This window comes from Lissotriton vulgaris, chromosome 7, assembly GCF_964263255.1.
Source record: "Lissotriton vulgaris chromosome 7, aLisVul1.2, whole genome shotgun sequence".
NCBI classification, from domain to species: Eukaryota; Metazoa; Chordata; class Amphibia; order Caudata; family Salamandridae; genus Lissotriton; species Lissotriton vulgaris.
In genome coordinates, this window is record NC_141695.1 from 1,598,990,832 (window position 1) to 1,599,062,920 (window position 72,089).

A 72,089-nucleotide genomic window follows, 5' to 3' on the forward strand; every position below is an offset into this window, starting at 1 on the left:
AATCCCTAGTACAACCAAAACTAAATATCTTTCCAAGTCTGCTAAGACCAGGCATCTTCGCTCACTAGTCTAGCTTCAAACTTCAAGGGAAATCTAAAAATGATAGCCTCGTGAAAACACGAGTCCCTCGGCTTTAGGGCCTGCATGTACCAAATCAAAGCGATCCCGAAGGATACCCAAACAAAACTAAGGACTGGGAGATGCTCCACTCATACTTAACTGAAATGTCGATGGCGCCACCAGAAGACCCGTCTATTGTCTCGCTCTACAAATCATCAAATGGCTCCAAGACAGGGCGACAGTCAGGGCAGCAGTCCTTCGTAGCCGTCGGAAAGCGGGGAACCTCGCAGCAAAGACTTTCGGACCACGACGACATACAGGGGTCGATGAAGTGGCAGGCCTTCCTCCAGAATTTCCACTCGAAGCTCCTCACGATCTTCGGGCTTGGACCGGTACCGCTGAAGTCGCCCTACGTTGGGCGCCAGCTGAAGAACCGGGTTTTAAAACCCAGCGGCGCCAGGGAACAACGCCCAATGTCTTCGGGTTCACCTGTCTTGGCAAACAGAGACACAGGACACTTCTTGATGACGTCAAAGACCAAATTTATTGGCTGCAACCAGGAACAGAGGTCTACGAAGCACAACACAGGTGGTTCGCTAGAGACTGCACAAATTCAAGGAGCGGAGCATCGTCTTTTATGCCAAAAATCACATTCCGGGCTAGCATCAATTACATTCGAACTGACCAATGAAACAGTGACATTTCAAACATATCACATAACGACAATCCCACTTTCCGTTGTCCAGCCCACCATAAATGACCAAGCACATTCCAATATTCCTGTTCGATCAGGCCGGACAAACCCATCATAAAACCTCGACCCAAATCAGTGATTAAGCCATAAAGGAAGGAACAGAAACAGATGAGAAGCAAGATAGGAGGGTGGGTGCGTGTGCAATAAAATAGGCAATGTCCTTCTCTTTGATCCTTATCTGACCAGCTGCTTAACAAGGAACTGGCTCGGCGAAATCAGCCTCGGGCAAGGGAGTCAGTTCGGCCAGGTCATGCAAAAGTCAGCTAAGGTGTACGTGTCTCAAGGACTCATTCGGCCATAGTCATCGGCTTATGTGAGGGCAACCGCACAAAATGGCTGCCGTACACACAAAATGGAACCCGAGGGTTCAAACGAAATCCCTAAATACGTAGTGTTCTCATTGATCGATTTTGACGAAAACACTCGTACACACCGCACTCGTCATTTGCGGTTCGCCGATACCAAAATCGTATATATCCGACGACCTTCATTGAACGGGTTCAAAATCTCCAAACCACAGTCCCTCGAACCACGGAACCACAGCCTGACCTTTAAAGCTCTCCATGGGTTAGGCCCTGCCTGTTTACAAAGGAAGTTCTCATGGCATGTGCTGGCCCGCAATCTATGCTCCTCCTCTGCTAGGCTGGTAACCATACTGAGGTTTCGGAGATCCAGAGCAGGAGGTAGATCATTCAGCGTGGCTGCGGTGAAGCTCTGGAATTCTCTTCCCACCGAACTCAGGCAGGTTTCTGGCCTTCTGGCATTTAGAAGGCACTTGAAAACTTGGCTCTTCCCAAATCCCTAGCCTGTTATCAGCTGCCCCCCTCTTAGTGTTACGAGTCTGTCAGCGCCAGGATGCCTCTCTGAGGTGATAGTGCGCTTTAGAAGTGAAATAAATAAATAAATGAAATAAATAAATAAAAATATGATGGTAGATCCATGGGTGTGGATGATGCTGGTAAGTGGGGTCAGTAAGGCATTGAACAGAGTGGGCCTGAGTGAGGATCCTTGTATATATCCGCAGATGAGGTTGACAGCAACCGAGGCGAAGGGGGACAGGCTATTCAACCGAGTACAGCCTGTTATGAAGAATCAAATCTAGCGAAGTGGTTAGCCTTAGATTCCAACTTTGTGCAATAATTGGATAAGGATGGGGTAGGAGACAGTATCGAAGGCTGTAGAAAAATCAAGTAAAATGAGGAGCATGATTTCAGCTCTGTCCATGATCATCTGGATGTCATCCGTGGTGGTGATAAGGGTGGTTTCTGTACTGTGAATGGGCCGGAATACGGATTGCGTGGTATCAAGGAGGTGGTTGTCAGTGAGGTGGGCGGCTAGGCATTTCTTTATCATACTTTTCATTACTTTTTTAGGGTAGGGTAGCAGGGAGATAGGCACTGTAGATGCTCATTTCATTATAGTTAAACAAACTCAATTTGTACTACTGAATTAACACAGACGCAGAGGCCTGCTTGAAAACAGTCAGCTCCTTTGGGTGAATGCTGTGACTTGCTCTGTGTTGTGGCTTCTCAATTTCTCACTTATCTATTTCTTATCGGGGCCTTCTGTTACAGTAGGGGATAAAGATCATTTTTAATTATAGTCCATATGTTCTACATGTGTAGTTATTGCTAGAGCATCTTTTCAGTCTGCAGAGTTAGAGCATACCTTAGGATGGCATGATGGTTACTATTCAGGGAATGTCTGTTTAGGACTGCGGATTGGTGATTCTTGTTTTTTTATGTGTACATTTAGAGCAGCCAAGAAGCACGAAGATGCATATGCCTGCGTTTATATGGTGCTTTTATCTGAAGGTGCCAGATTAGTCGTTTACTTCATTATTCTTAGCTTGAACTATGAAGTGACGGTCCTTGTGGATTGTGCATTTAATTGTGGACTGTCTGTAGATGTATTCATATTCTCTGGGTTGTGCATATGTCACCACTCCCAAACATATGAACTTAACAAGACCTAAGAGAATAAGGATTTTGTGCTCATACGCACTATCCGACAAATATGCTAACTTAAAGTGATCTCAGTTGGTTTATAAATCAGTTTCTTGCCCTGCTTAACATATTAATGAGCTGTTTAACAAGATCACAGATACCAGTTTATAACAAAGACAGAAGTTGTCTGGGTTTAATTGCTTTCACAATATTTTTTTCATAGGTATATACAAATACAGTCTCTTAATAGTCATTGTAGTTTCCATTCCCTAGGCTATTTAAAGTCTAAAGCCCTAATTACGAGTTGCATGGTACTGGGGCCGGTTTACCGCATTGTAGACCCGCCCAGTTCCATTCAAATGTGAGTTAAAATGAGAAATTACCTTTTTTGGAGTCAGTTTTTTGGCCGTAAAACCATACGGAATTCCCAAAACCATGGAGGTTAATGTTGATATTAATACATATTGTTAAATCCAGTCAGCAATGCTCTACTGTACTCTAGTTGAGCTACTTTGATTCAGAAAGTTATAGTTTCTGAAAGTAACAATATCATATTTCTAGATAAACATTTACATTTGTTTAGTGACAGAAATCAAAAGACATCGTGTTTTTATTCAGGACTTTTCAGAGTTATTACACCTTGCACTAAATCTTAGAAATAGGGCATCTTATGCCACATTCATTCTGGTGGGTTGGGTGTGTGTGTGTGTGTGTTTGTATATATTCACTGAAAAAAACTAAATTTACAGGGACTTTATAGTTAGGCTGATATTTCACTCGTACAAAACCACAGAAATACGTCCGTTATAGTTAGCTAAGCTAACTATAACTCGCGCCCCCACAATGCACTGCTTATGACCTCGCATATTACATCACTCATGACATGGTCTGTGACATAACTGATGAGATCTTAAATGACATCACTGATGACATCATCCACCGTATCTCTGACTCAGCCATTCACACCCCAAGTAACCCTTCATACACCTTTCAAATACCCACTCCAATTTTTACACTACCATTCTTGAAACCACTGGCATACCCATAGTAATACTTACATACCCACTCACTGATTCATAGGTCTACAAACGCATCCACCCAGTCACCCATACAGCCACTTGTACACCAACTCACTCACTAATAAAGCCGCTGATATATTTACTCATACAGCTACACAGCCACTCACACACTCTAAGTCACCCATAGAGCTACTCACACACCTACTCACTCACCCACAGAGTCAATCACACAACCACATACTCACCTATATAGCTATACACACACCAACTCACTTATTCATACAGATACTAACACATACTTACGCACCTATACAGTCACTGACACAAACACACACTTACCCATATAGCCACTCTCATAATCACTCACTCACACAGCCACGTATATAATCAAACACTCGCCTATACTGTCTTTCACATATGCAGTTACTCACCCATATACCACTGACACATCCATTCACTCACTGACATACCCACACTCACTTATTCATACAGCCCCTCTCAAACACACTCATGAAGCCATACAGCCAGTGATTTACCCACACACTCATCCATGCAGGTAGGAGTCACACACACCCTCACCAGCTACATAGACACTCATACACCCATACAGATACTCAGACAACCAATCAATAACCTATATAGCCACTCATGTACCTACTCACAACCATTCACACAAATTAATCTCTCACCCATACATTCACTGAGACATGTAATCACTCACTTATATGGTCAGTCACGCACCCACTAAATCATCCATATAGGCACTCATATACCCACTGATTCATCAATAAACCGTGGTGTATATATATTTAACACTCATAAACATTTTATACACACTCACAGTCACCGGATCAATCAATCAATCAGGGTATTTTTAGAGCACGCTACTCACCCGTGAGGGTCTCAAGGCACTGGGGGCTGTAGGTGCAGCTCCGGATCAGTCAAAGAGCCAGGTCTTGAGCCTCTTCCTGAAGGCGTGCAGAGTGGGGGAGCATCTGATGGTGACTGGGAGCTCGTTCCAGGTCTTTCCTGTGACGTAGGAGAAGTCTCTTCCACCTGCTCTGGTTCTGCAGATGCGTGGGGTCTCTGCCAGGGCGTGGTCGGCAGAGCGGAGGTCATCACTGATGGCATCACTGATGATGTCATCAGTGATGTCATGAGCGATGCCATTTAAGATGTCATCAGTGATGCCACTGACCATATCATGAGTGATGTAATATGTGAGGTCATAAGCAGTGCATTGCGGGGGCACGAGTTATAGTTAGCTCACTGCTGAATTTTTCTGGTTTTGTGTGGGTGAAATATCATGGTAAAAAGAATGAGAGGAACCCCTTTCTAAGGACTAGGGAAATAGGGTATTTCAACCAGCAAAAGACAGATTTTCCCTTGGCACACTTCTTAAATTACTGACATGCAAATGTGAACCGACAAAATTAGGCAATAAGTAAATTAAAACACTTTATTATCACCAAACAATAATATTCGAGCTCATAATACACAATATTGCATCATTAAATACATTGTACAAATACAAATAATCACATTAAAAACAATCCTAATATAACAAGATAAAACACTTAAAAAATGATTCATAAATTTCATACAAAGTCCCGATACCATTAACAATCAATAATAAACAGCAAATTAAAGACCATAACACATGTACGACCTAACTGCTTGTCATTTACAATTGCACATCTGTTCTTACTTATTCACCACGTGTGTTCATACATTGTAAGCATCAGTATTTCACTATTCAAGTGTTACTGTACAGATTGTGCCTGAAGCAAAGCGTCGACACGTTTCGGTGTTTTTCTTGTACTTGTATCCACCTTTATCAAGACTCCTAAGAATTTTTTGTTGTCTTAATCTTTTCAAGATTTTTGTATCTCTTCACCCTCGTTATAAAACAAGCCCACTATCCGGATGGAATTCTTAATTTTCCTTTTCTTTAAATGTGCTTTGTTATGATTATACTCTTGCTGTTTCCTGCCACTTCTTCTTTTCGTTCTTATTTGCATGGTCCGACTGTTTCTATTTTCTTAAAAACACAACAATGGCCTCCTACCAATTGATAGTGGTAGCGCCCTCCTGGGATATCCACGTTTCTCAAATGGAGTACGACTTCTCCTGTTCATTAGCGAGAATCATAATACGGTAGCCTGGTCATTGGGTCCCAACATTTTTTTGCTTCTGTGTCACGCAGCTTTGAATCGGCGTTTGTTTTCCATAAAATGGTCTCCCGGGTTGGTATTGGATCCTGGTCTTGAGCCTCTTCCTGAAGGTGTGCAGAGTGGGGGAGCATCTGATGTTGACTGGGAGCTCATTCCAGGTCTTTGCTGTGACGTAGGAGAAGGCTCTTCCACCTGCTCTGGTTCTGCGGATACGTGGGGTCTCTGCCAGGGCGTGGTCAGCAGAGCGGAGGTCATCCCTGATGACATCACCGATGATGTCATCAGTGATGTCATGAGTGATGTCATTTAAGATGTCATCAGTGATGTCACTGACCATGTCATGAGTGATGTAATATGTGAGGTCATAAGCAGTGCATTGCAGGGGCACGAGTTATAGTTAGCTCACTGCTGAATTTTTCTGGTTTTGTATTGGTGAAATATCAGCCTAACCATGATATCCTTGTAACACTTCTCAGTTTTATAATCCAATTTCCTAATTACAACAGTCCTGTATCCGTTGTTTTTTCAGTGAATTTCTAAGGCTTTTTAAATGCTAATTCCTAACTATAACTTACCTGTAACCTTTGTGTTTTTCAGTGAATTTCTATATTTGTTAAGTAGCAATGATCTATGCAGAATGATGTGGAAAAGGGGCGGGCCTCTGACCAGTTCTCACAAATCCCGTTGAGTAGGACTAACAGAAAGTACCAGTAGGGCGTCTTGGTCCCCAAGGTCCTTTAGCATTCAAGACAACTTTACTCCCCAAGCAGTAGTGTGCCAGGAGACGTGTTTGCAGAGTGGTGCAGAAAGGGTGTGTGGCCTCCAAAGACCTCTTAGCAAACTGACTGTGTGAAACTTGCCGGAGGTAACAAGAAAGATACTTGGCCCCCAAATGCGCTCAATAGCCAAGGGGACTTCATCCCCCAAATAGTAAGATGCCAAGAGGCACATTTGCAGAGTGATGGAGAAAGGACATCCTTGGTGATTTCACTGGTAGTGCATGTATGATTCTATGAGTGCCATTGCCAATGACAGACTGCAAATACCAGGTGTTTTAAAAAAAGCGTAAAACACATATATAGACATATTTTACATAAGGTTTCAGTGTAGCTATTTAGTAAGATACTAATGTAACTTTCGCCTTTATATTCATTTGTCGGAATAACTGAATCAAAAATGCATTTTCCTTCTTCACAGCAACACCGGAGGTGCAATGACATCAATAGTCACAAATACAAATAATAAAGTGAAAAACAGATATATAGACATTTTACACAAAGTTTGAGTCCAGCTGTTTAGTAACATAGTGGTTTAACTTAATTTTAACAACACATTCATAAAAAAGAACAGTTTCAAAAAATAACTCAACATCTGAACTCACAAATAAAACATAACTACCAAACACCCATCAAACTACCCATTGTCACTGAAACTCATGGGGATTTAAAAACTACTGCAAAACTAGTGCAATGCACAATCTGGAAACATTACATGACCGGGAAAGTAAGGAAAATCATTGGATAATATATAGTTTTCAGTAAAATGAATAGGAGGTATACACCCACTCCTCCTTTTTGCATCTTCTTATCCAGCAGTTTATTGTGAGCAGCTGGTTGATTTTGTCTGGAGACTTTTTTTGGACTCATGTGGGACGACAATCATGTTATATCTTTTTAAAATGTATAATAGAAAACATCTCCAACAGCTGATCAAGCAGAAGGAAGCTGGAGGACCATCTACATCGGTGGCGGCAGCAACAATTCCCGTCCAAAAAGTCCCTTCAGAGGTACAGACTAATAGAGCAGATATGGATCCAGAGTTTTCAAGAATGGCCATGTATTGCATGGACTGTAGTGTTGTTATAAGAGCTGGTGAGCAGTGTGTTACAGCTATGTGAAATGCTTCCTAAAATCATACATGGTAATTTTTTCCCCCTTTTATAATGTTATGCACATTTCATGAGACAAGTTCAAAGCGAGCAGCAAGATGGCAACTCAAAGCTGAAGGACCCTCAACTTCAATTGCAGCACAACTACACCAAAGCAGAGAATATATTCAGAAGTCCAACTTCAAATTGAAGATTTGGCTCCACAGTTTTCCCCGATGGCATCATACTGCATGGATTGTGGAGTTGTAGTGAGGGCTGGAGAGCAGTCCATAACAGCCCTTTGCAATACTGCAAAGAATAATAAATGTTGATGTATTTTCATTTTTGGCCCTTTATAGTTTTTCTACATTAGCAGGTATTTTGTTATCTAACAAAATGGGTATCTATGTGTTGTCATTTTATTATCTACTAATGCATTGTAACACTACTTAATTATAACGTGAGGTATAGACAAGTCAAACCGTCCCTCTACAAATAAATACACAGGTAACTGTTTCCAGTTATCATCATTTACTTTTTAGCTTTTTAGATATAAGTCAACAATCTGTGTTTCAATCTTCTAGTAAGTGTATCAACAACATATGTAAACATACTCAGTTTTTTATACAACACTGTGTTATATTTTATAATCTCTTCTTTAAAACTACAAACTGTAATATATGTGTCTTGTTCCACAACTCCGCCTCTTAACAACTCTTCATTTTCCCTAGAATCCTCATCAGGACCAACGAAATAAAACTGCACATCACCACAAAGCTTTTTTACGTCTATCACACTACATGCAAAGTGCTCTATTCATTTCTCCTAAACATAAAGCAGTGGTTTTCACATAATACAGCCTCCTACCTAAAGTTCGAATTGTTGAGTGGTATCACTTATTTTGTGTTCTGCCCTGGAATGATATGTAGGAGTTTTCTTAATATATCAATGGATTGCTGTCTAATGCTAGAAACACTACTACAATTCAATTTGTATACAGTACCCTGACTATGCCTTCCTTGCACCTCTTCTGCAATAACTTCTACATTCTACATTTCTAGGTACCATCACCTCTTTTGCTATAGGACTACCATTCTTCATTTCATAACATCGTCCTCTTTAACCAATAGCATAAAATAATCTGTTATCCTGGAGATACCTTTCTTCATTAAAGGATGTCTCTGTACAAGAAGTATGTATCCATTCTCCACTAAAAACTATACAACAGTTACTTCTATTCACTAATATTTTCTTCTGGTTTTGTCGCCTCATGCACAACACTATTTTGTTAAGAGTCTTCATTCTATTTAGAATCAAAATGAAAAGCTTCCTCTTCAAAGCAAAGGCCAACTACTCTCTCAACTCGTTTTTTCTGTTTCACTGCATCTCTCCTTCTTCTACATTTTTTTAAAATGTATCACTAAATTTACAAGGCTGTAATTATGCAATCATTATACATTTAGGCAGCACCTATGCAGCCATCTAAACACCCACGTACAACCCATGCAGTCATTGAAATACTGTGGCACACACATGCAATGATGAAACACTCGGGCTCTACTCATGCACTCATCTAATTACGTAGCGAGTACCATTGTGGTAAACCTATCACCCATCCAGTACTTATGCAGTCATTTAATTACTGAGGCATTAGTCTTGCACTAATACAATCACCTCATAAGTACACTCTCAAGTTTAACAATGGAATCATGCAGTCACTCAGACTCAGACTCTAGTCATGCACTCACCTAATTAGCCAGGCACTATTGATGCACTTATTAAATTTCCAGGCACTATACATGTAGTTATCTAAGCAACCAGGCACTACTTTTCACCCAATCAAAAAGAAATGGTCTGCAACCAATCGCTGAAACACTATTCATCCACTCATCCAATAGGCTAAGTGCTATGCATTGGCTGAAGCAATCATGTTTGCACTATCCATGCACTGCATAAATCACGTGTATGCACTCTTGCAATCATCCAGACACTAGAATTGTACTCATTTAATCATCTCACCAATATTTATGCATGTATTGAATTATTGAAGCATTAGCCACGCACTTGTCTAATCATTCGGGCTCTACACATGCACTCATCCAAACACCCAGATACTAGTGGTATACTCCAAATACACAGGCAGTTAGAATGCAGATATGGAATGACCCATGGAGTTTTGACATAGTCATAATCTCATATACCTTTTCACATTACTGTGATACTCCTTTTAATCAAACTCCCACATACATCTTCATTTCTAATGTACATTTTAAACATAATTACAAAGGTATATACATACCAGTGAATTGAGTTTGTAGATTATATTGTTGTTTAACATTTTTCTGGATAGTTTTGACACTGCTAAGATTTGTAAAAACTAAGCACAAGAATGGTACACTTCTCTCATACAAAGCAACTCTAAAATGTGAACCTCCTCAACTTTCCAATCTATCATCATGAGAAAGGCAGCAAATGAAATTGTCTTTAATTTTAGACTACTGCATCTCTACTTGTTAATGGTTAGTATTAGTTAACTCTTTACCTCTCTTTCAAATCGAGGGTCCTGTTGGCGTGTTTTTGCGATCAGCGCTGAGTCATCTTGAAAAAAAACAGGAGTTCAAACCTATAGCTAGCTTCATTTTTCAAAATTTAAATACTACACAACAGTTTATTATATAGTCCTGAGTAGGAAATTACAACTTGCTATTACTTACATTGTGCCATCACTCCTCAACTGTAAAAAAAATGTTCTGTCTCTTTAACACCCTTCCCCTCAATAGAGTGTTAGTTCAGTATACCTAGCAACTCAGTGGAACCAGTAGGTCACAAGTTCACAGCACATTCTAGAAGGAACATGCTGCTTCCAAATAAGATACAGCAGGTGCGCTTTACTCCACAGATTCAAAGGCATATCCATGTCTGTATTTCATTTCTTTTCTCAAACAACAGGTAATAATAGGACTTCTTGCTGAGCTGTCCAACACCCTACCTAATTTTATTCACTTTCATGCTGAAAGCATCCAATGAAATATATATTTAAAAACACCTCCATTTCAACAGTTTTTCTTTTATAAAACTACCTCATTCAGCTCCTGCCTTCTACTCACTGCTATTGCTCCTTCACTTCAAATTGCTTATGGATTGTGGGCTACAGCTATATCTATAGGGTTAAAGAGGCTGCAAAAAAGAGAGGTATTGACAGGGACTTGGGTTTGCCAAATGTGCAGATTAGGTTTGTCAAATCTGCAGGGAGGGTTAAAGTTTCTTCAGTTGCTAGCTTTGGTTAAATCTTTTGTGGATTCCCAAGCTCCTCACCTCACCTCATGATTGTGCACTGGGGTGGCAATGACCTGGGCACATTGTCTGGGGTAGGGCTGAAAATCCTATTGAAACAAACCTTTGCAGAACTGATGTTGTTGTCCTGGTGTACTCTAATATATGCCAAAGAGAGAATGGAAGTGGTCAAATCAATTCTGCCAACAGTTTGACAAAGCCAGGAAACATGTTAATCATTTCTGCATTCTCAGAGACCATCGCATGAGCTGTATTAATAACAAAAATCAGCATTTTTAGATGTATGGAATTTATAGAAATAATGGAATGCACTTTACAGATGAAGACATCAGGGTGTTTCTAAGTAACCTGAAACTCTGCATCTGGTGTTATGTGTAGCTGTCATATACTCACAACCAGCACAACAATAACAATGCGTATTAATGATTCACTTATATATATTTTTTTATTTTCACCAATATTTGCAACGATGTTGATAGTCGCGATCTCGCCACGATGATACACGGGCGGCCATGCTGGAGGTCGCGGTGTTGCCGCAAATATCATGCAAAATTTAACAAATCTATTTTGGACACATAACTTGTGTTACTAACACCCCCATTTCTAAACAAGGGATCAGAGTACTTCTACTCTGATCCCTTATGTTAGCTCTTTCAGAAATGTTCAGCCCTGGGACCCGTTCCCCATGGATAATATGGCAGCCGCATTTTTCTGTTCTGGTTGCGACCAGCCAATCAGAGTATTCCCACTGGCGCGTGCATTCGCGATTACTCGCGAAACCACAGTGAAATATCCCCAGGCAGAGATATCACTATAATTTTAAACTTATATTTCTCAACAACTACTGAATGGATTTACAAAACATCAGCAAAAGGCACTTCCTTACACCAACATCTACCTCCCTGCCAAACATGGTGTAAGTCCGTTCAGCGGTTTGGGCTGTAGGTGTGGCTAATGGTTCGTATGGAAATTAACATTACAAACGCAACCTTATTTCGCTCTCCAAATTCTTGGTTCCCACTGCATGGATCGCCTCCAAAGTCTTCTTAACAAAAGCACCCACTGTGACACTCTTTGGTGAAAAATTCATGCAGATTGGTCAAACTACGCCAAAGTTATAACCAAGGCAGAAAATGCTTTTCCTAAGGACACTAGGTCCTAACTATAACTACCTACTGGTGACTGGAACTAACTATAACTCGTGCCCCCACAATACCCTGCCGATGATGTAACATATTACATCACTAATGACATGATAAATTACATCACTGATTACATCATCCTGTGGTGAGTGTTTGTAAAAAGTTTAAGAATTATATATATATATATATATATATATATATATATATATATATATATATATATATATATATATATATATATCTGCAATACCTCGCAGCGACGACAGCACTCTGCCCCTCAGGCAGAAACACGAGGCATGGACCAACTTTGTGCAGCATTCATTTATTTCCCATAGAAGAGCATGTCACCAGTATACATATATATATACACGCCAAGGTGTATTGAAGAAAGAGTGGGTGTATGAGTGTCTAATTGAATGATTTAGTGGGTACGTAACTGACTGTATAAGTGAGTGATTATACATGTCTTAGTGAATGAATAAGTGAATGACTAATCTGTGTGACTGTCTGTATCAGTCTGTCAGTTGTTGTGTAAGTGGCTGCATGGGCTGGTGAGAAGCTACATGAGTTTTTCTGAGTACCTGTATGGGTGTCTGAATGTCTGTGTGGGTTGGGGGGGGTGTGCCTCCCTGCATGGATGTTTGAGTGGGTGATTCACTGGGTGTGTGGGTTCATGAGTTCATCTGCGAGGGGCTGTATGGGTGAGTGAGTGTGCGTATGGCCATGTTGGTGAGTGAATGGATTTCTCAGTGGTATATGTGTAAGTGCTCTTCCCTTAGGAGACTGAATATTTGCTAAAAATACCTAAATCTGGCTCCCCTTTAGACCTGATCCCAGCCAAGACCACCGGCTTGCTCGCCTATCAGCTCGCTGCCCCCATTTGTTCCATCTTAAATAGCTCCTTAAAGGAAGGTAGGCTCCCCAAGGAATAGAAAGCAGATCAGATCATAGAATCCTCCAACTGCTCGGCCCCTCACAATCAGGATTCCGACCTAGACACAGTATGGAGTCGGCATTGGTGACAGTCACAGACAACATTTGAATGCTAGCAGACAATGGTCAGGCGGTGCTTCTTATACTACTTGACCTGTCTGCAGCATTCAATACTATCTCCCACCAGATCTTCCTGGGGAGACTCAGAGATATAAGTATCCAGGGGGACGCACAAAAATGTATGACTTTCTTTCTGGCTGAAAGAACTCAAACCATCAACCTTGGCCCTTTTAGATCACAGACCACCAATGTTACTAAAGGAGTATCCCTGGGCTCATGTTTGAGCCCTACCCCGTTTAACATTTATGTTACACAGCTTACAAACCTAGTGAGAAACTCACGGTTTATACCAATTTCCATAACTGTTTCTCTGTTTTGACAAGAATAACACCAGCATTCAGACTACCATCTCGGAGGGCATGAAAACCATAACTGATTGGATGAGTAACAACTTCCTTCAGTTGAATGCTGAGGAAACAGAAATTATGTTATTCAAAGAAGCAGTAACAAGGTGGTTGCCCAACTGGTGGCCAGGAGAACTGGGCCCGTCCCCGTCCCCAGAACAAGAGGTAAAGGACCTAGGGGTTCAAATTGACCAGAAGTTAAGCTTGAAGGAGCATGTCCACATGGAAAACCCTGATACAAGCATTGGTCTTAAGCCTTCTGGACAACTGCAACGCTCTGTTGATCTCAGCCAAGGAATCTTATTTTAAACAGACTGCAAGAAGTCCAGAACACGGCAGCCCAATTAGTGACTAACGCCCCCCCCCCAAGAACAGCTTCACTCCCCCTACTCCATAAGCTGTATTGACTACCAATTCACAAAAGGATTAAATTCAAAATTTGCTGTATGGTCTATAGAGCCCTAAACAACTTGGGACCAAGGTATATGACAGACAAGCTGGTTAGATACACTCCCTCCAGGACCTTCCGCTCAGGGTCCAAAGATCTCCTTATCATACCTTGTATAAAACAGGCTCGGTTGGGGGGAAATCCTTCTCCTATTTGGCCCCATTATATTGGAACCAGCTGCCCATCCACCTACATCTCTGCTCCAACTACCTAGCCTTCAGAAAGCTGTTAATTCCACACTGTTCTGATCTTCCCTATACTTGTTGCTAAGGGCTGTCACAGCATGGAGATTCCCCGGTTGGGGTGATTCATGCGCTCTATAAATGATATAAATAAATAAATAAATACATAAGTACATATATATGTGAAAGGCAGTAAATGTGAGTGTATAAGATACTATATTTGAGATTGAGTTATTGTGAGAGTGGCTCTATGAATGAGTGTGTGCTTGTGTCAGTAATTGTACAAAAGAGTACGTATGTGTTAGTATCTGTATGAATAAGTTGAGGTGGTGTATGTATAACTGTATAATGAGAATATGGCAGTGTGATTGATTCTTTGGGTGACTGACTAGGTGTGGGAGTAACTCTTTGGGTGAGTTCGGTGTGTGAAAGTCTCTATGGGTGTATGAGTGCATGTAGCAGTGGCTGTATTGATGAGTGACTGCATGTATGAGTGACGACTGTATGGGTGAGTGGATGTGTGTATAGACTTGTGAATCAGTGAGTGGGTATGTACTAACTGGTATTGGTGTGACTATGGTTTCGAGAATTTACATTTACATGGTTTCGAGAATGGTAGTCTAGTTTTTAGAGTGAGTGTATGAATGGTTATATTAGGGTGTGAGGAGGTGCATCAGATATTAAGTAGATAATGTCATCAGTTATGTCACTGACCATGTCATGAGTAATGTAATATGTGACATCATCCTCAGTGCATTGCAGGGACGCAAGTTATATAACGGCTGGATTTCTCTGGCTTGGTACGAGTGAAAAAATGTACGCCTAACTTTTTTTTTTTTTTAAATTTTTTTGTGCAAAATACATGAGTTAGTCGTCGTACAGTCATAATTTGCAGAGTACATAGTACTATTGACATTCATTACATCAATTCATCTATAAATCAGTAAATCATTAATCCTGGAGCCAGATACATGATGTATCTAAAAAAAAAAAAGATAAAAGAAAAGTACAGTTGACAATGCAATAAGGCAGATACATATCGGGCTAATAAAAAAAAATAAGAAAAAAAAGGGGGAGTTTCCGAAAATAAACCATCAAACAGTGGACTCTAGATGATTAGTAATGTTGCCCCAAATCTGTTGACCAAGCTTCTTTTTCCTATGCCCTTTAAGGGCGTACAAACTATGCTCCATATTATGAACTGCAAAAAAACACGCTCTCCATAGTTCAAAAGAGGGGGGTTCCTGCTGTAACCACCAAGATGCTAATAAAAGTTGGTATACCGCTGTAACTAAGAATATTAGTTTTACATGTGGATGTAATAAATCTGATATTACCGGCCCCATTTCTGCACCTAGCATTATCTGCGTAGCACTTAGTTTAACCGGAAACCCTAAAATGGCTGTTAAATAATTCTCTATCTGTGAAAGTAAAAAAGATAGTCGTGGGCACCCAAAAAAAATATGGAGATCGTCTGCAGATATGTATCCACACCTATAGCATTTCCCAATAGCATCACCCTGCCATTTCGAAACCTTGTCAGGCGTATAATATAAATTAAAAATGGATTTGTAATGCTGTGCAGATAGTTTTGCCGAAAGAAATAAATTTGTTGCCATCTCCAGTGAGATTTCTATCCGTATATCCTGCCTCCCAAGTTTATTCCCCCATTTAACATTTTGTTGCTGTAAATCATTCGCCTTAGTATTCAGCAAATGGCCATATAACACTCCTATTTTTGCCGATTTAATGTTATCCTCTATCAGAGGTTTAGCTTGTAGATTACTGGCTTTTTGGGATAGAAAATTCCTAATTTGCAAATATTTTGCAAAATTCTCCCTGGGTAGCTGATATTGTATACGAAGTTGCTCAAAAGATTTCAAAGATCCATCCCTAAAAAAATCCCCCACTAACCTTAATCCTTTTTGCCACCATACATAGACCACCCTATCCCATAAGTCAATTGGCAAAAATAATGGAGACGTCAATGGAGTGTACCAAGAAATGTTCCCTATTGCAAACATTTTCCTTAATGTCCGCCAGATTTTATATGCTGCTAATAGTACCTTAAAACATGTGCGTTTGTAGTAGCTCCATTCCTGATGTAGTAACAGACAATTTTTAGCCTTCACACCTAGTAGCATCTGGTAAATTGACGGGCACTCTGCGATATTCAGAGGACCAACACCAGTTACCAAGATGTCTTAAGCCTCACTTTTCTCTTGAAGGTTCACTATTTATTGACTACTCAGAATGTTAGGCCTACCAAATGTAAAATAGCAATCCTAACCGTATCACTGTTGTAAGTCTGACCAAGTTTGTGAAGGTATGCATGTGTGTGTCTCTGCTTTTACCTAGTGACATGTTACACAAAAATAAACATACATACAAATACTTGAACATCTGTCTTTCAAACAGCATACTCTGTAAATTTGTGGACAAAAAGGTGTATGTATTTGTGCATGTTTATAATAGAGGGCACATGGGTATTCAATAGTATATTTGAGGGGCTCTATAACACCTATACACATAAGACATGTCTGCATGTGCAACCAAATTACAGAGCAGAACTGAGAACATTTAACCACTTACAGGAGGGTCTACCCGCTTTTAAAACTAGCATGTCACTAACACATGTGAGAATACATATACAAGTAGACATATACCTCAGTCACGAGAGCACACCGACCTTTAAACGTGACAGCTTGCCCTTCCTATGTGAGTACAGAAAGAGGCAAGAGAAGTACAGAAAGAAGCAAGAGAAGTGCAGAAAAAACAAGAGAGGTACAGAAAGAGTAACAAATGTGCAGAAAGGCGCAAGAGAGATGCAGAAAGAGGCAAAAGGGGTACAGAAACAGGCAAGAGAAGTGCAGAAAGAAGCAAAAGAGGCACAGAAAGATGTAAGAGAACTGCAGAAAGAGGCAAGAGAAGTTCAGTAAGAAGCAAGAGAAGTGCAGAAAGAGGCAAGAGAAGTGAAGGAAGAAGCAGCAGATATCTAGAAAAAGGCAAGTGAGGTGCAAAAAGAGGCAAGAGAGGTGCAGAAGAGGCAAGATAGGTACAGAAAGAGAAGTGCAGAAAGAAACAAGAGAAGTGCAGAAAAAAGAGAGTGAGGTGCACAAAGACCCATGAGAAGTGCAGAAAGAGGCAAGAGAGGTGCAGAAAGAAGGGAGTGAGGTGCATAAAGAGGCAAGAGAAGTGTAGAAAGAATCAAGAGACGTGCACAAAGAGGCAAGACGGGTACAGAAAGAGGCAAGAGAAGTACAGAAAGAAGCAAAAGAGGTGCAGAAATACGTACAAGAACTGCAGAAAGAGGCAAGAGAAGTGCAGAAAGAAGCAAGAGAAGTACAGAGAGAGGCAAGAGAAGTGACATAAGAAGCAACAGAAAAAGGCAAGTGATGTGCATAAAGAGGCAAGAGAGGTACAGAAAGAGGCAAGAAAGGTGCAGAAAGAGGCAAGAAAAGTGCAGAAAGAAACAAGAGAGGTACAGAAAGAAGAGAGTGAGGTGCATAAAGAGCCAAGAGAAGTGCAGAAAGAGGCAAGAGAGGTGAAGAAAGAAGAGAGTGAGGTACAGAAAGAGGCAAGAGAAGTGTGGAAAGACACTAAAGAAGTGCAGAAAGAGGCAAATGAGGTGCAGAAAGGCATAAGAGAGGTGCAGAAAGAAGGAACAAGGGTGCAGAAAGAGGGAACAGGGATGCAGAAAGAGGACAGATGTGTATAAAGAAGCATGAGAGGTGCAGAAAGAGGCAAGTAAATTGCAGAAAGAAGCAAGTGAGGTGCCGAAACAGGCAAGATGAGTGCAGAAAGAGGCAAGAGGAGTGCGGAAAGACATAACATAGGTACAGAAGGAGGCAAGAGAACTACAGAAAGATGTAAGTGAACTGCAGAAAGAGGCAAGAGAAGTTCAGTAAGAAGCAAGAGAAGTGCAGAAAGAGGCAAGAGAAGTGCAGGAAGAAGCAGCAGATATCTAGAAAAAGGCAAGTGAGTTACAAAAAGAGGCAAGAGAGGTGCAGAAGAAGCAAGAGAGGTACAGAAAGAGAAGTGCAGAAAGAAACAAGAGAGGTGCAGAAAAAAGAGAGTGAGGTGCTCAAAGAGCCATGAGAAGTACAGAAAGAGGCAAGAGAGGTGCAGAAAGAAGAGAGTGAGGTGCATAAAGAGGCAAGAGAAGTGTAGAAAGAAACAAGAGACGTACACAAAGAGGAAAGAGGGGTACAGAAAGAGGCAAGAGAAGTACAAAAAGAAGCAATGACGTGCAGAGATACGTACAAGAACTGCAGAAAGAGGCAAGAGAAGTGCAGAAAGAAGCAAGAGAAGTACAGAAAGAGGCAAGAGAAGTGCAATAAGAAGCAACAGATGTTCAGAAAAAGCAAGTGAGGTGCAGAAAGAGGAAAGAGAGGTAGAGAAAGAGGCAAGAGAGGTGCAGAAAGAGGCAAAAAAAGTGCAGAAAGAAGCAAGAGAGGTACAGAAAGAAGAGAGTGAGGTGCATAAAAAGCGAATAGAAGTGCAGAAAGAGGCAAGAGAGGTGCAAAAAAAGGAAAGTGAGGTACATAAAGAGGCAAGAGAAGTATGGAAAGAAGCAAGAGAAGTGCAGAAAGAGGCAAATGAGGTGCAGAAAGGCACAAGAGAGGTGCAGAAAGAAGGAACAGGGGTGCAGAAAGAGGCAACAGATGTGTAGAAAGAAGAATGAGAGGTGCAGAAAGAGTCAAGTAAAGTGCAGAAAGGCACAAGAGAGGTGCAGAAAGAGGCAAGAGACATGCAGAAAGAGGCAAGTGAGGTGCCAAAACAGGCAAGATGAGTGCAGAAAGAGGCAAGAGTAGTGCAGAAAGACATAACAGCGGTACAGAAGGAGGCAAGAGAACTACAGAAAGAGGTAGGAGAGTTGCAGAAACAGACAAGAGAGGTCTAGAAACAGGCAAGAGAGGTACAGAAAGAGGCAAGAGGAGTGCAGAAAGAGGCAAGAGGGGTGCAGAAACAAGCAAGAAACCTGCGGAAAAAATCAAGGGAAGTGCAGAAAGAAACAACAGAGGTGCAGAAAGAGGCAAGAAAACTGCAGAAAGAAGCAAGAGAATTGCAGAAAGAAGCAACAGAGGTGCAGAAAGAAGCAAGCACGGTGCAGAAAGAGGCAAGAGCGTTGCAGAAAGAGGCAAGAGAGGTGCAGAAAGAGCTAAGAGAAGTGCAGAAAGAGCCAAGAGAAGTGCAGAAAGAAGCAACAGGGGTGTAGAAAGAGGAGAGTGAGGTACAGAAGGAGGCAAGAGAAGTGCAGAAAGAGGGTGACAGAGGTACAGAAAGAGTTAAGAGAAGTGCATAAAGAGGTAAGAGATGCACAGAAAAAAGCAAGTGAGGTGTAGAAAAAGGCAAGAGAGATGCAAAAAGAGGCAAGAGGGGGCAGTAAGAGGCAAGAGAAGTGCAGAAAGAAGCAATAGAGGTGCAGAAAGAGGCAAGAGAAGTGCAGAAAAGGGAAGAAAGGTAGAAAAAGAAGCAAGAAAAATGCAGAAAGAGGCAAGAGAGGTGCAGAAAGCAGCAACAGAGGTTTGCACACCATTATTACCAATTTAACACCCACATTTAGCAATAAGTGCCAGGTGACCATTCCAGGCTTGCAAAGGTCCTTCCACCACGCTGTGACACTTGTCGCTGCATTTTTAATAATGGTTGAGCAGTATGAGCTAGAAACAAGTTTTTTTTGTTCAAATCTGCAGATTATGCAGCAGATGATGGGTTATGTGGCAAATGGTGAAAATGTATAATAATGCAAAAATCGGTACAGCCGAACAGTCGCATAATTCCAGTGGCCTTCCTCATACCTCCATCTAGGTCCAGAAGTGCTCCTCAGTGGTTCCTTTTTTTTTTGTCTCATCGATATTATAATTTAGCTTCTATGGAAACAAGGAAGACTAAACCTGAGGTTACCACTCCACAACACAGACTACCATACCACATAATTATTCTCCATAACACATAATCCCACTCTACATAATTCCTTTACACTAAATACCACATACTTTTTATCCACATAATTTTACTGCACAACGTACCACATAATTCCACTACACACAACGCACATCCACTATACTCCCCAAAACAGTAGTACATTTTTTTTTACATTTACAATGACAATAGCTCTAACTCTTGCAAATGCGAGACCTATTACATTGCAAATGCTTCTTTAACTAGTAGTTGCATTTGCAGAGGTGTGGAGAGAGGGGGCTGGGCCTCTAACCAGCGCTCGGGAATTCCGCTGCGTAGGACTTACAAGGAGGTACCAGGAGGGCTTCTTGGCCCCCAAAGTCCTTCAGGAGTAAAGTGAACTTCATCCCCCATACAGTAGTATGCCAGGAGGCATGTTTGTAGAGTGGTGGACTAAGGGAGGGCGTGGCCTCCGAAGACCTCTTAGCAATCCCACTGTATGGGACTTACTGGAGGTAACAGGAGGGGTAGCTGGCCCCCAATGTCACACAGCAGAATTGCTAAATTGCTAAGTCAGCTTCGCTGCAAACAAGGAAAAAGCAAAAACGAAGAGAAATAATACATTTCTCCTTGCTTCGCCAAGTTAAAACCAGGTTTTCCCTGATCTTAATTTGGGCACTGCCTCCTATAGTACGCTGCCCTTGTACATAAGGGGCAGTGTCAAAATCAATGGGTGTGGCGGTGGAACACCCACCACAGCACCCACTGCCCACCCCTTTCACGCTAAGCATAGCGTGAAAGGCATTAAGCATTAAGCCACGTTAAGTGGCTTAATGCTGCCTTGTAAATAAGGCTAAGCCCCTATCACCACCACAACGTTGGAAAAAGTAGCGTTGTTGTGGCGATAGGGGCTCGTACATATGCCCCTCAGTGTGCAGTACAATAACAGAAATTGTCTGTGTTCATTTACTCAGCCCCATCTATATTTTAATGTACAAAATCAACGAATCTCCAACAAAGGTGTAGAAGTAGGTTTTTTATCACTTATTAAAGTCTGTTTGCCATTAAGTATGCCTCAACCTTTTTGCTGCCTATGAGTTTGGGAAATGTCTCATATTTGCTACAAAATCATAGATGCCCAGCAGTTATACATAAGTACATACATTATTTTTGTGAGTTATCAAAAATAGGTTTCCCGGTGAGCTTTGGGGCACCTTTTATCCCACTAGGTTTGCTATTTAATATTGATTCTTGTTGCTCATACGTTTATGAACAGTGTCTACTTTTTATAACCAAGATACCATAGTACACTGATTCTTAATCGTTTGACTACAGTAGACCCCCATTCATCACTATTGGAAGCTGGGCACCCCAGTCTATCCAATGTCTATGAGCTGAACCTAAACAAAAATACAGAAACAAATAGAACTCAAACAAACAGACTTTACTAAATATTTTATATAATTAATAAACAGAAAAATGACAAAAATCGAAATTTTAGTGGGAGGTATTCAACGTTTTGAAAGTTTTTTTTATTTCTAAAAGGAGAATCCAAAAGCTAGACGGTCTTGCTCCTAATGTATGTTCTCCATTTACAAAGCATTTTAACATTTTCAATTATATGACATAGGCCATATATATAATCCCTGTAAGGTATTTTTTGAATTGAATAGTGAAAGCTCTATCTCGTGAATGGCACACAAGCTGTCAGGATATCTTCAATTACTCATCGAATGTAATCTATGGTACATAAAATGTGAAAATGTTATCTGAGTATTAACTGAACTGCTCAAGACTTACCCTGTAGTTAATTGCAAATTCATTTTGATAGCATTATGGTCAACGGCCAAAACATGTAGGTGACAGAACCTAAACTGCTCAGAGCTCCAGCCCTCATAGACAATGGCTGTGTACCTATGTAATAATAACAAGTGCGACTACTGGAGAAATATTGGAGATGCCTGAACTAGCCTATTCAACACTTAAGAAAAAATATAAAACTGTAGCACAAATAAAGGAAAGGGAAATTCTATATGGATCAATAATATGTATTTTACTGTTTTGTTGAGTGTTGTGTTTCCTTGTAGACACTTTAAAACACTTGTCCACCAGATGGAGTCTGTAAATATGGATAGTCAGATCTATAGTTCATTAACCATGGTTTAGATAGGAGTTTATTGTGCCCGTGACTGTTAAATCTTCTTTCTATCATTTAGGTCAAGAGCTCACACTAAAATAATTTCTGTTGCATAAAGGTTGATGGTGTTGATTCAAATAGACCAATCTTGGGGGTGGAGGAATTATCTGTCACACACGGATGAGTTATAGAAGTAAAATGAAGCCAATTTTGCTACAAAGACATTCTAATAATAGGAAGGATTTCTTATTGTTTGAGAAAGCTAATGGGTGGATTTAACTTGAACGAAACACGTGTCGGCTGAAGCCTCCGCCTACAAGGTTGCTACATTTACATAAACACCATCAACATGTATACCACTGAACTTTTTTTTATTAGATACCTTGACCATAAACGGCACAAAGAAGATTAGATTTCAATTACAGCTCCCAGCCATCTTCCTCCTTTCTGTATCCTTTCACTTTATAAGCGGGTTGGAGGATCATACAGGAGCTGCAGTACAACTGCGGAAATATTTATATATATTTCCACTACAAAAATTATAAAACGGTTCCAACTAATTAACTGAAGAAAGACACGCTCTGTGGTGTAGTATAATTATGCAGTAGGCTTAATTTTACACTTGCATTGGCCTAAGTAGTTCAAGAGATGGAACGCCCCTTAGCTAGAGCATATCTGTATGTGGGCAAAGTGTTGTAGTGTGGCCCCAGTGAGGGTCATCTCTTCAAAATGTGAACCTCAGTTATCTCAATGTGCCTTCCCATAAGTCACATTGCTGTTCTTACCACTCAAAGAGTTGTTCCCAGGCCCTAAAAATGCCCAATACAGGGCGTGGAAGCATAAAATCATAGGTGACAGCATTAGTTTGCCTGTAACTTGATTCAGCCATATTTTCTTACTCATGCTAACATTGTCCACAAGAAGGGCGTGTCCCTGAGCTTCATTTAATTTAATCTCTTGGTGCCCAAGGTGTGAACACAGACTAGTTTGTTCAACCAAAAATGTTTTCACATTTTATTACTATTCTTCAAAGGTCTTTTCATCCCTTCTCCTGAGCTCAGGCTCCACACCCACTTGGGTGTGTTTTAAACATTGACCGTGCGTTCCTATCCAAAACGTATTTGTGTATACATTTATCATGGGGAACTTGTTGCTATTACCAGTGGTCAGGCAACTCTGGCCAGTTTGCTCTGTGATCACAAACCATTATTATCTTTTAGACAATAAACCTTTCCAGGCTTCCACTGGCGTGTTTTGACTTTTTTTTTTGACCAGGGCGATGGAAACCCCCCATTTGCTTTCAGGTTCCTACACACTCATAAACAACCACAGTCTTCATCAGCAAGCTGGCTGGCAAAAAGTACTAACAAATGAGTTTTTGGTTGCTGCAGTTTTACCCAAGTCGGATCCTTTTGCCGCTCTTTTCTTCCACCATATGCCGCAATCCACCCCCACAAACTCTCCCAGTGTTTGGGAGTTAGGAACACATACACCTTTTGGTTAAAATTGTCGGTTCATTGAGTTGCACTATTAAAAAGTAAAACTATTTCAATCCATTTTCATGATTTAAATTGAAAAAACATTTTTTCTTATTTATTTAAACTCCGGAAATTTGCAGCCAAAGTCACTCTTTCTTCCTGCCTGGTGCTTTTTGAAGGCTGAAAGATACGAGGAAGCACAACAAAGAGTTTATACATGGGCCTACTGTTTCAACATAAATTAAACAAAAAAAACACTTATCACAGTTGCACAATGTTGCTCACTATTTTTATTATTATTAATATGGACATACTGAAATGGATGCCTTATTGATGCTGTTCGGCTGTTGCTTCATCCCTCCAGTTACATAGCACACTCATGTACATGGATGCAAATTAAGTGTAGTGACGGGTAGCAGTACCTGCTGCTGGTTTGCACTTTATCAATACTTAATTTGTAGGAGAAAAAAGTTAGTGCACGGGCAAAAGTTTTTCTTCGGATCCTGCCTTCAGCGCCGACAAAGGCTGTGGTTACAGAGTAACAACGCTGACTCGTCTTCAAGCCACTGTTTGCCTTGTTTTTACACCATCTTGCCCTTCCTGAATTTTCTTTTTCATAAGTCCTTTTTTTATTCCTACTTTCTCACTTTGTCACTGCTTTCCTATTTTTATTCCTCCTTATTTCACCATTTTGTGCCTTTCTGTGTCTTGCTCATGCTCAAAGTCTGATGATAAAAAATGGCTTCTGGTTCTCAATGAGAGTTACTGTCCACTACTTGTACCCACTGGCACAAATTAAGTACTGGCCTGCACCTGTGGCTCTACCCTATAGGTACTCGCAAACATTTTCACGGGGGCCAACCAGATTGGTCTATGGTGTGACCGAGGGCACACTAATGCAAGCAGGGTGGTGGAAGGTTGCGTAAAGTGGGTGTAGGGGAAGCGAAGCATCTACATCTCAGTGGCTGAACTGAATTGTACAATGTGGAACTGGACAACCTGGGGTGCAGTACACCCTGGTTACTTCCTTTCTTTAACTAAAAGGGACCTTTAAATAAAAGCTTGCTGTTTATTTAAAAATGTTCAAAGTTAATGTTAAGTCCAGTAAACAGCAGCCCAGTGATTCTGTTGCCCTGGGGGCCACATGTAAAGGTCAGGAGGGCTGTACTTTGAGTATCACTGCTGTACCCCATGCTAGCCAAGGTCTCAGGGGTCATGAAGGTAAGGACAGAAAGAAAAGAGGACTAGGAGGCTGACTGAGTTTCTGATATTATCTCCACGTCTGAAGAATTTAGATATCTTTTTTTTCAGGATATTTATGAGAGCGATGCATGTAGCGCTTAGGTATGGCAGTTCCAGACAAATTCATTTGGCCAAGCCGAGTGCTCTCATAAACATCACAAACACATGGTATTGGATAGCTCGAGGTCTATACTTTATATAGGTGTTCCTGTTGGATGGTTGCTGTGAATACATGAACCTTATTTTGTTTGGAATTTTCTTGAAACTGCCCATGCCCTGATGAAGCTTGTCATTGGGTGAAACTCGTTTGCTGCGCTTTTATTCATGTATGAAGAAGAATAAAGAAATTAAAGGATAAAGAAAAGCTTGTGACTTTTATTATGAATTTGAATGATTTCTTATTTTTTTCAGTCTTCATTTATGTATGTTGCCTCTCTAATACAAAAAAACATGTTCTCTATGATGGGTCACTTGATAGCTGACCTTAGAGGTGGGCAGCAAATGTAAACATCTTGTGGAAACTACATGTATTGTAGTATAGTGTTTCCTAGCTACCGTTGTTTGTCTAGAATATTTGATATTTTATTGTATATGCTCAAGTATCTTGACATTCCACGGAGACTATGGTAGGTCAGTGGCGACTCTCCCGCTACGATGAAGGAGCGCCGCCCCACTGCTTGTTCAGCGAGCAATTAAAAACAGAAAATTAAAATGATAACTTAACTTTATTATTTTATTTAAACTACTGGTTCAGTTGGTTGGGGGCGGGGCAGGGCTGGCCTGTTTAGAGTCTGCGGGAGTGGTAGGCACTTCCTGAGTGCGCCTGACAGACGGCCAGCCAAAATGTCACTCACACTTTGCATGTTCTCCACCCTGGCTGTATTACAGCCTGGGTGGAGCACATGACCAGGTTCCCATTCCCTGTCTGAGCACTGAACCACAGCGCTCAGACCAAGCACAGCGCTGCATTGCAGCATTTTGATTGGTTCAGGGGAGCCTGGGTGCTTCCTGCTTCCATAGAAGCCAGGAAGAGGACGGAGTAAAGGCGGCGACCGGTAACCCAGCAGCATCAAGATAAGTGTTTTTTAAATGTATTTTTAATCCCCCCCCAGCCCTCTCACAGTTCGGTAGCAGATGCTACTGCTATGGCTGCACAGACAGACATGTGGAGAACACACTGACCACAAAATACCATACATCAAAATTGTGGATATGGGGTCATGACATGAGCCAGGGTGCCTCACCAGTAACAACTGTTTATATGGGATCGTATGCATGTATGCTGGAGTGTTAATGATTTGTGCGCAGAAATGAAGACCTCAGGGAAAGAACAGACAGAAGGAGATGTAATATACAGAAGTGAAGATATAAATGTGAGAAAACTAAAGAAAGGAGATAGAACTGTTTTTAGATAAAGTTCAGATATGTTATTTAATCAATTTTTAACTGTATACATGTATTTTTATGATGGTTTTTAATCATCGAAATAAAGATTTACTGAACTGAGATAGAACATGTAGGCAAGCAGGGAAAGTGGTGGGGAAAAAAGAGAATATTGAAGAATTGGTGGAGAGGGTAAAGGTAAAGAGAAAAGAAGAGGAGGGTCAAGAAACAAGGAGAGAAAAAGTAAGAGGAAGAAGTTAAGGACGACTGAGAGATAGGACAGTAAGACAAAGGTAGGAATGTGAGAGGGTGAAAGACAAGAAGAGATGAGAGGGGCTAGAGGGAGGGCTGAGAGAAGGAAAGACTGATAGAATGAGAGACTAGGGGGCCTGTTGCTTCCATTAGTGCTGCAGGTTGTCACTCAGGTCCAGGGAGGCGAGGGGCACGCCACACCCCAGTTATGGCTGTCTTCTTTTATACCTGGCCCCTTGTGCAGAGAGGTCATTTTCCTCTCTACCATTAGAGTCCGTTGAACTCTTACTTCGAGGAGGCAACACTGCAAAAAGCTGATGTCGGAACACTTGAAATCGTGTATTTAAAATTATATTGCACTCATCTTTCCTATAATACCCAGATTTAATCTATTTATTTTTCCTTCTTTTCTCTCTTTCTTTTCCTGTCTCCTTTCTCCTCTTCTTTTCACGCTTTTCTTTCCTCTCTTTCTTTTCTATCAAAAATACATATAATATATTATTTTCTTGTTTCTTCTAGAACACGTTATTTTATTACGATGTTAGGATTTCTTATCCTCATTATTTTTATCTTCTTATATTATGGTGTTTTATTATAATAATTGCACTATGTGCTTTTTTAAAAATTCTTTTTTTATCCCTATTTCAAATAGAATATATTATTCTCTGTGTATCTCCTGTTATATAGCCTCTGAGCTATGTAATGCTTTACATCTGTGTTCATTCTCTTAATAAAAACTATTTAAAATTATATTGCATTTTGTTTACCCATTAGTTTGGGAAAATGTGATTTGGTTATTATTGCTTTACAAACGGGCAAAAAAGAGTAAACTTTGTAGCGTGATTCATCTGCTAAGGAGACCTGTGTGCAGGCTTCGTGGCACACATTAGCTTCTATGCAGGGTCACTCTGCCTTTCGCCCTACAGAAGTCGATTAATTGAGTGAGGTAATAGTGGTCCTGCTATAAACTGTGTAAGATATTGAGACTTTTCGGATGTGCTATTGTATGTAAATGTGTTCCCATTAGCTGGGTTTTAGACATGCTTTTTGTCTGTTGAGTTCCAGTTGCTTCTGGGCCTCTGGAAACAGGCTGCTTTATTTTGGGCACGTGGATCCCCTGGCACTGGGCTTAGTGTTGACATCCAGAAGGGCTGGAATCCCCTGCCTGGGCCTGAGTGCCCGAAGCAGCAGCCTCAGTGATATGCGATCATGCCCTGCGCCTCAGCAGCAAGCTGTGGAGAAACAGCTGATGCAATGTGACCATTGCAGGCGGATATTGTATGTCTTGCGCTGGCTGGCCTGGGGACCGGGCATTTATGCGTCAAACGCACAGTCAGAAACCCTCCTTGCTCAGTCCGTCCAGGTCAACCTTTTAAGGTTTGGCTTGAGAGGCACCTGTCTGTCCTGTGCTTAATTTGTAAAAATAATAAGTGCTAGGGCTCTAGTCAGGAGGCCGCTGCAGCTTGCACCACCCATTGCCACTGCCAGCATTGCCAATGACAGTACCAACACAACTACTAACCACACACTGCTACAAGTGTGACAATTCAGACTATTCTAGGCCCCAAAGCTATAAAAATAGATTGGGCAGCAGGTATTAGTTGTTTTTAATGCATTCTGAATTAATAAACCATGCTCTTCTGCTCATCTCTAAATTATAAAAACAGTACCACCATTTGGCAGCTTTTATAAGTGCTGGGGCAACCAATTAAATGCCGGTACTGAGCACCGGAAACCACTGGCTCAAATTAAGCACTCACTAAGCTCTCTTGCTACCAATTCATAGAGCAGCCTTTTGATCCTCCCAGAGGAGTATTTATCTCTCTCACGTCATGCATTTGCTGTATGGTGTATCATTCTACCCTCTAGGAAGTACTTCCATTTCAATGCATGAGGGACTATTTTGCATTTGAAAAGTACCCTGAATCATCATGTTGTTTGTCATATTTAATTATTTATCTCCTCTTTGTATTATATACAGAAAGTAATCCCTTTTTGCAACTTTCCACTGCCCGAGCATTAGGAAAGCTAACAGTTATAATGAACACCTATATTTTCCATGGATTGACACTTTAAAACCAGCCCTATTTGCTTTGCCAATGTTAGTTCTTATTTATGACCGTGTATGGCTCAAACTTTAGAATGGCAATGCACCCTATTCGGCTAAGGAAAACAAAGAAGACTGCCCTTATCTCCGCAACAGGCCTGTACATCTGCATAGCTTGCAGTGCTAGGTCCGAGAGTATGCTGACAGATGACTGACAGTGTGCTATCGTTTGTGGCCTAACAAATACAAAAGCATTGTGCGAAAGCTATTTCCAGTCCTTCTGGCCCACTGACAAAAAACAAAACAATTTAATGCAAAAATACACTGAGGTGAGAGAAATAGGTGTGCATTTGCATCCCTGCAGTTTATTTCTGAGACTCACATCCCCACCAGCCGAGGCCTGTGCAGGTAAGAATGGTGGGGCCGGGTTGGGGAGGGGGCGGTGGGTTCGATGGACGAATACGAGGGAAAATCAAATAAACAATTAATTTCCCTTATCATCGTCTGTCGAGTTTCCCGCCCCCCACCTGGCCCCACAGCTCTTACCTGCACGGCCCAAGGCTTATCCCCACTGGTCTTTCAGAAGTAGCCATAATCGAATGGAAACCTTATATTAATGTGGAGCTACAAGCACATCTTTAAATGAATGTTTGTGTTCTTTGTGTCCTTCTGGTTCCCTCAGCTAAACCACAAATTTGCTAAAACTTACCATTTAAATTAGGAACAAGGTGCATGTGCAGGCTATTGGTATGCATAGGTCATTGGATTGTGTGGCAGGAGAAAGATGGACCAGAAGGCTTCTCTCCAAGGAGCTGCTTATGATTATGCTGCTTCAAAATGTGGATGGGTGCCATAAGTCACTAAACTTGCTATTAGTTGATAAAGTGGCTTGAAAAATCCCACCAAATCAAAGGCTCGAAGTTTCTTGTATTATACCAATCTCTGGAACCACTTTGAACACCTTTTATTCTGTTGATCCCATTTCCCTTGGAAAAGTTTTCATTGTTGCCAAACACTATTGTATTCCTGATCCTTGTTTCCAAAACTTACTTGGCCATCCTCTGGCCAAATCACGAGGAGCTGAGCTGCAGCAACATTTGGGGGCATATTAGCAATAACCTCGCTCAAATTATCGTCGTTTTAGCGGCAGGAAACTGCTGCGAAAGGTCAGTAAACATACTAGTTCCATGCTTCAAGTGAGGATATACTGAGGTTTAAGATTCAGTGCTGTTGACCTAGCATCTTGGGAAAACTGAATAACAAGAAGCAGAGACAAATCTAAAGTGTGTTTTTCTCATTTATGTAAATCCCAAAGACCCTTTTTACATGGCCCAGTCTGTAGTACTAGCTGACACAGAACAAGTTCAACCAACCTGCCTGATGACATTGACTTATAAAACTCCCTGAAGGGGTGAAAATTTAATTCCACAAATCCTGAATGAATCCCAATGTTACCTTCCTTCATGGTTCTGGTTCATTTTGCCGGTGAACCACAGTATTCTACACACCTTTTTTCATTCACCCTGACCCACTGGACCCACAAGTGGACATCAGGACATTTTAAAGACTATCCTTTGAATGGTGTTTTCTCCTTTTATCATATGCAAGTTTAGTAAAAATGTAAAGGTACCTTTTTAACATGTCTTTATTGACATTTCAAAGTTGTACACAGACGTTTCCAGATCCGGAGCATTGGTAAAGTGATTCTCCCTCCCCTCCTTCCTCTTACTATCCAAGTACATCAGCTTATAACCTAGTGCGGTCATGTTACAGTCAATGCCAAGGACCGCTATTGTAAGCCCTTCCTCTGTGCATGCCAATGAGTAATAAGAAACTTTCTCGGTACCCCTTCCCTATCCCATGTAAAGGTACGGTTATACAATTTGGGCCACCGTTGACGATTTTAACTTTTTTCTGATAGTTAATTTTTTTTTTTAGCAAAAAAAGAATTCCCTTTACAAATTTAGTGTATAGTTAGCACATTTTTACTCTTTTTATATCTACTTATATCTTAAACTCAAATGTTCTATTTTAACTGTATTGCATTGTGCCTATTGATGTCTGCTTCTCCAACAACTTTGGGATTGCACCTTGAATACTGCTTCAAAGGTGAGACAGAGGCAATTAAAGGGGTGTGTGGCCCATCTTTGGTTGTGAATAGCCCAAATAAGTTCTTGTTGTAGCTCGTTCAAAGTGCATTAAGCTTTTAGTTTCTCTTCCACCTTTACTCGGCCAGAGACCTACTTATCTTAGCAAGTTAATCTTTGAGAATTTAAGATGCACATTCCTTTAGCAAAAATATATACAGGTCCGACAGAAAGCCCATTGTCATTCTAATGTATTTTGGAAATTGATTCTGTCTTGTTACCAGGATAGAAAATCACAATTCTCAAAGGTTTGTTCATGATTGAAGCAATCCCTATAGCTCGAAGCAACAGTAAGCAGAGAATGAGGAAAAACTTGTGGATCCTTGAAAGTCACAGAGAGATGAAAAGGACATGCCATCGACTTACCAAAGGCATGGGGTGAGGGGAAAAGAGGATGAAGACATACGAGAAAGCCCTAAACGGTTGGCATCTTTCAAAGACCCTTTCAGGAGAAGCAATGGACAACACCATTGCAGCGTAGAGGTTGGTCACTGATGAAAAGATCAATGACCTCCACAGCTAAAGCCCTTCACGGAGCAGAGCGGAAAGCCAAGGAAGGTGACATTTGAATCAAGGCTGACCCAACTCTGTCAAGTAAAAACAGAGAAGAAGATAGCTTCTGAGTACAGAATCCAGCAAAATGTTCCTTAAACCCTAGGTGGCACATTTACGTTTCTGGGGCATCCCTGCAAATCAGCAGGGATGCGCCAGGAAAGATGTGTGGCGCAAGTTTACCCTTGCACCACCATAGCTGCACCATATTTACAATGCGGCGCATCATGGTGCAAGGATAAACAGCTGCGTGCCGCATCTGCCTGCGTAAGGTTGGCACAGTGCTGGAGTTGTGTCGCGGGCGCGATGCAACTCCAGCACTGTTCCAACCTGGCCTATCCTCAACTTGGTACGTCATGCCTTACGCTTGCTTCAAGCAGGTGCAAGGTTTTGACGCAGCGGCGTCGGAAAAGTGACTGCGTGAAATCTTGTAGATTTCACTCAGGCACTTTTCCGAGGCGGTCCTGTGACGGAACGCCCCCCCCCCCCCCTGTGCTGGAACGTCCACATGAAACCTAACGCAGGTTTCATGTGGCGAAGGGCTTTACAAAGTGATGCATCTCCCTAGATGCGTCATGTTGTAAATAGGGCGCAACGTGGCGCATGGTTCACGCCACTGGTGTGTCACAGAAGTGACGCAACGGCGGCACAACGGCGGCGCAAATGTGGCGCACGGGGCTCGTAAATCTGCCCCTCGGAATGAAGCCAACAGATTAAAGGAGCCTCAGTAGTGAAGATGCAGTAAGTTGGGACAACACATTGGTATTCCTCATGTCTCATATCACCAAAGACATGCATTACTGGGTACGGTAATTATCTTTCAGTTGCCTATAGGGACGTAAGGCTATTTTAGCCTTAGACCAAAAACAGACAATGCAGATGTGAATGAGGTCATTCTGACCATGCTTTTTAAAACCACGGTGTTGTGTTTTGTGCCTCTCCAACCACAACCTACACCCTCAGCTACCCTGATGAATTTCACCTGATACATACCACTTACAGAATCTTAGTGTATGTTCTGTGTTAGGTGATTTGGATGTCGCGTTGTCACGTATCAGACAGTGGCTCATAGGATTACAGAAGTACACTGCTGAGGGTCACCAGTATGCGTAAGTGTAAGGGTCACTAGTATGCGTAAATGGGAAGCAGAATATTTATCATGCTTGGTGTTGGAGGAACAGGGAGATACAGTGCATGATGGGAACATTTGCTATCAAGAGAACATATTTATGGGCACACATAGTATAATTTCTGAAGAGTTTTTGGGAAAAGAATCTAGTGGAAGATATGGATTTGCAGGGTATGATCAAAACTTTAAAAAGGGTGAAAGAAGATGTCTTAAGTAGATTCAGGACTGGGAAACATTTACTTGGTAAAAGGTGATCTTTCTAGGAAATGGTCCAAGCCTTCCAAACCCTTGTAGGTCATCAAGTTATTCAGGAATGCCATAAAAACCTCTGATGGGAGGATTATACATTGCAGTGTGGCTTTGTGTGACAGTGGTGTGGGTAATGGTCTGAGGATTCTAAGCGGCGACAACACAACAGGGAGCAGTGTGGTGAGTCCACTGTCTACTGGGGAAGACATGAGTCAGTCTCCCACAAAAAAAGATTCATGATATTACTAGCGAACCTGGAAGATTATGAGTAAAATTGAAAAGACCTAACATGGTACATTTTCTTCTATGTTTATATCATAGGTCGATTTGGTACCATCTACACTCTAGCAATATAATAGACATTTATGCTAAGTTGTGTTGCAGGTTTTGGGTATATTGAATTTGAATTCCCATTTATGTTATGAAGAGATAATGTGTAGCATCTTGTGTCCCCATCCTATCCTCTGCTGCTCTGATGTATTTCTACTGGTACATTCTACTCACAAAACCTTTGTGTATGTTCTATGTTGGGAATGTCTAGACTTTGGCTGGGGTGTGTGCTATAAGCCTACTCTTCTCCTTACCTTTCTCTTGGTGTTATTGACCACCCTTGCGCTCATAGGCATGCCTCAATATGCCCCTTCGCCTGAAGAAATATGATCACATCACCCGCACACTGACAGAACTGGCCTACTTGCCAACTGTCACTGTCAGCTCTCTGGCTGACAAGCTCAGCACCTCTAGTGGCTCACGCCAAATGAGCAAACAGGACACCATCAGACTGAAGGAAAAGGAGTGCAAACTAGAAAAAACAGAGGAACAGATCTTGTTCATCAATGAATTCAGGATCTGGAATAGCATCCTGGTATCCATAAACCCCATCCTAAACAGCGGCAATCTTGGAGAGAGATGAAGAAATATCTCTTAAAAAAAATTAATAACACAACAAAATAACAGCCCAGATTCTCCTACAGTCACTGGTTGATTGTGTCTTTGCATTTGACCAGTACAGTGCTCTGCTGTTTTCTGGCTCAGCTTGCACTTTGAAAATACAAAATAGATATATACATACATATACATACATAGCATAGTACTTGTGAAGCATTAAGAAGCTATACCAGATTTGGAAAGCCTGGTTAAATGCTGTAATAAATTAACCATGATACTGAATTAAGGGCCATATGTATCATCATGACCATTTGCCATTTTCTACATATGAGCGTCATATGGCACCTTTGGATTTTGAATAAATTGCTTTTGTAAAAGAATTCGCAACTTACCACCAACTAGAAGTTGGTGGTAATTTGCGAATCCTTATGGACATTTTTGAATTAATTTTCCTTTGATACATTGCATTTAAGGAATCGCACAATTTGCAATTCCTTAAGTGCAATCGCAAAATAAGGATTGGCAAATTTTGAGATTCCTTATTTTGTTGCCAAAATGTTTCATACATACCATTTAGCAAATTTTGGCCTTTGCGAATGCTAATTTGCTTGATACATATGGCCCTAAAGGCACACAAGACATACACATTTGATTCATTAAAAAAGATTTTTTTTCATATGACTGTTCGGCTACATTGCACCAGCACCTGTTGCAGGGTTAGAAAAACTTTGACATTCTGCTAAAAAAGTTAAGTAATCACAGTATTACAAAGATGGGCTCCGGGAGACAGCATTGCAGGGTCCCCAATCTTGAGCCCACGATGAGATCTAAAAACCAAGTTTACAGGAAGGTCTCCAAACTCAGGGACTGTGGCGCCTCTGGGACGACTCAAAGAAAGATGAAAGGATTTACTCAGTGATAGTGGGCAGACCATTTTTCAAAGTTCCTGTAATTTCTTGAAATCAACCATATAAGAAGGGACTCAGCCACTGATAGAATACCCAAAGCTGTACTTTTGGCAGCTGGTGCTTCAAGATAGCCAGTGACATCTTCCAAAATTAAATGAGTTGACATAGTTTAGAAATTTCCAAATGGGATTGTACTGGTTTGCAAGCTCCCCATATGTACAGATTGCAGAGGAATACAACTCTCGCAGAACACACAAAGGCTAACAAGCTCCCCCCAAATACAGAATGCAGGATGGCACCAGTGGGGAACACTCTAGGGCTCACTAGTTCATGATCACACAGGCTTCACCTCAGCTTTTGTTTCCAATACATTCCATCTGTCAGTTCATTACGTTCTCTCAGAAATCTTCTTATGACAATACTTTGTGCATCATCAGACAAGCCCTCACACACAGCAGAGAAGCCACATCCCATGTATCGTTCCTCTGAAAGCATCAGCAGTGACTCACAGAAACTGTGTGTAAAATAAAGTCAGAACACTTAAGTGTCTACTACCAAACTGCATCTTATAGTACGTAAAGTAGTGTTACAGTAGTACTACTGGCGGCCTACAAAATGCTATTCAAAAACCTAGAGCCGTAGGCCTCCACCTTCCTTGCCTTTTCACTGTGGAGATCTCAGCCAAGGTGGCTGAGTACTCTATGCATGTAGATATATGTTTTGTAGTAAATGCGGGAGAGACAAAGGGTAGTAGGTAGAACATTGGGACTACTCACCTCTAAATGGGAAGGGGAATTTAAGAAGGGGTTTATGGAGGGCCAATCAATCAATCAATCAATCAATCAAAGCATTTATATAGCGCACTACTCACCCGGAGGGTCTCAAGGCGCTAGGGGGGGTCAGCTACTGCTCGAACAGCCAGGTCTTGAGCTGCTTCCTGAAGGCAAGGTGGTCCTGGGTCAGGCAGAGGTGGGTCGGGAGGGAGTTCCAAGTCTTGGCGGCCAGGTAGGAGAAGGACCTTCCTCCTGTGGTGGCTCTTCTGATGCGGGGGACGACGGCGAGGGCGTGGTTGGTCGATCGAAGCTGGCGTTTGGGAGCGTAGAAGTTGAGGCGGTTGTTGAGGTATCCTGGGCCTTGTTTGTGGAGGGCTTTGTGTGCGTGGGTGAGGAGACGGAAGGTTATTCTCTTGTTGACCAGGAGCCAATGCAGATCTCTCAGGTGTCCGGAGATGTGGCTGCGACGGGGGATGTCCAGGATGAGTCCTGCTGAGGCATTCTGGATCCGCTGGAGTCTCTTCTGGAGTTTGGTGGTGGTTCCGGCGTAGAGGGAGTTGCCGTAGTCCAGACGGCTGGTGACGAGGGCCTGGGTGACCGTCTTCCTGATCTCGGTGGGGATCCACCGGAAGATCTTACGTAGCATGCGCAGGATGTTGAAGCACGACGAGGAGACGGCGTTGACTTGTCTGGTCATGGAGAGGGAGGAATCCAGGATGAAGCCAAGGTTGCGTGCGTGGTCTGTTGGTTTGGGTGCGCTGCCTAGGGCGGGGGGCCACCAGGAGTTGTCCCAGGCGGAGGGTGAAGATCCCACGATGAGGACTTCCGTCTTGTTCGAGTTCAGTTTCAGGCGGCTGTTCATCATCCACTTGGCTACGTCTGTCATCCCTTCGTGTAGGTTGGCTCTGGCGGTGGCGGGGTCGTTGGTGAGGGAGAGTATCAGCTGGGTGTCGTCGGAGTAGGAGATGATGTTGAGGTTGTGTTGGCGTGGGATGGCTGCGAGGGAGCTCATGTAGGCGTTGAAGAGGGTTGGGCTGAGCCAGGAACCTTGAAGAACGCCGCAGATGACTTCGGTGGCTTCTGATCTGAACGGGGGGAGGCGGACTCTCTGTGTGCTTTCAGTGAGGAACGAGATGATCCAGTCCAGTGCCTTCTCCTGGATTCCAACGTTGCTGAGCCGCTGCACTAGGGTGTGGTGGCAGACAGTGTCGGAGGCAGCGGAGAGATCTAGGAGGATGAGGGACGCTGTTTCTCCGTTGCCTTACCTGAATCTTGACCGGCTGCAGGAGGGGTCACGCTGCCACCAGTGACCAGACGCCGACTAGCACTTTTACCGCGCCGCTGGGTCCCTGACGTTGTGGTCGCCCCCGCCGCCGTGTAGCTCCTTCACACGGTCGCGGAGAGGAGCGCACCACAACTCCCAGCTTGCCCGGGCCACTGCACCGCCCACTTCCTGTTGACAGCGCCAGGAGGCGCACAAAAGGAGACGGCTCCCGGAGCTGAGCGGGGGCCTTACCTGAATCTTGACCGGCTGCAGGAGGGGTCACACTGCCACCAGTGACCAGACGCCGACTAGCACTTTTACCGCGCCGCTGGGTCCCTGACGTTGTGGTCGCCCCCGCCGCCGTGTAGCTCCTTCACACGGTCGCGGAGAGGAGCGGACCACAACTCCCAGCTTGCCCGGGCCACTGCACCGCCCACTTCCTGTTGACAGCGCCAGGAGGCGCACAAAAGGAGACGGCTCCCGGAGCTGAGCGGGGGCCTTACCTGAATCTTGACCGGCTGCAGGAGGGGTCACGCTGCCACCAGTGACCAGACGCCGACTAGCACTTTTACCGCGCTGCTGGGTCCCTGACGTTGTGGTCGCCCCCGCCGCCGTGTAGCTCCTTCACACGGTCGCGGAGAGGAGCGGACCACAACTCCCAGCTTGCCCGGGCCACTGCACAGCCCACTTCCTGTTGACAGCGCCAGGAGGCGCACAAAAGGAGACGGCTCCCGGAGCTGAGCGGGGGCCTTACCTGAATCTTGACCGGCTGCAGGAGGGGTCACGCTGCCACCAGTGACCAGACGCCGACTAGCACTTTTACCGCGCCGCTGGGTCCCTAACGTTGTGGTCGCCCCCGCCGCCGTGTAGCTCCTTCACACGGTCGCGGAGAGGAGCGGACCACAACTCCCAGCTTGCCCGGGCCACTGCACCGCCCACTTCCTGTTGACAGCGCCAGGAGGCGCACAAAAGGAGACGGCTTCCTCCGCCTCACGGACGCGCGCGGGCGGCGCCGGGCGGAGCCTGGGCAGAGGGCGGGCCGTCTAAGGCCGTCCAAGGACGAACAGGGACGGGACGGGCCACGTCCCTTTCATCATGGGTAAGCGCAAATTGGCTACATCGGCGGCAGGCGAAGCAAAAGCAAAGGTGCCAAAGTACACAACTAGCATTATCACGTACTTAACAACAAAGGTGGGGGAGCTATCAACGCAGATCGCTGAGTCAGAGCGTGAGCTGGGTCTTGCTTCTAGCCCTGGGGTTGTCAACACATCCAATGCCTCTGTTATAAACTGTATTCCGTTGGAGCCTCGGGTCATTATAGAGTCATGTAGACCCACTCTGCCACAATCCGCCATAGTTCTTCCATTCCCGGTTTTGTCTGAAACTGTGATACCACCATTCCCTATGACCCCGGGGGAAGTAGGAAGGACTGCACTAAGCCAGGCTGGACCTCTACAGCCAATTTATGTAACTGAGGAGGGTATTTCGGCCCTACTGGAAAAACTGTTTACAGAAAGACTGGAAACCGCATTAATCCAGATTGCCTCTGACATCACTGAGACTTTGAAGGATTGTGTCAAGAACCTTATGGTAAAATGTGACCGCATCAATGATGCCCTTAACACTCGGGCCCCCTCTTCCTTTATGCCTACGGCGCCATGTCTTACAGTTGCGCAGGTTTCTGCCCCTAAGGTCGGGGGTCCATCCACAATTAGGCCGGCTGTCACCCCTATAGTGCCCATCGATAACCCTGTTTCAAAAAAAGGGAAAGTGGATAATGGGATATATATCCCCACAACGGAGGCTGCTCCCAGTGTAAATACCTCTGTAAGGCCTAGAGGCCAGCAGGGGGTTGTGGTAAGAAGGGCACCCCCAATAAATCTCCGGATGCAACACCCTTTGTTGCAATCTTGGTTAACGTGCCTAAACTTGAAGATGGGGTGGTGGAACATCATGACACTCTTCTCAGGCATGTTAAAAAATGGTGTAATGCTAACTGCACGTGAGAAAGTAACATCGCAGACAATATTGTAACAAGCAGAAGGGTTAATTGGGTGGGCACAAGCAAGAAAGAGGTACCTGGAGATTGTGTCATTGTTAATTTTAAATCTAGAAACGTCGCCAGCCGACTTTTCTGGGACGACTCCCCTTTGGATCCTGTAAGTAAAGGTGTTCGGGCGATGCCCCTTGGCTTTTTCTACCCCCGAGTCTATAGACCAGGTGCTGCGGAGAATAACAAGTCACATTTTACTGATAACGCTTGGGCGGAGGACAAACTTATTTCACCTATGTTTACTAATGATTGGGTTACAAAGCCAACCAAGGGCAGTGACTTAGTTAATGTTGTAAGGAACATACCTTCAAATGATTTATTATTGTCAAATAGGTTCATGGCCCTAGCCGATAGAATAGATATTGAATGACTAGAGCCTGAACACGAAAACCTGACTCCCCCATGCCTAGGTAATGCAGAGGCTACCACATCTGATGCCATGGTTGAAACTGCTATAAATGACCCATTACAATCGGGCAGAGGGAACATCAGGTTATTATCATGGAATATTGCGGGTCTACGGGCAAAACAGGATGACCCGATTTGGCTACAACTAGTGAAGGAACACGATATAGTTGCCTTACAAGAAACTTGGACAAAAGATAAGGGTTTCTGGGTAGATGGTTACATTTCATTTTTTGTCGATGCCCAGAGCTCCACGGCGGGAAGGGATAGAGGGGGTTTGCTATTCCTTGTTTCAGTCAAAATAGCAGGGAATGTCAGAGAAATCCCCAGCTCCTCTCCCTTTTTTCAGCTGGTGGAAATTCGTTTGGCAGACAAGAACAAGATTGTGTTTATAAATTGTTATAATTCCATGCAGGGGGGCCCCCTAATTTTGTTTTAGAAGGTTTATCGGCCTTTTTAATCAATTATATGTCAAAACAAACCACTTTTGTTCAGTTAATAATGATGGGTGATTTTAATGTTCATCTGTGTGAGTCTCACTGCCAGATAGTAGATGATACAGGTCCAGATCACACATCGTTGCCTCATTTTGAACATAGCCCTAAGGGTGTGGCAATGGAAAATCTGTTATCATCTAATGATTTATATGAACCAGGGTTCTCAGACCCAACAAACCGTGTGGTCACGTACAACGCGAGGGGCAGTGAATCGATTATCGATTACTTTTTTATGTCCCCGGTGCTCCTACGTTATGTATTGTTCTATAATGCAATTGTAAGTGGGTTCAGTGACCACAACCCGGTGCTGCTGGTTCTGGACGCTCTCTCTGGTCTGTGTAAAGGGGCACTAAGGGCCACCTCTACAAGGGATGTAAGGAGCAGAGACCAGGGAAGGCGCCTTAAATGGTGCAAAGTTTGTCCAGAGGACTTTCATGGTCTAATTGAGCAACATATGGCAGTTGAAATTGAGAAATGTAGGGATGGAGAGAGGAGGGGGTGGGGGGGATTGTGAGTGCCTTTGAAGCGATTTGTGCCAGAGTAGAAAAAGAGCTCACAGCAAAACCAAGGAGGGGTCCTGCCCCAGTGTTTAGGTGGTTTGACCACACTTGCTCGAAGGCACACTCGGCTTTGTTGAAAGCCCTTAAACAATCCCCTAGAGACAGGTCTTTGGTGGCACAGCTGAGAAGAGAATATGTTTTGGCGGTTAAATTACGAAAAAAAACCATCAAAGATGAAGCATGGGATTCTTTAATGGATTCTACAACCCTTAAACAAAGCTCCAAATTTTGGGCCATAATAAATAATCCTTTATTTGCTCATACTAAGAACATGGATCTTGAAATAAATATCCATGAAGCAGACTGGATTAATCATTTTTCTAATATATATGGCTCAAATGAAATAGTTGAGGAGTTTGCAATACCCTACTCCCCATCCTCTCCCACTAAGTTAAATTTCAGTAAATCAGAAGTAGAGCTGGCAATTTTATGCTCTGCTGCTAACAAAGCTCCGGGCCCAGATGGGGTACCTCTGGACCTCTACAAACTTAACCCTGAGTTGTGGGCTGAGATTTTAGCCAATGTTTTTAATTGTGTGCATGAGGGGGGTTTGCCAAAAACCTGGGCATGTTCAATTATAGTACCCATTTTTAAAAAGGGCCAAAGAAGTGACCCCAAGTGTTTTCGACCAATTTCTTTATTGGATTCTTCTATGAAGATTTTGGGCAAAGTCTTGCTAGCCAGAATTAACACCTGGTCCCTAGACAACGATATTCTAGCAGATGCCCAGTACGGGTTTCGTGCAGGCAGAGGGACAGAGGACCAATGCTTAAATCTTCATTTGATAATTTCGAAATACACTACTGCTAAAAAGGGGTCAATTTTTGTTGCTTTTATGGACCTGTCCACGGCCTTTGATTTGGTTAATAGAGCCCAGCTGTGGACCATGTTGTTAAAATTGGGTCTTGATCCTCCCCTTGTATATTTTTTGGCAGAACTACACAAGGATTTAAAAGCTTCCATTAGAATGGACCAAGAAGGGAATCGTACAGCTTGGTTCAAATCGAGTAGGGGCGTGCGGCAGGGCTGCATTCTTGCTCCCATGCTGTTCACTCTTTATATAAATTCACTTGAGAAGACTCTTTTAACTGCTACCTTGGACACTCCGCGTGCAGGGGATACTCGTATTCCTGTTCTCCTGTACGCGGGTGACGCATCTCTGATAGCTCGGACCCCTATAGGTTTGCAAAGACTTTTAAATGCTTTTAATGATTTCATGTCTTCACTTGACTTAGTGATAAACAACTCCAAATCTCACGTCATGGCTTTTGGGGCTGTCAAAAATAATTCTAAACAGTTCTACTGCAATGGCGACGTGATCACTAATGTCAAAATTTTTACCTACCTGGGTGTAATCTTTGACACCAAGAGGAGCTGGGCTCCCCAAATTATAGCTAAAACTAAAGCAGTTAGGAGCTCGGCTAATGCTATTTTAAGTTTTTCCAGGAGACTGGGTGGGAAGCCAACTGGTGCTTTACTAAATGTGTATAGGGCGAAATCTGTGGCAATAGCCAGGTATGGCTCAGGTCTGTGGGGTTATGTGAATGGCGAATCTGTTCAAAAGGAAGAAAACAAGTTCCTTCGATCCATTTTAAGGCTTCCCCAATCTACAGCCACGTTCTCAGTTCACCAGGAACTTGGTCTAGGGTATATTTCTGACACCCTTCAAATGGCTCCCATCTTGCTATGGATAAGGACCTGGACCAATAACAATCTAGGTCTGAATCATAAAATACTGGTGGACTGTTTAAAATTGGACAATTCTAAAAATATTGTTTGGCTAGCATATATTCAAAAGTGTTCTTCGGACCTGGGACGTCCCGATATTTTTTCGGTCCCTCAAGGTCTAAAGAAATCTAATCTAGTTTGGATTAAGCTCAACTTTATCAAATTGAAAGATGTGGAGAGGGAGGAACGCCAATTGACTAAATCCACGGTCAGAGCCCACTACCTGACCATTACCCGCCTTACTATACAACCGTACCTTACCATTGTCAACATCCCCTTTCACAGGTGGCTTCTGGTTAAACTTCGGTTTAATCAGATTTATACGGTCCTTTGTGATAGTCAAGGCTGGTATAAGGAGGAGGACGCCCCTGTCTGTAATTGCGACAACATTTCAACGCAAGATAATATGCACTTTATGTTGTTTTGTCATTTTTTCACTGTGCCCAGACAGAAATACCTGGTACCATTACTGAAGGATAAAGCCTTCCATCAGGCAAAACCTGCCCTCCTGTATCTCCAATTATTGGACTCTGCTTTGGCTATGTTTAGCGTGGCCAATTATCTCGTTGCTGCTGTTAGGGTCAGGAGGAGAAGACTTAAAATGTAACATAAGGGTTTTGCACGGAAGGATGAAATGGATAATGTTTTTGTATTTGTAAATTTTATTTTACTCCTTCTTAGCTGTATTTTTTTAAATTGTGAATATATTAATTACTATTGATGTTTTTTAATCACTTTTAATATTGTGAATATGTAAATACTATTGATCTATTGATCTTTGTAATTTCTCATGAATTTGTATTGCCCCTTTTTTTGTGATTGTAGAATGCTTTTATGATTTTTAAATAAATCGAATAAAGTGGTTTTGACTTGACTTGACTTGACTCCGTTGTCGAGCAGGGCTCGGATGTCGTTGGTGGCTGTGATCAGGGCGGTCTCGGTGCTATGGTTGGCCCGGAAGCCAGACTGCGAGGGGTCGAGAGATCCGTTCATCTCGAGGAAGGCGGCCAGCTGCTCGTTGACGGTCTTCTCAATGACTTTTGCAGGAAACGGGAGCAGCGAGATGGGGCGGTAGTTCTTGAGGTCGGTGGGGTCGGCTGATGGCTTCTTTTGAAGAGCGCTGAGTTTGGAGCGCTTACAGCTCTCCGGGAAGGTGGCGGTGTCGAAGGAGGTGTTAATGATGTCCCGCAGGTGGGGTGCGATGACAGCGTGGGCCTTGTTGAAGACGTGGTGGGGGCAGGGGTCGGTCGGAGATCCGGAGTGGATGGAGTTCATCGTGCGGACGGTGTCTTCGGTGCTGATCGGGGTTCAGGCGCAGAGGGTGGTGGTGGGGGGCGGTGGTTCCTTAGTGGCGTGTGTTGGTTGAGTGCTGAAGCTGTTGTGTATGTCCGCGATCTTGTTGTGTAAGTAGGAGGCTAGGGAGTTGCAGAGGTCTTGGGAAGGGGTGATGTTGTTGTTTCCGGCGTTGGGGTTGGAGAGCTCTTTAACGATGTTGAAGAGTTCCTTGCTGTTGTGGGCGTTGTTGTCCAGTCGTTCCTTGAATGTTGTTTTCTTGGTGGTGTGGATCAGTTGGTGGTGTTTTCGGGTGGCGAGTTTTAGGGCAGTCATGTTGTTCGGTGTTGGGTCTCTGCGCCAGGCTTTCTCGAGGGCTCGGCAGTTCTTCTTGGTGTGCTAATACAAAAACACTCCCACTAAAGAGCAACCACTGCTAGTCAGAAACTACACTTCTGAAGTTACTACAGTTCTAAGTGTCAAAACAGGCTCAAATGTACTCAAGGGCATAGCTTAGTCAGTGAGATTAGGCAAGTGTAGATGGTTCCGGTTAGAGGTTGGGTTGACCAATGTTTGTGATGGACTGTTCCAATGAAATGTAGGGTTAATACTGATGGGAATTTTATGGGCCTCTGGGTCTGATTTAGAATTTGTTGAACACTCCATTGCACCAGTAGCAGAAAATGCTGTCTACCAAGTTCAAGGTCTGCTCCTCTGATTTTGAGTCAGGCAGACAGAATGTTTTACTCCGATGGAGTGAAATTTACTCAGTTGGTGTAAAACTTCCTCTGACAACCCGAAAGAGTATGCCAGTCTGAGGTAAGCCAACTGACCATCTGCCCTATTTAGTGTGGACCATCAGATTGCTTTTATTTTACTGTCCCTTACCACTAAGTATTTCCTGATGTTGAGGGTCTGTTAAAAAACAGAAAAATGACCCTCCCACAGTTGGAGAAAACCCCAATGCAGTGGGAGTCATTAGGTTTTTATTTTTCAAAATCAAACTCCCGCTTTGAGAGATTGTTTTAGAATATAGAAATCTTTGAAAAAGTGTGATGGCCAGCCGTTGTGTTTGATAGAGCCGTCCATCAAACCTTTCCTACATTAACAGGAGCTCCATGATGGTGGTTTCTGCCAATGTATAGAGAGGTCTACAGGCCCGGCAGACAGCTCTAAATTTGGTGGGCAGAGTAAACACAGTTTGACAGACATAAAGTCCTCCGCTACTTTGTCTGCCTTTACTCAGTATGCCAAACCTTAAATCAGGCATTCTGTCTAGAGTGGCACAGTGAGCCAAAAAACAATGTATTGGAATGCTACCCGAGGGACTGCCTGTGGTTAGACCATTTGCACGCGTTCATCCCATCCCCTTTTGGGGGTTTGATTTCAAGTAGTATGCCTGGAAATATGAACCTGGAGCATCTTTCCAAGCCTAGAACTGCCAATGCTTGTGAATTCTAAAAAGCTGGAAATTTGCATTAATTAAAGGAATGCTTCTATGGGTGCAGATTTGCTACTTGTTCGGTAAACCAATCACTATACACATTTAGGTTCCCGATCAAAAAAATTAACAGATTAAATCCTGATAGTCAAAACAGTACAATGATATAAACCAACATAGGCATAGCAGATCCGATTAAGAGCCCTCAGACAATTACCAAGCCAAGAACGCATTTATTTGGGCTATATCACACCCCAAACACCCCCCCCCCCACCTCCGAAGCCACGCTCCTGATTTTACACAGTCCAGACTTGGATGTAAGTCATGCATCAAACACTAACATACAAAACAATGGAGGCAGGGATATAAAGTTACACCTTATAGGAAATAATGTGAACTTTAATTAAATTATTTTGACATTTAAATTATATATCATGCCAAATTCATGCACCAGAATAGCTAGGACCGCGGTGCGGGGTATGCTGTGTTGTTTGAACTCCAATGCCCAGAATGCACAGACTCATTGGAGCCACCCATCAAGGGGCGTGCAAAACATAAGGGGTGGAGTTACAGCACGCACATTTATCATCGCCGCTAGCCTTGAAAAAGAAGGTTTGCTTCGAAACACATCAGGCAATACAGATGACGATGCTGTGAAAAGGAAAGGCAAGCTGAAACTGCTCGTACCTGGAAGGCTTGTAATCGAGCACTGGCCATTGAGTGCATCCCATGTGTTTGGGCACCCCGGAGAGTGAATGTGTGGCAGCCGCCCTTGCCGCCAAGTTTGCACTACCCCATAATTGGGTGCCACTAGGATTGGAATTCATCCATCGCTTATGTGGATTGCCAGTAGGATTGAGAGCAGCAACAGAATGCGGGGGCTCATCCGAGGGCCATGAACTTGCCAACAGCACAACAAGTGTGTTGTGTGAACTCCAATGCCCAGAATGCACATACTCATTGGAGCCGCCCATCACAAGGCGTGCAATACATAAAGGGGGAAGTTTTAGCACACATTTTTTTCATCAGCACTAGCCTTTGAAAAAGGAGGTTTACTTCGAAACAAGCCAGGCAATACAGATGATGATGCTGTGAAAGGATCCGGCAAGCTGAAACCGCTCGTACCTGTATGGTATGTAATCGAGCACTGGCCATTGAGTGCATCTCACGTGTTTGGGCACCCCAGAGCGTGAATATATATATATATATATCAGGGCGTGGATACATATATATATATATATATATATATATATATATATATATATATATATATATATATATATATATATATATATATATATATATATATATATATATATATATATATATATATATATATATATATATGGAAATGGCTTGTGAAATGAAATAAAGAAAATATGCTTGCTAAATTGGTGGTCCGTTTTTCCTTCCTGTGGTTGGCGTGGAGGCTTTGACCGCATTCGCAGATCCGGAGAGAGGGAAATCTGTGTTCTCATATATATATACATATATACATATATAATTATATATATATATATATATATATATATATATATATATATATATATATATATATATATATATATATATAGTGAGAGAGAGCTAGTTGCAAAATCATATACAATAATTATGATTGTTTATATTATTTATATATGTAATAAACTTAATTTAAAAATAAATTACATTTTAAAAATAAATATTTGAAGTTTAAAATAATTCAGCACCGTTTTGTTTAAAATGTACTACATATTAAATAGAAATAAAAATGTTAATGATGGTGGGAGTTTAAAAAAAGATATTGTCTAAAACATATTGTAAAATTAAATGCATATATTTAGATTAATACATTATTTATTTCACATCTAGTTTGATGAATTACCATGCTGTGATATTTTATTGCATTAGTTCTAGATTACACATAAATATTTTACATTAATTTACATTCACTGTGACATTAAACTATTTTCTTTTTTTTAAGGTTAATAAACTACAATAATATTTCATATACCTTTGCATTGGGACATCATCACTTATGTGTGCAAAGTTACTAGTAGTAACGTTACACTCATAAATACTGTTGTATGATGCTCCAGCCCCTGGTTTCAGGGCGTGGAGACATGAGTCAATATCACATTGTAAATCTACACTTGAAAATAGTAAATAGCAAAAATGTGTGGCGTTGCACCCTTGTGCCATAGTAAATATAGCCTTTAGTAAATATTCAGATGTGCATATACCTTTGTGACTAGGCCCCTTAATGTTAGACTGGCTGGCTGTGGCCCAGCAAAAAAAAAATTGACAAAGTCAATAGGTATGACTTCAATATGATCATTTATGAAAAGAGCAGGGTCTTCCACACCTAAACTCATAAAACACAGGCCTATTAGCTTCAGCAACAAGGTCAGATAGCAAAGAAGCCTTCATTATGGCCCTGCTTCTGTTTATATGGCTTTTATTTTAATGGATTGTGATAGAGTTTTAAAACTTTAATTTCGACCAAAGAATGGCTTGGATTAGAGCCTATTTAGTTATAAACGCTTCCTACACAGCGGTGGAGCTGTCCACCTGCCTTCATGGCCTTCATGGCCACAACACTGATGCATCAGTGACTCATGAATGAAAACAGACATTAATTGTAACCACACCGGCTTATGTCTTAATGTAGTGATGAGGAAGCCCCTCTGGGAACGGTTGAACCACAGCTATGAAATATAATTGTTCTGATTTCTACCACATGTTCAATTAAAGTTGTAAAATAGCATATTTGCCACAATTAATTGCACCAATTATTTTCTTAAACTAGCTAACTGGTTTGTCATATTCCAGCGGCTCGAGAACATCTAGGAATCAAAGCTGGTCAATGCTGGTGACCACACCCACCTTATTACTTATGCCACACGCCCCTCTGTTTAAGGAGGCATCCTTGGCGACACTACAAATGTGTTCAAACACTTTGATGCCTATATAAACATGAAGTGTTGCATTATGAAGCAAGTGTGGGTCACCTAGCAACACAGACTGTCTGAGTCAGATTCCAGGGAATCCTACCTAGGCGTGAACATAGGCATCCCAAACCTGAATCTGCAGCGTTCGCATCATTAATGACTCGTCATGTCAGAGATGACCTTGATACTAACCTGGAAATACAGCATGCCTGAAGGAATGAATGTATGAATGAATGGACAGACATTTATAAAGCGTACAGCTACTCAACAGAGTGTCCTGGCCAGGGTCGGCTTCTCCATGTGGACGGAGGAGCGTCGCCCCACTTGCTTTTTGGCAGTGCGAGAAGCAGTGATATAAAATGGTATACCATTTTATGTTACTGCTTCTCGCACGGCGCGAAAGTAGAAGGGTTTGGTTTCAGTCCTGCTCCAGGCTGGGGAGGAGTGGCTTGCCCACTGTTGTGGGCGCTGACTGTTTGGTCACCCCAAGAGCTGACCAAACCAGTCATGCACACGCTCCCATTTTCTCCATGTAGGCTGCATGCAGCGTGCATGGAGAAAACGGCTTCCCCATAGACGCCTGTGCGGTCGGTGTCCCAGCCAATCACAACGCTGCAATTTCAGCATTATGATTGGCTTAGGGGAGGGCAGGGAGGCTGCCTGCTTCCTGTGGCTGCAAGGAGCAGAGATAATGTGGCGGCTAAGGTACTTTTTTTGTATTTAATATTATTAAAATTAAACCTCCCCCGCATGAACCCCTCCCCGAGCGACCGGCGAGTCTTGCCAGACGGGACTGGTCCTGGCGCTGTTAGGCAGCTATCCACTTTCCTCCCATGCCCATCTAGTTGCAAAATAGCCATGTTTTGAGTTGCTTCCTGAAAACCGCCAGTTCGGGCGTGGATCTGAGGGCCGCTGGGGTATGGTTATAGGATACGACTCCCAGAAACCTAAAGGATATTACTCTGGTTCTGGCCCCGCGTATCCTGAGTATGGTGGCCAGATGGTTAAATGAAGACCTCAAAGTTCTAGAGGGAGTGTAATGAAGTATTCTCTTCCTAATGTAACTGGCACTCATAGCATGTAAGCCTTTATATGTAAGTACCAGCGCCTTGAATTCGATCCTCTTTCTCCCTGGCAACCAGTGAAGGGCTCTAAGATGCGAGGGTATATGAGTCCTGGGGTTTAAATTAAGGACTAGTCTCGCTGGACCAGGCATTAGACCAGGCATTAGAAGGCCCTAGACGCCTAAGTGAATCATCCAGAGGGAGAAGGACATATTGTGGGAACCTTCTACATATGCTTGAATATGGACAATAGGAGAGTCCAGGAGAGGGAGGGAGGAGTAGGGCGAGTGGGTAAAGTCAGTGGGAGGGACCAAAAGGGTGGGGTGAGAGGGTTGTGTCATGGCAGCAGGAGAGACCAGGTAGAGAAAGTGGATGGGGCAGAGAATATGGACAATAGAAAGACGGGTGAGGGAGGAGCTAGGCGGGGCAGTGGTAGTTTGGTAACAACTGCTCGATCGTAGGATTGCCCCGTTGTAGAGAGAAGACGGTACCACCTAATGCCACATTAGAAAGAAGGGTGAGCTAGAGCAGGAGCTGGGACACCCATTTTAAGGTCAGATTTGCATAGGATTCTTGACAAAAATTATTTTTTTTAAAAAGTCTAATATACTGAAAAAAATACAAAATAAATTGTTTTCTGTATACAATGCTTGCGAGAAATACATAATCGACTGGGTAATGGTGTATCCTTCAGATGTAAAAACCCTCCATAGGATGAAGAGAGACACATAAAACAGCCAACAACATTTGCAGACAGAGCAGTCGCCTGTGGGTGGGACCAGAAGCCACCCTGTAAGTTAGTCTATTTTTCTTTAAATAAAAAACAAAACGTCTGCCAACAAGCTAAAGCTGCCTGTAGCCAGACATAATAAAAGGAAAAGTGCTGAATATTTACTTAAAGGGAGTGCTTTCATTGCTTAGCTGAAGCTAAAGTGCCTAGTTAGCACCAAGTACATCCAGCAACTCTGCTGTGACTTGCAAGAAGAGTATCAGTAAGGGCTGTAATTCTTCCCTGGCACCACATGCTTTGAGTTTGGGCCTTTGTGGTTTGGACTCGAGCATCACATATCCGAGTTAAGCCTAACCCGTGGTCTGTGCTTGCACATTCTTAAGGAAAAATGTCAACGATTTGGCAGAAATTCTGGTAATGTTTTTATAATGTTGAAGCCAGATGGGCTAGAAATCCCCTTTCTCAAATCCAGATCTTAAGCACAATCCAGCAGTATAAATGGAGTCTAAGTGATGGGCAGGAAATGATGAAGTTTAGGTTTCAGGAGGGGAAACAGAGCCACCAGGAAGTTTAATTCTTTTAACAGCCAGGCATGAGATGATTTTTTTTCGGTTTTCCTGTCTGTCCTCGTTTTATCTCAGCAAAGCGTTTGCACAAAAGACAAAGCTACTTTATCATAGCTTTTGGCGTAAAATATTTTTAAGGAAGAATGTTCCTTTGAAGTGGGATGATGGCTGTGCTGGTAGTTAAGCTCTGCAACTAGGTGTGCAAAAATGCACAACAGCCACCCTTGATAACATGTTTTAGAAAAGCCATAATCAGTCTATAAATCACTCATAGCTCGCCATTTCTTCAAATATTTCCCTTCCCAATGCTGCAAAGCAGACTCCACTACAATAATGCACATTTTGAATGATACAACTAGAACAGTGTTTACGCTCAATGCAATGTAAGCAGATGTTCAGAATTATATACACTAAAGCCAGTGTGAGTTAAAACTTGCATTCAATCCTCAATCCCCAGACATAACATCTCCCAGCAATTTTCAAAAGTTGCAGACCTACAGCCTGATTCATCAAGGTGAGTATTTGCTATTCCTTAATAGCGATTATTCAGGAATCGCTATTAAGGAATAGCAAAATGCTATTCACCAACAAATCGCTAAATAATTTGCGATTTCTAATTATTCCTTAATTGCGATTAGCAAATTGCTAATCGCAATTAAGGAATATCTCCCCATTCATTCCTATGGGCCCAAAGGCCCATAGGAATGAATGGGAAGACATTTCAATGTGCGAATCGCAATTAGCGATTCGCATATTGAAATTGCGATTTCAAGGGTGCAGGGGTGTCCAAAGGACACCCTGTAGCACCCCTGAAATGTATGCTACATTGGTGTTGCGCACACACATGTCCCAAGGACATGTGTGTGTGTAACATGAAACTTAGAAAAATGCATTTAAATGCATTTTTCTAAGTTTCCGCTATTTACCACGAGGTTTGACCTCGCGGTAAATAGCGGGAAATTTTTGCGTATTCACAATTTAAAAATGTTTCAAGAATAGCATTTAAGGAATCTCTAATAGAGATTCCTTAAGTGCTATTCCTCGCAAATATGCGAATTCTTAAATAGCGATTTTTGCATTTGGGATGATGAATCCCAAATGCAAAAATACCGCTCGCAAAGGGCCAGATTCTCAGAATCTGGCCCTTTGCGACCGGATTTAACAATGATGAATCAGGCTGAAAGAGGCATATTTACAAATTGATAATTCCACCGGAACATCACTTTTTGGGACATTACTGTGGTACTATGCCCTGCACTATATTTACAACGTGGCATTACGCCGCTTTGTAAATATAGTACCCTTTCATGCAGGTATCTGCATGAAAGGGGCGTGCAATGGGTGCAATGGGTGCTGCTGTGGGCGTTCCACCGCAAAACCCATTGCTTTTGATGCTGCCCCAGATGGACATGGAGGTGTAAATCTGAGGCAGCGGCAAAAATGAACTCCATCCAATAGCAGGTGTTAAAATGGCGCAATAGGGAGAAATAATCTTATTTCTCTTTGTTTTTGCTTTTTGTAGGTGTGCTGTGTAGCACATATGGAAAGAGCAAAATGCCTGTCATGATTGTTTGTTTGCAAGAATGTGTCCCTGCAGAATTCAGCACACATAGAAGTAACAAATTGCCATTATTGATTGTTTGTGTGCAGGTAGGGACACCTTCCTGCACATAAACAATAATTTCCTGCAACGCAGGCACCCTTGCACTATGGTGCAATGGTCCCTGCATTGCCTCTAGGCAGATAATTTTAGCACCAGTGCTAGAGAAAACACAGTGGTTCACAGTAGTCTGGTAAATATGGTGCATCCCCGTGTTTTGGAAATTGAGCATGACGCTGCCAATTTTAGCACAGCTCTGTGCTCCAACATTTTCTTGTACATATGCCCCAAAATGTCACCTACTTCATGCACGTCAGTTTCACTGATGGCGTGGGCAGTGCACATTGTCGGGTGCATGGTACCTAACTTTTGAATCAAGTCACAGACAAGACTGCTCTTCTGTGGCAGCAAGAAAGCAGTGACTCTGGGTGCCAGTACTGAATCATTTACTACAACATACATTTCACAGCTTGCTGACACATTTCAACTGAGGCCCAGAGAAAGCGCTTCCTTGCTACTGCAAAAGAGTGGTCTTGTATGTCGATATATATATGTAAATTAAACATTTTAGCCAAAGAAACATAGTCTTATTGTTCCCTATGGGATCTTGTGTTCTGCCCGACATTCCGCCGTAACGCAGGCTCCTATGGGGAAATGGGGGGGGGGGGTTGCGGAAAACCCTGCACCCTGTTGCAGGCACCCCACAGTGCATCAACTCACAGAAAGAGAAGGACTAAAACGCATAACAGAGGGGACCCTATAAGCAGTTCTGTCTGTGTTTCTGTCCTAGGCAACTCACAACAGAATTTGAAAAAGAAGAATAGATGGAAAAATCAATAGAGATTTAAATACTGCCCTCACCCACTATTTAGTGGCATGCTTCATCATAGGGCCGCTTACAACGCCCTAGTGAAGACCAATACACTGAGCAGAGTGCAGAATTTTTTTTAAAGAAAAGATCAAACAAGAAGAGGGGTAAAATGAGGTAAGGAAAAGTTTTCCCAAGAGGGATCACTGGTGCAGAAGAAAAGGTGTGCTAAATCTAAAACAGGAAGTACCACCTACAATCCATAATTTTTGGTCTCCCATGGCAGGATTAAAAAATCAAAGAGCGGGGTGTATGGGAGGAGCTACCACTCCATATCCCTTATTGCATTTACCAACTTGTTTCGGCTAATTTGTACTTGCTTTTCTGGGTCATTGGCTTTTCCAGGGTCACAATTCCTCATAACCTTGGCTTTAAATTACCAAATAATCAATTTAGTGGTTAAATAATCCTTACTTATTCGTCAGTAACACATTCTCCATTGATGTCTGAGTTTCAAGGCAAAATCTCCGAACCCGGGACCGTTGTGGGGACTCAGCCCAGTAGTGTGGCCGGAACACGCCACTCCGTGTCCTCTGCCAAAGTTACGAGGGATCGCGACTCTAAAGAAGGGTTAAAACGTCGACGACATTACGCTATCCCCTATGTCAGCCATCTTCAAAATATGTAAAGAAGATATAAGGATAGACTGAACAAAACATTTTTAAGACATTTTGATAATTTGTGGCTCCAACGTCTCATGTTTGTGTTTGTGATCATTGGGAGATTTGTGATTTTTACTATGTATATGATAATGTGATGTATTGTTCTTTATGTTTTCTGGACAGCCGGTGAAAAGAAAAATATGAAAAGAGATAGATTCATGTTTTGATATATGAAAAATAATATATTTAAAACAAGTTAATGGTTGTGTTGTGTCAGTGGTTTTTGTAAATCATTTTTCTTTAAAGATTTGTGTTTTTGAGTAGAAGTTTCACACATACTTGAGGGATCATTTATAGGCCCTTTTAGTATTTAATGTTTAATGAAAAACATTATTTTACAATTACCCTTGAGGAAATGTTGTTCACCCGACAGAACTGTTTGTTGCTCATAACGGCAAACCCTGGCTCTGAGGGACGCAGGGTAATCCCTTATATTTAATGGTAAATGAGGGAAGGCAACAGTCCCCCTCTCTTCACATAGTGGGATGAGGTCAGTGATACTGCTGACCCCACCCCAGTCTGGGACGAGGTATCACTGGTTGACACTCGGCCATGGGAACTTCCAGGGCTTAAAACTGAAACGCCTAGGTCTGATGTAATTAGTGGCGCTCCCCATTATCACAAGGGTGAGAGCCTTGAGGCACTTTTGCCAGGCTAGGAGGGCATGGCTGTGATATCTTCGGCCTGGCAAGGTTCAGCTCCAGCAGCCAGGAGCCTGCACATGTCTAGCTCCTGGCTGCCTGACCTGAACAAGAAGAGTGTCTGTCAGGCTGAAATTTGTTCAGCCCGAAAAACACTCTCCTTGTCTTGGAAAAAAGGTAGGGGGCGTAGCCCATGAGCCCATACAGGGTCAGCAGCTGCTTATATGCTTCTATGGATCTGTGAGACGCATTATGTGTATGGATATATATGTGAAAGGACTTTGCTGTTTCTTTCATTCTCCTGAATATGCACGCTTGTCTTCTGCTTGATGTGTGGTTGATTTTTAAGTTTATATACATCTTTGCTATTTGTGTGACTTTGGGTTCATGAGGTGCACATGGATGCTTTACATTAACTGTATACTCTGCTAGATAGTTGATACAGTACATGGATAACAGAGACAATATTCATGTGCTGTTGATAAAGCAAGTGCTTAGCCAACAGTTGGCTTGGAGCCCTATTGTGTGCTTAGTAGTGCAATGGAGGAGGGAAGCTAATGTGCAGTGTTGGTGTATGGCAACCTAAGTAAATAACTTGGAATGGGAAGTTAAAGTTAGGCAACAATTTGGCTTGGTGCAGCTCACTATTGTGATACAATTGTGTTCAATGTGTATTACAGGTGTGACTGTAAGTATGAATGTATACATTGCTTTGCATATACTTTTGCGGTGGGAACCGTAAGCTATTTATGAGGCTTGGAACTGTGTATTGTTCATAAGGATGCATCTAAAGTGTACTATTGATGAGGGCCATGCTATAAATACACATTGATATTGATGTTATTTTAGGATTACATGAATGTGTGACGCGCACTGTGAACAAGATTATCCAGTATTGAATACTTTGGAGTACGTGGATAATGTTGATCACAAATGTGCATAAGGCTGTGCAGCCCTAGGTGACTCGCACAGTGCGCGTCACACCTTCTTTGAGTATTCATATATGTGAACCCAGGACGGGACACTAAGAGGGTATGCACGCCAAACTTGAAAAACAGTGGAGAGAAAAAGACATGATTACATAAATATGGGTGTTCATCGAGACATATCCAGTGACTTTCATAACCTTCTGTACCAACCTTGTTAAGCACCCCCCTGACTGGAAAATTGAAGTATGGAGCTTTAAAAAGCAATATTTTTCACGTCAAAGGCCGCTGAAACTAGTCACTGGCTGGAAGAACACTAAGAACATGGAGTGTTCATATGTCAGCCAGGGCAACTTTTAATTTGGCACTCAAAACGTTTTTTTAAGGAATCTGTGGACAGCAGCAGGGGAAAGCACTATGAATTATGGTTTAATAATGGGGGAGGTCATGGGGTTGTTTGGCACAAGTTGAAAAATGCGGGGTGTATGATTATGTGGAGTTCACGTTAGATGGATTGTGGGTATTGTAGTTGGGTTGTAGGAGAATCCTGGAGGGCTGAGAGTATGGTCAAGTGATACGAATTGCTTACAGCTGGAGAAGCCATGTACGTTTTTTTAAGCCGTTGCACAGGGTGATTTAAATCTGATTATGTTTCAAACGCAGGAGAGTAGAGGCACGCTGTTCGGACATGACTGGATTACCATAGGTAGGAACCGGGGATTGAACCATTTAAAATAGCAGAGTTGGAAATTTGGTAACCGGGGAGGATTCTTGTAGGAGATACCACGATTTAATGACTAGTTGCATTAGTGGAATCATTGTGAGTTATGTTTGTATATAGGATTATAGAGCACTGTTTGGTGGGTGGGGGTTGGTAATTAATGGAGGATGGAGGTTGAATGGTATTGAACACGCAAGTAGGAGATGGAATCGAGAATTATTTTTAACAATATTGAAATTTTCATTGAAGGGGTAGGGGTGAAAAAGTTGGTTCATTTACAGTTGCTGCACAAGAATTATTTTGTTTGTCTGACAGATATTCATTTACTATTGTAGATACCCCTGAGGAAGGTCATAAGGACCGAAATGCATTGGGTGATGTTAAGTTTTAACGGAGGATTCGAGTTTCATAATGGATGTGTAAAATGTGTGCAAATAAAATGGAAGTAAACCTTGGAATTTCGTACCTTTGCTGTGATGGGCAAACGTTGAAAAGTGAATAGAAATAAACTGACCTAACTTTTTTTAATACTTTGGAGTACGTGGACAATGTTGATCACAAATGTGCATAAGGCTCGCACAGCGCGCATCACACCTTCTTTGAGTATTCATATATGTGCACCCGGGACGGGGCACTAAGAGGGTATGCACGCCAAACTTGAAAAACAATGGAGAAAAAAAGACATGATTACAGAAATATGGGTGTGTTTTGAGACATTTCCAGTGTCCGTGCAGTAGTTGCCATATATGGCTCCACTGAAAACCGCCACTGGGTTTGGGCTCTCCACAGTAAGGCCAAGCCACTGATCAATAGGAAACGAAACGAAACGAAAAGCCAGTACTGCAAAATTTGTTTCTAAACCTATTTTTCAATACTTGCGATTGTAACAACAAGTAGAACCACCTTTGTTTGGACAGAATCAATCTGTTTTAATATTTATACCTTAATTTTATATTTCTTATTTGGTTAATTTAAACCAATTTTTATTTAACACATTTTATACAAACAATCTGACATTTAATACAAAAACTATTCACATATTATCAAAACCACACCCTCCACTTCTACATTTACATACCATACTGACAGTAATTACACTCCTCCTACATCCAGTCACTCACATACAAAGCAGCTTAAACAGTCTATTTACAAAAAACTTTACATATACAAATGTTCAAATAATCCCATAGAATCCTAATCAATACAATATGTTTTGGAATTTGAAACGTTATTTACAAATCACAATTCATATAGTCTAATGGTTTCAACAAAAACAGGTCTACGCGTTTCGAACTCTGGTAAGTTGAGAGTTCTCATCAGGACCAAAACTGTGGAAACAGAAGGGGAGAAAAACCTATCTTTAGTGTTTGCTCAAACTTTTTTGTGTGGCTCACCCACTATAGTAATCTGCATCTTACCTCCAAATGAGGAACTTATTGTAGAACTCGGCGCTTAACATTCTGAAAAATCGAGATATACCAATCAGCTTTATCTCATTCTTCATTCTCACAACAATTGCAACATAACAGTTATACTGCAAACTTACATGGTATTTCCACGTGGGACCATTCAAGGAAAGAATGCCTGGGACCTACAAGGAATGATGTTTTGAATTAAAATTAGAAATGGCAGCATGTTAATTTGGGCTGGGCTCTCGTGAGTTTACGGGCAGCGCTTACTTGTTGTTTGAAAGCAGGGTTCGTGGAAGGCTTGAAGGCTGCTGCCGTAATATGGCAGTCTGCGGGACAAACAACAGCACATTTAATCGGGCGGTCTCCAATTGTGGAGTGTGTTCACGTTTTGGCTGTCTCTATATCTAAAGCCTACCTTTCGTTGGTGGAATCTCAACAACTAGGCGATTCAAACAGCTGGTTCTCCTTTACTCAAGGTGCAACCGAATCTGCTTGGCAACTGTTAAATGCCCCTGAGAATGATTACCGGAGGATTCTGGGAATTGTAGTTGAGCGCAGCTATTCGAATGGCGCCGCCATATTGGAACTGTCTAAAAATGTGGTCCAAGGGTGAATTTCTTTATTTACTCCATGGTAACCAGGCGCAATATACTCTTGTTGGACCACTCAATGATGTATTATGTACCGCTTAGTCGGTGTTACTCAAGAGTATTATTCTTACCGTGAACATCAATTGTGTATCCAAGATGGTTTTGCCAGCTGCTTACTAGGATGGCAGCGAATTCATTTGGTGTCTGTAAACCAAACACAAGTAGATCCTTTAGAAAATGAATATATTACATGCATGAGAGATATTTATTTACACCAATTGTCAGACAGATATATATTTACACCAATTGTCAGACAAGGCTGTCTTTGCCACATAAAAAATATGATGGTCGAATCTGAATATGAAACTGATGGAATATCCAATCCTTTTGGCTTGAGGATCTGCTTTAGACCCTAATGTGCTGCCTATTTTGGCAAATTTACGATGTTTACCATGTTAACTATCCCATGCATCATTTTGTTATTGGGGTTGGTGGTCTATAATATAGTTAAACAGCTTCAATTGATTTGATATAGACATCATATGAATGCGACTGACATTTCTATTTTGAATTTGTACTGGAAGCGGAACATCGAGATGTAACGGAATCTAACTTGTGCTTTAGTTTAATTTATAAATCTCTGACAGTTCATTTAGACCATTGACCTCTGTATCAAATTTGACGATGAGCATGGCTTCTCTTCGGGACAGGTTTATATCTAGGTCAGCACCTCTCAAATCATGTTCTATTTTGGAGATCACTGTCCACTTTAGGTCCATTTCAGTATGATTGTTGATGCGCCAATGGTTCACCAAAGGGGCTGTTTGCACATTTCTTTTAATTCTTGACTTATGCTGTGAAATCCTTGTGCGTACTTCTTGGTTAGTCTTTCCAAGATACAACATATTGCAAGGACATATGATTCCGTAAATAACATATCGAGACTTGCAATTGGTAAATGTCTCGTGTTTCCAAAAGATATTGTTGTGTTTGAAGACAGACCCTTCCTCTGTAATTGCACAGCAAATGCAAGTTCCACACTTGTGGTGGCCATGTATTGGTGGAAGACCCATCAACGTTCTTAATGTCCTTTGTTCTTTTTGAGGGAGTGCTGCCCGTACTAGTTGGTTGGCTATGCTTTTGTCTTTTTTGAATGCAAATAATGAAACGCTATTCAGCGAGTCATGAAGGTTTTTTATCAAATGCCAATTTTGATTTATCACTTTTTTTTTACCAAATTTGAATTTGGACAATATGTTGAGACAAACACAATTCTGTCTAATTCCTTTTTCGGGTGTTTGTCTAGAAGACTTTCACGAGGTGTCCACCATGCCCTTTTCATTGAGCGTTTCATTAATTTCTTCGGGTATCCCCGTAATAGTAGATTCTCAGTTAGTTTTGTGGCATGTATTTGGTATTCATCTTTATATTGACAATTGGAACGTATTCTGATATATTGTCCGTATGGTAAATTCTCTTTTAAACTTCGAGGATGGTTACTCTCAAAATGAAGTGACTTATTATGGTCAGTTGATTTTTTAAAAAGAGTTGTTACTAAACCGCCATCTGCAGGATAGATCTCAATGTCGAGAAATGGCATTTTAGTTCTTGAATGACTCAAGCTTAATTGTATTGCTTGTGTCCTATTATTTAGCCATTGCTGGAATTTAAGTAGGTCTTCCTCGCTTCCAGTCCATACAAAAAATATGTTGTCTATGTAACGACTCCAATTACTTATCCATTCAACAAATGGAATATTTTGATAAATGAAAGTTTCTTCATAACTCGCCATGAATAATACTGCCAACTCGGGAGCAAATGGACATCCCATGGTGACTCCACCTGTCTGGAAATAAAACTCCCCATCGAAATTGAAATAATGTCTTTTTAACACAAATTTTGCCAATTTTAGGATGAATTCAGTTGGCACTTTTTGAGGTTTTTCCCGAGTGTCTAAGAATGATTTCAACACCTGTAATCCTTCATCTTGTGGGATTTGGGTGTAGAGGGACACCACATCCATAGTTACTAGCCAATCGTTGTTTTCTTCAAATATTATTAGTGTGAGTGTGTTTATAAAGTCAGCGGTGTCTCTTATGAAACATTTGACTTCTGGCAGGAAAGGTTTTAGGAAAAAATCTACGAATTTGGCAATGGGTTTCATCAGCAATTCACACCAGGAGACTATTGGTCTTCCAGGTGGTGAACTTTCACTTTTATGTATTTTGGGCAATACATAAAACAGCAGAATGCAAGGATTTTTTATCTTGAGATATTCAAGTTCCTTTTCCCCCAGAAACCCTTGCTCATTCCCTTCATCTAAAATTGAATAGAGTTGATTTTTTAACTCAGGTGTGGGATCTTTGTTGATCTTTCTATAGCAAGTTATATCGTCCAGTTGTCTTTTGACTTCAGTAATATACAGTGTTCGATCCCAAACCACAATTGAACCCCCTTTGTCGGCTTGTTTAATAATAACCGATGTATCTTTTTTCAGGTCAATCAAGGCTTCTGCCTCTAATTTTGTCATGTTGTGTTTAATCCGCTTTTTCTTTTTCTCCGTATCTGTGATGGCTGATAGGATTGTCCTTTCAAATGTTAAGACTTCTTTAGGAATTTTGTTCGTAGGGGGGCAAAATGATGATTTATTTTTTAATCCTGTTGTCTATGGAATTGGTTCATAAGAATTTTCAGCAAAAAAAGTTTTTAATCTAATCTTGTGACAGAATTCTATTGTCTCTGTTTTTAGCTTCACAAAATCTGTCATTTTTGTTGGCACGAATGTAAGGCCTTTTGGTAAAACACTTTCTTCCTCCTTAGTTAGGTTTTTGTGAGAAAGATTGAAAATCGGAGATACCATTAGTTTTTGTACCTTTGTCGTCGTGTCGACATTTCCCAAGGCTGGTAGTTGTATCTTGTTTTGCCTCGTGTTTTCACTTGACCTCTCCCTAAAAAAGGAGACTGTTTTGCTTGTTGGTAAGAACCTCTTCTATTGTTGTTTCTTTGTTTGGACAGGATTTTAACCTTCGCTACTACTTCCTGAAGAAAATAATTATTTGAGGACCTGCCTTGATATTCTTGTAGATGTTTCCGTGACTCAGGTCTTGAATAAAAATCTGACTGTAGGTATCGAGAAACCTTTTCCAAGTTGAAATTGTTCTTGTCTTTGACAAGAAACATTTCAATTTGGAAAAGGTTTTACACAACAGATTTTTGGGTCTTTCATTTACTAAAGCGCTGTGTTCATAATGTTCTTGTCTTTGACAAGAAACATTTCAATTTGGAAAAGGTTTTACACAACAGATTTTTGGGTCTTTCATTTACTAAAGCGCTGCGTTCATAAATAATGATCTTATAATAGAGTTATATCGCAGCTCTGTCTTTCCAGACCATTATTACACTCGAGATCGATATTATCAAACTACAAATGAACATGGGACTCCAATGAACCTATAAAAACATTACATCAGAATGAGGCTCTACTTCAGAGAAAGACATAAACAAAGAGGCGGATCTTTAGCATTGCCATGTGACTGCTAGAACCAATCACGGCACCGTTTTTAAAACGAGGCTCCCTCTCCATCCCGGTACCTCCCCAGTCGGCTCGGAAGCCGGCAGAGAAGTGCCGACGGACAGGTAAGCCCGGTTCTCTTACTAACTTACTTTCGCTACTTTGTCTGTTTTTTGACAAAGGTTAGTAAGTAGCACTTTTGTGCTAAATACACTGAAGCCACTTGCGCCCGATACACGCTAATACGCAGTGTATGCTTGGTGTCCTTTCCACTTCCTTCTCACTGGCGTCCGATATACGCTAACATGCAGTGTATGCCTGGCGTCCTTTTCACTTCTGGTTCGTTGCCATCTCCAACAGCAGCCTAACGAGCATTCAGAACCACTACTATCAAGAGAATTTGACACGTTATAGAAGCATTGTCAATTCTATGATCGACTAACATATGCATTACGTCCTTTTCTTAAAAACGAATGGGGTCACTTTTCTGCAAGACCAACAGTTAGCTGAAGATTAAGGGACCAGCACGAATAGGCGTAGGCAGTTTATCATGCCTTTTAAGACATCTTACATAGTCCAGGCACATACCAGGGCTGTTTCCTAATCAGTTAAAACATCGATTTACCAGCTATCATGGATGTACTGATTCACTTGTATCCTACTCATTCACTAGGCGGCAATCACATATCTCTGTGTCTTTTTGCTCCCTTTTTTAACCAGAGCGGTGCTTCCCTTCTTGCCTGAGCCGCTGCCAGGTGGGGTGAGGTCCTCAACTCCTATGACTCAGGTAAGACGGAGTTTGCTTCGCATGTAGGAATGAAAACTCAATACCTCCATGCATGAATATGATAGCAAACGTTTAATGTTGCCTTTGATATACTCTTTTTGTAGTAAAGTATGGTTAGAAATCACAACTTTATTTCATATTGTCTACCATTGTTACCTGTATGTACACTCACTATGTGGCTGTGTTTGTCTGTTTCCTAATTAGTGACATGCAGACTTGATGTGTTTTATCTAGGAACCCGATTCAATATTGTGACCTTATGCCCCTATACGGCTATAATCAATAAATATCCCTATAATGGCATAATAATCAGAGCCATATTTTTGCAAATTGTTCAACTGAATATATATGCAAAAATGTTTTTTGAATGATTACACTGCTTAAAAACGTACAGTACCTTAACGTTCCGTGTATTTCGAATACACCATTTCAAATGCAAAATGTATTTTGGGGTGGGTCGGAATGCACATGCATCTTTATTGCTTAAGTTTTTAGTAATCGATGGACATAAAACCGTGGAGTGGGTGATGTGTTTTATCTAGGAACCCAATTCAATATTGTGACCTTATGACCCTATACGGCTATAATCAATAAATATCCCTATAAGGGCAATCAGAGCCATATTTCAGTAACTCGCCTCTGCAGTCCATGATACAGCAGAAGCTACTTCCTTAGATTCCTAGAGAGCACACCGAGTTCTTTCGACACACCAAACCCCCAGCAACCTGTGAAAGCCCTGCTTGCTTTGTTTTGATTTGTAATAGAACTCCTGCGAGCACTGTAAGAACGACCAGTTCTTAGTGACATCTTTATTGACGTCTTATGTCCAAACCTTACGTCAAACTCTGCACCTTTCAGGTATAAATATACCAACGTTGCCTTAAGCAAATACACAGTGGTGATTCTGGTGCAGAGCAGCTAATCTACTTTCCGAGAGCCCAGCAGAAGCAAGAATCCCACGGACGCTGCCCCTTCTCTTGGACGTGCTGAGAAAGACGCTGTCTTTTCTCCTGTCGAGAAAATCCAGCTCCGGCGTTTCCAGCCTACCCTTGCGGGTGACTGGAATATCGAGTCCTGAGAGTGAGATACAAGACCTCCTACATTCTATTCCCAAGGTACAGTGTTGACTAAACCCTTAGAGAGAATTCTTGAACAGATCCTTGGCAACAAACCTACTTAACTTAAATTGCTACTTACTTACTCCTTCCCACGTATTAGGCTTAGGTCAGGTACACCGGGGTAGGCATATTTTAGAAGAACCAGTTGAGCACGTTAGCCTATGTATATATGTATATTTTATCCATTTTAAGTATCATATGGCTAAGAAACCATATCAATGCTTTTACAGTATCATTTCATAATACTCCTTTTACTGTACGTACTTTACTTTATAACAAGTCTTGCAATTGTGGCAATTCATTTCTCTTGCATGAGAAGGAAGACTGCTCAATAAATAATATCTTTTATTGAAAACGCCCGTCTCTCTATTCTCTGCACCCTGGTGAAACTAAGTATGCACATCTGACTGAGTGAAATAGCTGTCTATTGTTTCACACGACTCTAGAGATTGACTCTTATTCTGAGGGAGCAAAGTTGTTATGTTTATGCGGTTGTCGGAAGCTGAATCCCTTCTTGTCTGAGCCAGGGAAGCTGATCACTTCCTATTCAGTTTATATATAAGTGGGTTTCCCAAACATAGTCACTGGGACCTGGGTTCAGTAAGGACTGGAAGGAAGGGGTCCCAGTGTGGATAAGAGACAATTTCACAATTCAAAGAGTTAATCAAGAAACAACAATTAGATCCACAGAGTTTTATTCACTGAGGGATCGAATGTATCAAATACATTTAGCAAACAGTCACCTGTATTCAAGGTCATACAGTGCCCCAGAGAGGAAGGGAGGAAGTGATCAAGGTGAGGATAAGGGAGTGATAGGAATGTGTGACAGTAAAATCAAAAATTTAGAGCAAAATCGGCTGTGAGTTGCAAAGCCAAAATGGCCACAATAATACCAATGGCGACCATCACTTAGAAAGGCATACTTCACAAAGTACAATTAATTTACACAATGTTGGCGTGAAGTTGCCACAAGAAGAACAACAGTCGACGTTTCGACCCTCTTATCAGTGCAGGGAATGTTTGTATCCTTGCCGCGGGGTCTTCATCAGGACCAAGGGGTGGGTGGCAGGTAACCTAATAGAAGTGAGTCCAATAAACTAAAATTACTTGAGGGGTACAATTCCAGCCTCATAAGTTATCACATTGGTAGCTATACAATAATGAAAACGTTTCAGGTGTGTTTTACCTTGACTCAGTGTGGCCCCCCACCCAACGTGCTAGTTCTCTGTCCTTACGCTCTAGTCCCGCTCCAAATGGATGTAATATAATGCATTACTGCCTTTGTCGGTTGGACGGTCCCCATACCATGGTACCTTGTCCTGCCATCTGTGATGTTCTATATTTTCACTTTTAGAGATATATGCAAGCATGACCAGATTAATCCCAATATTATCCTTAACTAATGACTAAATATATAGTGCGTTTTCATTATTGTATAGCTACCAATGTGATAACTTATGAGGCTGGAATTGTACCCCTCAAGTAATTTTAGTTTATTGGACTCACTTCTATTAGGTTACCTGCCCCCCACCCCTTGGTCCTGATGAAGACCCCGCGGCAAGGATACAAACATTCCCTGCACTGATAAGAGGGTTGAAACGTCGACTGTTGTTCTTCTTGTGGCAACTTCAGGCCAACATTGTGTAAATTAATTGTACTTTGTGAAGTATGCCTTTCTAAGTGATGGTCGCCATTGGTATTATTGTGGTCATTTTGGATTTGCAACTCACAGCTGATTTTGCTCTAAATGTTTGATTTTACTGTCACACATTCCTATCACTCCCTTATCCTCACCTTGATCACTTCCTCCCTTCCTCCCTGGGGCACTGTATGACCTTGAATACAGGTGACTGTTTGCTACATGTATTTGATTCATTCGATCCCTCAGTGAATAAAACTCTGTGGATCTAATTGTTGTTTCTTGATTAACTCTTTGAATTGTGAAAATTGTCTCTTATCCACACTGGGACCCCTTCCTTCCAGCACTTCCTATTCAGTCAAGAAAGTTTCCAGTGACCTCTGAGCTAGCTGGCGCAAACCTAAATTAAGTCTAACATAGTCAGTAGAGACCTAGAAGACCTCAGTCCTACGTCTACACTGCTGTTTATATTATTCCAATGCGCAGGGCCTATAGGGAAAATAGGAACTTCACTACATGGCGCCCAACGTTTGGTAAGGCGATAAAACTAACGCAAGACGTTAAAGTAACTCAGTCGTGCTTTTTCACACAGACCCTTTCTCCCGTAAATACTACAATAGACGTCTGGTGTGGGTGAAAGGTTAAAATCCGCCAGAACTTAGTAGGAAGAGATTCCTATGTAGAGGTTTTGGTTTAGTCAACGTTGAAGGATACAGTGTTCCAAAATATTGTGCACCTAATCTTTGTCTCCTTGAAAACTGCTCTACAAGCTTTCATTAAAACAATGTCAGAACATGGCGACAACAAAGAAACCGATGAAACCGCAGTAGATGCGAATTAACGGGGTTTCGATGGTACAGGGTTTAATGAACCGGGTGCAATTATCATCCCGGCAAACATAAGAAAAACTATAACTTTAAAACTTATAGAAAACGGACTGACATTTCGAGGTGGTACAGTCATTTTCGTGATAGAGGCACACGAATATCGGCAGACAGAGGTATTCTATTCATGGATATACTTTCCAGCGGCAAACGCTACAACACACGAGTTCCACTATTACAAAATAGAGGAACCACCAGAAGAATATACTCCTTTCGAGGATATTGAAATACCACTAAATTACCAAGAGCACCTGCTCTGGTTTAAAGGCTCCCTAAAACATAATGATCACATCACCAGGCTCGGTCCACTAGGTAGACCAGGAGCAACGTGGCCGGTTCTAGCCAGCTAAACACCACATCCAGACATTGATAAAATGTCATGCGAAGAACTTTTAGCATAGCTAAAATTATTAATTAAAATACACAGACAGCTAGTCCTATATGTAATGCGGACAGCAACAGTCCAACCAGCTGTTAATATTCCACAGCTGACCCCTCATCAGGGGAACACAAATAAAATTACACCACAGAACATACATTCATGTCTGGGAAAAACACCCGCAAAACGGGAACAAATTCCATTCTGGTGAAGCACAGAAAATAACTTAAATAGAGGTAGTATTCCCAAATACTACCCCTATTGAGAAACACAGAATTCTGACTATCTGCCTTCCAATGGGGGTCGCACCACATGTGGAGGACTGTGACTCTTGGGGCACAGTCTTTGCTTCCATTTACACAAAAACACATGGTGTTCCGTCCATGGCGGTAATACCAGATGTGCTAAAACAAATTCAGAATGAATACGGTCCAGAACCTGCTTTAACTCTTGGTATGAAATTACTGAAAGACTTCAAGCAGGTCTCGGCTATATTACTAGCCAACATAAAAGGAGAAGCAGCATCTGTGGCGATCCGCCAAAAATTGAAAGAGACAGATATAACAGTTATACCAATTGAGCTTGCCAGAATCATAGAAAAATGCTATGAAGAACTAGGAAGAGATAGTTTGGGTGGGAAACCAGTAAAACCTCAACTACTTGAAAATCCGGAAAAATTATTTATTAAAAATAATCTAAACACTCCTAAAAAGAGCTGGGATGGAAATAAACAATCCACTCCCAAAGAAAAAGTTTTCCAGTCCAGAGGAAGGTCTCCTCGGCGGAGAGAAAGAACTCCGAATCGAGAACACCAGTCTCCCCAAAGGGAGCCCTCTGAAAAAAGATACAACCTTAGAAATAGGGATAATTTGAAAACGCCTGATAGCTATCAAGATATTGATACACGTCCCTCTCGATCTTTTTCGCAGAAATCGGAAAGAAGAGGAAGGTCAGAACACAGGGAAGAGCACGCCAAGTCCAAAGACAAGGAACCTGCTCAAAGTAAAAAATTACAATTTCTAAGAAAGAAGGTAGCCAGTATTAAAGTAATCAAACATGCAGAGGATACTGAGGACACAGCTGAAAAACGGAGAGTGGGCACAGACAATGCTAGACAGCGCAGCAGAAATCAGCATAGCTCGCAAGATCCTGATGAATCATCTGGAGACAGTGGACACAAATGAATACATTCAAGTGGAAACTGCAGATACCAGAGTTAGCGAACCTCATAAAATATACAAAATAACATTGCGTATAGAGGGAGTTAAGACTAGGAAAATAAGGGGTCTGTTTTGGGATAAGCTCTCAAAAGGCTATGATATCCTGTTAGCTGAGAAAGATTGGCCCCCAGAGTTTGTCAGGGGGTGCCCTCATGGCGAAGAAATGATTATGCCTGCCTTTTCAAATCATATTCCAATTCACACTAAATATATATATGCAAGGAAATGGGCAGTAGCTCAAGCACCTGCATTATATAAAAATCATGTAGTATGGGATGAGGACTCTCCTCCTCACAAAATCCGTTTAAAAAGTCAACCTACTGCACAAAGGCAGTACCCGATTAAGCAAGAAGCTAAAAAACAAGTCAGGGAAATTTTAGATCAACTTGAATACCAAGGGGTGATTGAAACATGCACCTCTCAAATGAACAATCCTTTGTTTCCTGTCTCCAAACCAGACGATTCATGGACTACAGACACCTTAACTCATGTTGCAAAACATTTGCTGTACAAAATTCGCACAGTGCGGCACTAATGAATAACATAGTTCGCAAAAAATACAAAACAACATTAGACATTTCTAATGGGTTCTTTTGTCAAAATATGCACCAGAAAGCAGGTACTTGACAGCTTTCTCAATATTGGGGTCACAGAAAAATTTCTGTAGGCTCCCACAGGGATTCAAGAACAGCCCAGGATTATTCTCAGCCAGAGTAACAGAGTTACTACAAATGTATGATGATGAGGCATTATCTTATGTCGATGACATTTATCTCACAGATGACGACTTGGATACTCACTTGAAAAGAGTGAACACCATAATACTTGGGTTCGCAGCAGAGGGTTACAAATTCAACTTTAAAAAGTCACGAATTGCCCATCTAACTGTCTTATTTTTAGGATACGAATTATCAAGTGAAGGAAAAAGCCTAGCAGACAACTTCTTAGAGAAGTATGCTGTACTCCAAGCACCGAAAACGCTGAAGAACTGACAATCGATTCTAGGCTTCCTGAATTTCGGAAGAACTTACATTTTAAACTATGCAGAGAGGGTTAAACCTTTCTACGAATTAATAAAACCTGATTTTAAACCAATCAACTGGACTCAAAAACACACAGAAATTTTGAGATCACTGCAAACAGACATGTTAGCTAAAACAAAATTAGGAACACGTGATAATACAAGCAACCTTGTAATCCGAGTCATCCCAGGAAGCTGCGGACTCACGTACCTGACCTCTAATGAGGGAGAAACGGTACCAATAGCTTATAAATCACATTTGTACACATAAGCAGAAAAAACATTCAGTCTCACAGAAAATACTGTAAAGGCAGTTCAAACTGCTGTAGCTAGAGAACGAGCCGTAGCCCAAGGCAAACTAATTACTGTTTTCACGGCAGAATCAGCCTTCGAGGTGCTATTCAGCCCAGTAAACCTAAAAACAGTGGCACTAGATCCAAAATGGATACAGTGGGAAAATTCTCCGGCAGCAGAAGACGTGCCATACTACTATATTTGTCCCGAACATGAAAAAACTGAATGATTTAAAATATGAAAAAGAATATCCTCTGCCAATCGAAATTCTGCCTCTCCAACAGTACTCTTGTATAATCTATACAGACAGATTTGTACAGCATTACAATGTAGATGATAAATCCTACAATGCAGCCTGCGCGATTGTTAAAGGTCGCTGGCTCTGCGGTAAATTCAGACCGAAAATAACAAAAACTGAATCACCTAGAAAATGTTCGGCTCAGCGAGCTGAAATCAGATCTTTAAAGATGGCGCTTGAAAATGCCGAACGTGAATTCCCGACACTAATCGTGTGCGATTCGCATTTTTGCGTCAATTCTTACAATAATGATTTGCAGAGCTGGGTTCAAAATGATTACAAAGATGACACAGGTGTCACAATCAAGCATAAAATGCTTTGGAAACAAGTAGTTCTTTTACAGAAGGTACTACAAAAGACTCACGTGATACACCCTCTGAGTCATCAACGTGATGGCGTTCACATTGCAGGGAATTTATTGGCTAATACTGCCACAGCGGAAGCAACTAAACCGGCTTCCGTAGCCACAAAAAAGCGTTCAGAAAAATACATAGACGGGGAAACTATGCTGGCGGTAAAAACATCTTCAAAAGGCAACTGTGCAGCACTACCTGTGAACTATCCACTCAATTATACATACGTAATTGATGCAAACTCCGTTCCTTTTGCTCGAATCCCAGGAGTGGGGGATAGGGTAATTCCAAACACGAACCGGAGAATCTTATTAATAGCAGACGTACACATGGGTGAAGGCCAAAGACACAAACAGATGAAGGAATCTCTGACAGAATTACAATCAGAATACTGGTGGCCGGGGATGAGCTTGCAACAATACAAATTTGTAAAGAGCTGTCCAGACTGCAACAGAGACCACAGTAACGAGCCAACCGGAGTAATGCCATGGCCATTTCTGTAGGTAGCAGAAGACTATCTACACATGAAATCCAGCATCCTATTAATTACTTTTAAGACTATATTCACTTAAAAATGTGGCCCCAGCGCTCGGCTGACGCCAGAACTGTTATAAAGGATTTGCGAGTCTTTACCGGCACATACGCAATTACCATGCTTCATTCTGACCTGGGTCTTGCTTTTAGTTCTCGAGCTTATAAGGAGGCCATGGGTCTTGCTTTTAGCTCTCGAGCTTATAAGGAGGCCATGACCAGCATGGGCATTGGGTTGCGGTTCTCTTGTCCCTTCCATCCTGAGGGAAACGGGGTTGTGGAAAGAAAAAACCGAGACATAAAGCAATCTAAAGCGGTAAAGGTATTAGGTTCGGGTGATGGGTGGGTCCAGCATTTAACAAGTGTCCAACGTAGTCTTAATAACTTGCCAAGAAATTCTCTAAAAGGTTTTAGCCCGTACGAACTATTGTTCGGAACTAGAATGTATGTTGAGGACTTAGATAGTCATGCTTCAGTGGTAGAAGATAAGAAAAAATGCTTTGACATCAAAGATCGTTTGGCTGTTTTACAGGACTTAAATGAAACAAGAAAAGGCCTAAGCAACATAAAGTTAAAACAGCAGCCAACATCCACTGAAGACACACCACCTGTCCCAGCAAGACCTGTCTGGATTCCAAAGATTGGGGATCTGGTCAGAGAGAAAATAGCGGTTAAGAAGCAATTTGGGCCTTCTTACAGAAAAGCAGTACCTGTCTTAGCAATCAACGGAACAAGATCAGTGGTACTACCGCCCCTTGCTGGTAAAAAGGCGAACCGAGTTGTATCAATCGACCTGGTAAAACCACAATCATGTGGCCAATAATAAGTAGTAGGCCCAGTGGACTCCCAAAAAATAGCAGAATACCAAAATTTGCTACAATCCAAGAGGTTCAAACTGAGAGACTAATCACATTTGATAAACCTGCAGTGAATAAAAAAGGTATATGCAACAACAATGTCATACAACTTGTGCCTCTTGAAACCCAAATTGAAACAGTTCGTCATGAAACACCAGTCTACAATGATGTAGCATCAGAATGTGCTAATGAAAGGCAAATTGAAAAAACAATTCCAACAATTGACAGAACTGCATCTGGCTACTTCATCAATTTCGATAACTTTTCTGAAGATCAAAGCGACCCTGAAGTGACGCCAGCAACAAAGACTTTTAAAGACAAAGCAACAGAACTCTTTTATCAACTCAAAGAAACCTATCTTATTTCTCCATGGTTAGAATTTTGGATTGTGCTAGGGGTATTTTTCCTCCTGCCTTGGCTCATCATGGTACTTTGTTTGGGAAAATTCATTGAGGGAAAATACAGTACAATGTACACAGCAAGTCAGAACATCAACTTAGTTCTGAAGCCACACAAGTCATCTCACATCAAGAAAAGAGAACTATCATCAGTGAATGTCACAGCATTCCAATACCCGGCGGGGTAGTTTGGGACAAAACAGATTACGAAATATATAGACCGGTCGAACTCTTGAAATATCCTCATCAGTTTAAGGTTTCATTAAGTGACTTTGTAAAACCAAGTACATTCTCTGATGATTGGGACTTTGAAAGCATACATAATATGATGTTGGATTTAGTTTTGTCAGCAAAATTTACGGAACATGATTATTTGCAAGGTTCATCGAATTATGAACAGAGGTATTGTTTTACCCATTATGCAGACCACTATTTGCATAAACCTGCTCAACCTAGAAATGTTTTTAAATATAATCAATGGGAATATTGTGCTACTCCACCTAAAAGCAGTTCAAAAACATTCTATGAAAAATTCCATTACTTCTCAGGGTTTAACACAAGTGATGCAGAAACGTTTTGTTATAAACTGTTAGATAAAACAGGGACAAAAACCATGCTGACAAATACTAAATTGATATATTCAGAAGCATTTTATGAAAAAATGATTACATTTGGTTTTTTGATTTCTGGAAAAACAACATTGAAACAAAAACCATCTGGGGTACAAAAGATTGGCAGGTACAAGGCCTAGAAGCATTATTTCGAGCCTGCATGATCCCAGAACAAATAATGTTCGTGAATGACACCATTCAACAAACAACCTGCCTTGGCCTAGCCAAGATCAAAGACTTAAACAAACCGTCTATTCCAAAGCCAATACCTGATAACGCAACACAGATAGAGCCATTCTTTAGACAACTTTCTAACGGGAGTTACGTTCTAATAACGGACCACAGCTGTTGTGGCTTGGTGCCAGGGAAAGCATATCTCTTGAGCGTCAGTTCCATGGTCACTTGCTGTATGCAAGCATTGTATCCTACCAGCCCTGGAGACTCAGAGGCGACGATTTGGCCTCAGTTGAATATCTCTTCTATACAAATTGATACTTTAAGCAGAATGAAGTCTGTGCTTTTACAGACAACAGTGCCCTCACGTCATCAAAAGAAACGTATGATCTTCAAGTTGCAAGGACAACGGCAGAGATACATACACTTTTATCAACTAATTGCCCCGTGCATTTCACAGAAATGCTCAGCCAAATCCTAAATACGTCGAATGCCAGTGGTATCTCAAATGTATTTAAGAGAATTTTTTCGGGACTGTTAACACCCTTCGAAGCAGTCCTGGGCATCTTTCCCAATTTGTCCATTCGGTTTTTGGTGGCCTACCACTACTTTTGGGACGAATGTCTGACATAATATCGACAGACAGAATATCGAAAAGCAAAAATATCGGAGCAAAAATATCAACAGCAAAAATATCGGAATCCTATCTTCATTA